The following is a 72,089-nucleotide window of genomic DNA, read 5'->3' on the forward strand; positions in this document are numbered from 1 at the left end:
TTTTTTACTTGATAATGGGTAAAAAAATACCCTAACACAATGGAAGGGTTATATTAACCCTCGTTTTATATTCAAATTTACAAACATCTTTCATCCGACCCCACATTTTTTATATTTCTTGTTTTATACAGCTTCAACAGCCTATATATACACACATACATACATGCATAGAGCCATACACACACACACACACACACACACACACACACACACACACACACACACACACACACACACACACACACACACACACACACACACACACACACACACACACACACACACACAATTACATAGGCAATTGGCACTGGGTGAAAAAGTGGGTTACAAAAATCGTGGGATAAAGAATTAGGGAGAGAAAAATGGTTGCGAACTTTGTTGTAATGAATTGTGGAGTTAGACACTCAAAGCCGTTATTCACTCATTTAAAATATTCAAATCATTCTTTGTTCTTTACTATAACTATTAATCAGTTAAAATATCCAAATCATGCATTGTTCTGCATTAAATAATGCGTGTTGTTATGCACTAATATCAAATACTCAAATCATTCATTGTTCTTTCCTAAATAAAGTTGTTATACACTCATGTCAAATGTGTACAGTGATATTAAACAGGGGTCATCTAGACTCTAGATCCTAGAGGTTATTTTTGAGGAAGTGTTTCTTGCTATGCGGAAATATCTTCACACGCACACACTGTCTTTTTTGAATGGATGATATATCTATTAAATGGAATGATGGTCCAGGAAGTGTTTAAATAATGATTTAAATCATACTGTTTTTTATTTATTGGGATCCATATGAGGCAATGCAATGCTATATGTTGTAGATATGTATGCTATGAATGCTTCTGTCAAAATCCAATAAACAAACATTAATAAAAAACATATCTGTTCAGGCGTGCGTGAGATATGTGACGTTAGAACATTCCTAAAATGCAAGTGGAAGAATCTTGGCACAATCGCTACGTTTTTGTTTCAGAAATGTAGTTTTTGTACAGAAATGTGCAGACTTTTATTTAGATTATGATAATATAATATGTCTGTGTGTGTGTCTCCGTCTGTGGCCAGCTAATCTCCGCCACCGTTGGCTTGATCGCAGCGAAATTGTGCACACACACTCCCTGTGTTCCGAACTTCTGCCCCAAATTTTTCACATGCGCCTTTTATAGCGCTGATTTGTGCAAATCATATTTTTTGACAGTACTCCTACAGATTTTGTCCAAAAATCTCGCAAATCGGTACACAGTATCTCTATAGTCATTAAACGAAACGGGTCTTTCAGATTTTTCATATTCCATCCTGATTGGCTAAAAATGGCTTCCAAAGTTTGCAGGAGTGCTCCGTTTTCAACAAAATGCCTGAAATCATGAACACAGCATGCAATTTCCATGAACTTTTGCACGCATATTTCCACTATGCCGAGAAAGAAATGCCACTTAAAAATGTTCAAATCAGCCACACAAACAAACAAACAAACAAACAATTTTGTTAAGAGATATTAAATGTAGGTCAAAGCTTTTGTTAGATGGTTACATAATAGCAAGTACAGATTTATGGCAACACATTAACTGCATACCGTAATATATCAATTATAGCTGTCGCGCAGAAAGCTTGCGTTGTGAGCTTGTACACAAGACACTCAAAACTAACATTTACCTTAACCCATGAAACCAAACACCCCTCCTCCTCTACAGTACTTGGAACCTTTCAATTAACAGGATTGCCAGCACTGCAGAGGAGTAGGCACAGGTGACCTAAAAATCAATTGACCATTCCACAATTTCAATAATAAGCATGTTTAAAATATTTGCGTTACTTCAACAATTAATGCATATTATGTACAAATGATAATGTCTATATTGGCACAGGCTGCTACGTGACATTTGACATTAATACACGTAAACTTGTTCAACTTCTAAAAGCTACTCACTGCCCATTTACTCACTGCCCCCCCCCCCCCCCCTAACCCTAACCCTAACCCTAACCCTTTATTTCGGTTTTAGGGTTAGGATTCGGGTTAGGTTAGGGTTATGTTATTTAATTCTTATTTTTGCCTGATTTATTATCAAAAAAAATTAAACACAATTAAAACTTTTTTTTTGTGCAAAAAGTGGGGGGTATGAAATATTCTCTGTAATAGGAGTATGATAATAATAACTATAATATAACTACTATGCAAATAAAAACTTGGATCTGATGGATAGGGTTCTGTGCAGACTGCAGTCAATTTAGAAACACTTGGTTGGACCCTACCTGCTTGTATAGTGTCACTGTTGGCAGGTCCATTGCTCCTAACATTATCAGAATGGCTGGGCAGCTGCTAAATCCTCTGATCTCTGATGACCATAACATTCTCCTCTTCAATACCTTCGGTTTACCCCCCAACTTGGAAGCAAGCACCAGGAGGTTGTTTGTTTATAATTATTCACAACGTGGTCACTGGTCGTTAGTTTGAGTCCTGGCGGGGTCTATTACTTTTTTTTTCTTTTTCCTCGGTAGCTTTCACTGTTTTAAAATACTTGCTTAAATATGCACACTTTGCAGCTTTTGCACAGATAGCTCTTGTATCCTCTTATATGTTGTTGTTGAGCTGCTGATTATTTTCTTTCCGACTTGTATTCCACCAGCAACACGTGATTTAATACACTGCTCGTTCACAACAACGCGGCCGCGGCCACCTCGTCCAAAGAAAAACACTCGCCCCAAATCACACTCGCCCCGGGTATATCTGGCGGCCTCGGTCGGCGAAAAACATAGGGGCGAGTGTGTTTTGGGGCGAGTGTTTTAATGGGGCTCGAGTCTCGACAGACACACACACACACACACACACACACACACACACACACACACACACACACACACACACACACACACACACTCGGCTCGCCCCCTGATGACAGGCTCCACTGCTCCGCTGCGCTGCGCACAGCCAGTTAATTGATAAAATCAAGATTTTAAACACATATTTGAAAACTGGAGCCTATCAATCAAAATGCGGGACAGCGTCTCAATTTGCGGGACGCTTGAAAAGTCACTGAAATGCGGGACTGTCCCGCACAAAACGGGACATATGGTCACCCTAACTATGTGACTTTTTTCAATAAACAAAAGGTATTTTTGGTGCTATATGTGTAAAGTCCAACTGATCCACCAGGTGGCAGAAAGTAACAGCAATCACAGTCATGAGTTGGTTCTTCCAACATTAGTTAAATTGTAAGTTTGCCTGACCATTTGGCTTGGTTGAAATACTAGTGAGTGAACTATAAACCGTTAACAACCTACAGAATGTATGTTTATCTCTGCCAGGCTGATAGGCCAGAAGGTGTAGGTTTTCACCCTGGTCCGTAGCCTATGTCCGTCAAGCCCCCAGAACCCAGTGCTTGCATTGAAGCGAAATGGACATGCTGGCCATTCGTAGGTACTGCAGCTTAAAACGGATGGGGCCACTGCAAATGTACGAGCAAAAACGGTTTCAACCAATGGGCTTGACTCACGAGCTTGCGCACAAGCTTGCGCACAGGGACGCGCACCTCTGTGACGTAAAACGCGTCACTTCTGTGACGCAGAACGGATCACAGTGGCCCCAAATAGGCTACGCCCATCACACTTTACAACCCGGAAGAAGGGGTGAATTCGCTTCACGCGCTGTGTGAGCAACTCAATGCAAGTGGACGGGAGGCGATATCCGGTGCCCTCTCTATTATTTTTAACTCTATGATGTCCGTGTGTCCATCTGTGTATAGTCTCTGACGCCTCTGGACAGATTGGCAACAAACCTTGCATCACCCCCAGTAGGCCAAGAAAGAGCCTGCAATTGTTTTCAGATCAGTCTCATAGTGGCACTAACAGACAACTTCACATTTCGGCCTATAATTGTTGAACCAGGTTGTACAGTATTTTTTTTTTTTAATCCACTGCATTAGTTGCATCATGTCGCAACTTTCCATATAGGGCTTGACCATTTCCAAATGATCATAGCAATGAAACTCGTAACATCTGCTCAGTGGAAAGGGACACTGTAACAACTGTTTTAATGTCAGCTGTCCCAGGGCATTTTCAAGGTTCACTGGTTTCTCCTGTGACCAGAATAGATTCACACTCTGAGCAGACAATGGTTCTGACTTCTGATCCACAGTAATAATGGATTGAAACTCTCGTTCTGACTGATATTCCCTTTTAAACAGTGAGTTCCATCAAGGCAGAAAACGGAGCAACACGTTCAACAGTTCATCATAGGCCAGAGGAATCACATGTATACATGCAGTACATTGCTGAATTGAGTGGTATTTCCCTTTAGTCTTTGATTTGCATAGTCATGGTACAGTGGTTTGAGCTGTAGACCAGAATAGAGCACCACTGCTTCCAGATGTTCACCTGTCCCTCAGAGCCTCACACTACATTCACAAAGACAGGAAACAGGTTTGAACGCTTCATGGAACACATCCTGTTCTGATCTGTCTGTGGTTGTTATACAAGGTTTCTCAACCTGTGGATTGGGACCCAAATATGTACTGACAGGGTCACAGACAAAGAATAAATTTAATACATATAGGTTTATTGTGGTATTTAACTGTGGAATTTCAAGGATCAAGAATTATTTATCACTATTCAGTACAAGAAGTGAAATGAGGTCCTCAAGTACTGTGCCACAGCAACATAAAATGGCAATAATACAAAACTAAGACAAAAAAAACACACAATTCTTTAACAAGTATGCACATCAGCATAACATAATAGTGGCAAGTGAAAAAAAATGATGTAAGTGTATAATAGGGAATATAAATGTGCAAAGCCATTTTCTCACAGCGCTATAGCAGAAACAGTTGTATATATTTGTATGTATTTGTCATCTACACAATCCAATGTATATCACGTTTGAAATAATCCACCTGGAATCAGATTACAGAATAGTAATTTAATTTACCAGATACAGTTTGACCTATTCATATATACTATGTTGTATTCAATACAAACAATGACATTATTTAACCCTGGCATCCTTATTTACAGTGTTTGTTTGTTTTTACAAAAGAGTTGATCTACAAGCACACAGTGTATTGCGATGTGATGTATTCTGAGCTTGTATATGAGCTATTTTCACTATTTGTTATACCCAAAGACATTCTATACAGTTAACTTAATCTAGAGACTCATCCCACTGTGAGTGTATTAATGACAAAATTGCTCACATCTTTATAATATTGTTTTTCTTCTGTCAACCCTTACATGTGTTGGATTAAGCAATCAATCCAATCAGAGGAAGTGTCTCCCTGCATCCCACAGTGTTAGAATAAATATGAATGACAAAATGCTGACTTCATCAACATTTATTTTTTATTAACTTTTTCTCTATGAAAGTCATTCATTTCCATAAGCATTGCGCAAAGGCAAAAGTCAAAGCATCTCTCTACAGCCCACATTGTGAGTGCAGGAATCAATTATAAACCTTAACAACAAAATCTTATCTTAAATGTTATCTTGTTACATTGAACAATGGACACGTAATCTCTATTGACTGTCATTAGGTGGATAAGTCAAACCGAACCCTGATGACAGTATTTGCTCTTTCTTGAAGCATGTAAGCATAAAGCAACAGTAATGCAGCTCTCTGCCTCTGACACTAGGAGAGTAATAATGACAAACAAACATTGACATTACTTAACGTCATACATTTTTATTTGCTTTCTTTTCCTTCTATAAAGCCAAACATCTTCAGAAGTCTCTACTTCCCACACTGTGTCCTGGTGATGTCAGTGGACTGTGTGTCTCCCTCATGGTTGACCTTGCAGGTGAACACCTCCCCCTGCTCCCACAGTGCCTTGCTCATGGTCAGGGTGCTGCTGCGGCCATAGCGGCCGTCCTTCTCCACCTCCTCTGAGGTCAGGACCTCTGAGGTCGTCACCTCCTTCCTGTCCACCTCCCAGCTCACCTGGGCTCCTGAGGGGCTGTAGCCACTGAGCAGACAGGCCAGGGTGGCTGAGACCCCGGCAGAGAGCTGCTCAGATGAGGGAGGATGCAGAGAGACGGAGGGCCTGACCGTCACACCAGCTGGACAGAATAGCAGACCATGAATCAACCTCATATCGTATCGCTTTGTATGTACAGCAAAGAATCATATGGTAACACACTACACATAGAGGAGAGACAATGCATTCTATTAACTTCATTTGTTTTCATACAGTATATACAATTAGTATATTAATAGCACACAGACACAGTGAATGATAGTTCATTGTTACACAGAACTGTATGAACAGAAACAGAGACAGTTTAATTCAATACTGTTATTATAGTTTTGCATTTTTCATTTGTTTTTCTTTTCATTTCCTATGGACTTTTTGTTTTCAATTTCAATTCCAGTTTAGTTTTAATTCATTTTTAAAAAGGGTTTGCTAGTAAAGTGTAGTTACCATTAAAAAAAAAGGCTTACAGTAGTTTTAGTTTAGCTTTTAATTTTAGTGTTAGTTTTAGGTGTTTCAAAAATCTCTGTAAAATAGCAAAAAAATTGTAGATCAACAAGCTCAGAACGGGTTGCATAGTGACGTGTTGTGAGCTTGTAGATTGGTTACTTTGGTTAAATGAAATGAAAATAAAAACAAGGCTTCACAAAAACAACTGTATTGTGATTTACAAAACAAACAAAAAACAACGAAAATCATTGAAAATATGTCCTTAGTTGTAGTCTAAATTTGTCAATATTTGTCAATATTTTATACATAAGACTACTTTCAGGTGGATATTAAATCTTCCAATATGTTTTATCTGTGCCAGTTTTAAGCCTTGTTGTTAAACCTTAAAACAAACAAAAAATGAGGAAAGTAAATGTTTTGTCAATTCTAGTTTTCATTTACTGTTATACAAGGACAGTCTAGTAACTAAAGAAAGAACCAGAGAAATATTGTAAATTACAGTAATTAGTTAACTTTGTTGACATGCATTAGCAGTACTTTACTACTTATACTAAGCATGTTACCACTAATTCATTACTTTACTGTACAACATTTTAATTTCAAACTATTTTATAACTGTATAAATGATGAATTTTATATTAAAATAAGTAATTTAGAAAATGTTACGGTACATAATAATTTTATGAAATGTAGAACTACTATATTTGTTATAAAATCAGATAAGGATATTGACTTAATCTTTTATCTAATAAACGAGTCAGCTCTTGTTTATGCGGTGATGTTACACTATTCAGTTCAGTTTAAATTATAACCTATTCCTTTATATGAAAATTAAAAAAACATCTGCCATAAATGCTTTACAGATAACTAAAACAAAGGTCACTAGGTCAGTCATCAACAAAATAAGAAGATAAACGGAACAGAATATAACAAATCAGTACTTACTTTTGACGATGAGTTTGGTGCCTCCACCGAAAGTCCACCACAGTGATCCATTCTGGTTAAACCATCGATCAAAAACCTCTGTTCCACACGAATGACTTCACTCAACCTCCACTCGCTCACAATGTACTGAACCGATTACAATAGCACTTATGAGTAACTTATATTACTTTAATTAGGAAGCATATCTGTTATTTATGTTACTCACTATTTTCCAAATTACCTTAATTATCCATTACTAATGACTGTAATTTCAACAAGTATACTAGTATTTTGTTTTTTCAACTTTATTGAAATTTAACTTTTTTAAGAACACGTGCAACTGGTCAAACAAGAATGATGAAGATGGTTTACTTGTTTTATATTAAAAGAAAGCAGATATACAAGCTCACATCGCGTCACTTCGTGCCGTGCTGCGAGCTTGTACATCTGCTATTTTTGAAAAATATTGAAAGTACTACTTAGAAGGCATTTGTAAAATCGGCCTCAGGTCTTAATGGGTATAGAATAAAATGATCTTCACATAATCTCATCAGATAGAATTTGGATTTAGGACTGTGGAGTGAGGCTCAATTATAGCTAAAAATAACAAGTTATAGAACAAAACTATTATAATGTGTTAAGTATTTTGATTTTGATTTCATATGGATAACATCCTTAAAACTCATATTCAACTGGAATATAAAGTAATAGTAGACACTTATGGCCTTTTCTAGCAATAAACTTTTTCAAGCATAACTATTTATTTTCCCTTCTATTTAATAAGGATAACATCATACAAATGTATGTTTAACTAGAAGATAAGAAGACATTTCCAGATGGTCTAATCATTTGTTTGTTTGTTTGCAGAAACGTGGGGCCAGATCAGTGTGACTCAGACTCCTTCAGTGAAAACCGTGAACGTAGGAGACTCAGTGAGTCTAGCATGCAGAGTGAGTAGGAGCTCAGATTATTTGTCCTGGTACCAACAGAAGTCTGGAGAAGCTCCTAAACTCCTCATTTATAGCACAAATAACCGTCAGTCAGGAATTCCATCCAGGTTTAGTGGTAGTGGATCTGGGACTGACTACACTCTGACCATCAGTGGAGTCCATGCTGAAGATACAGGTGTTTACTACTGTATGAGTCGAGACTATGTCAACAGTGTCTGGTCGTTCACACAGTGATACAGAGTCGTACAAAAACCTCCCTCAACAAAAGAGGAAGTGATGGAACAGCTCACATGGGACCTGTCATGTCATAATCACCAATGACTGATAAAAGTCATATATAAAAAATATATCAAAGGAGTCTTATTCATGAGAACTGAATGTTACATAAAGTAAAGGATTTTATCTATTTATCTGTATAATGTGTTTTGATGATATTGATCTTGAAGTTATATTCAAATACGTATAATGATAATATAACAGAAATATTATCTTTATCTTATCTTTAGATCAGCTATTTTCCAATGGCCGAAATGTAGGGCTGAAGTGGTTTATGTTTTGTAATAATAATCAAAATCTACAAAGTAACTAGTAACTAAAATTTTCAAATAATTGTAGTGGAGTAAAAGTATAATATTTGCCTCTGAGATGTAGTGGAGTATAAGTAAAAGTACTGAAAATTGGAAATACTCCAGTAAAGTAAAAAATACCTCAAAAATGTACTTAAGTACAGTACTTGAGTAAATGCTTAGTTACTTTACACCACTGCCCACAAGGCATTTTTTATAATTCCATTTGCAACCACAGAATCAAAACCATCTGCATAATCACAATATAATATAACTGTCTATAAAAGCAACATTAAAATAAAAATACTTACATTCTAAATATACCTGTAACTCCTGGACAGCATTTCTTCTATTCACTGAATGTCTCACAGTTATATTATTCATGTATCTCAAGGGCAAGTATTTACCATTACCGACTTAAACTCAATAGAGTCCCCTTTTCTATAAAAGTTAATTTGGTACCCTTTAGATGTTGGAATGACTTCAATTGGTTTGCTATGAAGTCCTTTAATCTGAAATCCATGTCATAAATTGGACAGAACAGACAAGGCCTTGAGTCCAGCTGGTATACTCAACAAATTCTCAGAATGTTGGCACACGCGCACGCACGCACGCACACACACACACACACACACACACACACACACACACACACACACACACACACACACACACACACACACACACACACACACACACACAAATCTGTTATTTTCATTGAGGCGCGTGAATGCAATGAAGGCTGAGCATGAGGGCAACAGGTACACAGGTGCACAGTTCCCACAAGTCTATTTCCCAGCATTTGGCATGAACACACACTTTTTCCAGTCACAGAGAGGCTCTTCTAAGAACCACCCATATCCCTGAAGGGCACTGGTTCTCAACGTGGGGTCTGGGCCCTCAGGGGTCCCTGAGGGGGTTCCAGAGGGTCACCAGCAAAATGATTGACGGTTAAGGAGATTACAAATGGAACCAAATGGACCTGTCAATTTGTGCACACACAATCACAACTATTGGCAGCATAATATCACTGTCAACAAAAGCTAAATGTATACGAAAACACTTAAATTCTAAATATAACTCCTGGATAGCATTTATTCTATTCACTGAGTGTCAGTTATATTATGTATCTCAAGGGATAAAGTATACACCAACCTAAACTCAATATGTTCTATGATAGAAATTGTTTTACCAAAGCACATTTTTTACGGCTAGGCTACAAATTATGAATTTAATTTTACCACCACCAGCTGTAATATTTATATTGTATGCAATGACACAGACTAATGAGTGCTACTGCCAGTAAACTGTTATCTAACACCAGTGTGGAAGGCATGTATCGGCCTATAGGAAGCAGTAAGGGACAATACAGACGGCAGGCATATAGGCTCAGTACAAAGAGCAAAGCAACGGTACATTACACCACTATTCAACATAAAATGTATGTATGCACTAATATATACATTTCATGACCACTGGGCACATAAAACATCTAAGCATTGCAGAATAATACAAATATTAATTATCGAGTGATTACTGACTTGGTGTTTTCTTAGATTAGTGGGAGTTCTCCCGCTTGTCACTCTGCCTGTCAGATTGCCTGCACCCCCTCCATCTCTCTCTCTCTCTCTCTCTCTCTCTCTCTCTCTCTCTCTCTCTCTCTCTCTCTCTCTCTCTCTCTCTCTCTCTCTCTCTTAGACGTTGCCAACAAAAAGATAACAGCATTATATATAATGTTTTAAATGAGGTCAGATTCTGTCTCAGGTGAAGTTTTTGTTCATCTTACATCAAGTGTTGAATTGAGTTGAGAGTGGGTTATTTAAACCATTGACCGACCACCAGGCCTTGGATGTGATGTCAAGTTATCTGTGACTGTTAAAACTGGCACAGCTATAGAGGACTGGAAGATAGAGTTCATATCCACCCAAAATATTAGGTTTATGTTTGAAATAATGACAAAAAAAGACTACGGACATTTGCTCAATAGTTTTAGTTTTTTTTTTAAACACACAATATAGTTTGAGTTAGTTATCCTTTTTTTTGTAAAGCATATTTTTATTTGTATTTCAGTTAGCTAAAATGTTTTTCAAAAGTATTTTTTGTAATTTTGTTAGTTTTTTGCTAACTATAATAACCTTGGAACAGAGTCCCTGTTCTATCAAATTTAAAGCTGCACTATGTAACTTTTCGCTTCTACCCAGGATTCAACCTGGTTTCCTGCGCAAGTGCTGACATTTTTACCATTGAGCTTATAGAGCCTGCCTGCTTGCTCAGGGGATAAATTGAATCTTGACCATCAGGTCAAAAATCGTGTCAGATCCTGTGTCTAGGTGAGACAATGACCTTTGACACAATCTCAATAGAAGAGCAGGGTGACAAAATACAACCACCCCAATTGTTATATTGTATTAACATACTCTGCCATACAGATTGGACAACATTACATTTTATTCATTAAAAAAAGTTACATAGTGAGACTTTAAGTTGGTAACCTTTAGATGTTAGTATGACTTAAAATTGGTTTAGTTATTTATGTGCTACGAAGTCCTTTAATCTAAATCCAGAGGTCAGTGATAAGTTAGACAGAACAAACAAGGGAGGCCTTGAGTCCAGTTGGTATCTCAACTAATTCTCAGAACATTGGCGCACAGACCTCACCGACACTGTCCTGTTAATCCAAAATGGATGAAGTAGAGAACGAAAGGTCATTTTAACCACTTAAAGCCTCTATAGTAAACTGGACCTGAGTTTGGCTCTGAACTTGGACCATTATTTTCTGTAAATCCCTTTGCCATGAATAGCAGACCTACAAGCTCACGATCTGCTATTTTTGGCCAATGGCCACCCCAGAATATGGATGATGGGTTTGATGTGGTTAAACTGGATATGCCTGGGCCGCCGCTAGCCTAGCGGTTAAGGTGCATACCACATATAGGCTCTTATGCAGCCTGACAGTGAGTTGCGGGTTCAAGTCCAGACCTCGGCGACCTTTGCTGCATGTCTCTCTCTCCCTGTTTCCTGTCTCTCTCTACGGAGTACTATCAATAAAGGCAGAAAAGCACAACATATATATTTCTAAAAAGAAAACTGGGCCCACCTTACATTAACAGAGAACACCATCCTGTTCAACATACTCGAGCTTGAATCTGTGAACAATGTCCAGTGAGAGCGAGAAAGCGATGACAAGGAAGCTCCATGAGGCAAATGATAAACCAGCAACAATGTAAATCATGGATATAAATGCTGACTGCATAAAGGCCTTTGCACAGCAAAGAGAGCTGCAGCATCAGTCAAGGCAAAATAAAACTTAATGGAGCAAAAGTAAGCAATGGAGAGGAGCATGGGCTAATGACCACGTTGCTCTACAATAATAATAATGATCATAATAATTATATGAATCTTCATCATCATCAAATTATCATCATCATGTTTATTTGTATAGCACTTCTCAAAAATCACAAACGAGATACACAACTAAACAAGAAATACAATGTCTACAGTAATACATATAAAATATAAGTTGTTTTTAAACTGAAATTCTGTTATTTTCATAGAGGCGTGGAGACATGCAATGAAGGCTACTGGCTGAGCATGATGCCAACTCCTGATGCACAGGTGCAAGGTTCCCACTTCCCAGCATTTAGTATGAACACACAATTTTTCCGGTCATCGACGAAAGTTCCACCCAAATATGTTGAACATTTTGGGATGACGTGTACGGTAACCACCACATATAAAGGACCCACACCAAGGAGACAGACTGTCTCTCTGTCCTCTCTGAACCAGGATGGTAAGATGTATTTCACTGACCTATTGAGGGAAGAGGGTTTTGTATGTTTGACCAGAGGAATTATATACATAGAGTATGGATATTAGTTTACGATATAGTTCAATGTGAAGAGCTATTTTCGTCTAGGTTTAGACTAGGCCTAATAGGCCTATCTATGCAACTTTTCCTGTGAGCTTAATTTAATTGTTATATATATAAAAGATTAAAAAAAATTGTCCATTTCTTTTATCGTAGCCACTCTATGAACTGGTGTTTGTCCTGGGTCTCCTGACTCCGGTGGTTGTGAGTTCCCTGCCACTGGACTGTAATGACGTCTACAAGGCGAACAGCGGCCTGGCTGTCAATGGGGTCTACACCATCTATCCTGTTGATGATGATACTGCTGTAGAGGTCTACTGTGACATGGACACTGATGGAGGGAAATGGACGGTAAGAACATTTCAAAGTCCTGCTGGATGCTTGTATCTTTATTTGACTGTTTTGTCATCTTACATTATGCAGAAAATGTTTACTGAAAACATTGAAAGTGTGTGAAAAATCATATCCATGGGTGGGACCAAGTTAACTAGCTTTCTCAGTTCCTGAAATAGTGACAGATATGGGACAATTGGTTGAATACTGATTAGTTTGGTTCTTACTCCCATCTATTGTTTTGGTGTCTGGAAGATCTGGGGCTGTCAAGTTAAATTCTATATATGACCTTTAAGTGTCTTTTAAACGTCTTCAGTTTACGCACTTATTTTTTAAACAAACGCACATCTATAGTTGAGCACAAAAAAAATGAAGTAAAACAAAGTGGCATAACAACAGCAGGCTAATAAGTCAATGTTATTTATATATAGGACAAACACAGATATGTTTTTCTATCTCAGATCATGGATTTCACCCTTTCTGCCTCTCTCTCTCTCTTTTTCACTTTTTCACTTTTCCACTCTGTGTTTTACTAAGGTATTTCAAAGACGGATGGATGGCACATTGTCGTTTTACAGACCCTGGGACCATTACAAGAGAGGTTTTGGCACTGCTGATGGAGAATACTGGCTAGGTGAGAAGCTACAGTATGTTGAGTAAACATGTGCTAACAACAGGAGTAGAGATGTAACTACTTTACATCAAACGGTTGTGTTACGACCTGACTCAAGGTTGCAACAAAAGGGAGACACAGGCACAGTTAAAAGTGTATAAAATGTCTTTATTTAAATATAAACTAACTAAACAACAAACATAACACATCAGTAAATATGAATGAGCATCAGTGTGAAGGCAGTGTATGGGTGCGAGTGTATGTGCAGTGTGACTGTTGTAAGGTGTAAACCAAGGTATGTTAACAAACAAACTGAGGAGAGAGGAGATGAGAGAATCTGACAGAAAGAGGACTGCTTTTAAAGCCCTCAGAGCAATAGGCTCAGGTGCTCCAGATCAGAGCTGATGGCCTCCCAGCTCCACCTACCAGGCATTCACCAGACTAGCACTGGTAGACAGAGTGGGAGGGCGTCACACCCCCCTCCATAAAAACGGTGTCCCAACAGGAACACCGAAACAAGTGACCAACTTCCAAACTTCCAAACTCAATTTAACCCAAACAAACAAAACCTCCAAAAAACAGTAACTTTCATTTATCTATGGCCTGTTATAACCTGCCACTTTCCCTCCACACCTCAGCAACTGGTACCTGGAAGCAAATTAAGAGGAGGAGCTAAAGAACCAGGGCAATACAGGGCACAAGACAAAATAAATTATTGTTAATCAATGGAATAGTGTATTCAACAATGTCTGTCACCACATTGTCCATCTCAAGTGTCAAATGTCCAGGCAGTCTGTGTACAATTTCACCAATGATCCCCACACACAGGCCAACTCCCATGCCAACGAGGGACCATACAAGCCAAGCACTACAGACTGTCTCAGTTGTAGAGACAGTTGTAGGCAAACCCAGATTCAAAGATTTTTTTTCAAATATACAAGCCATTATTTGTGCGGAATTACGACCGGTCTGCAGGAACCCAAATGAATTGTAGAATAAACATGACTTTAACAAACTATGGAACAACCAAATTAACTTATCCCCTCATCCAAGCCATTATGTTAGACTTTTAGTCAGGGGACGCACAAGTCCTCCTTGCCCTCAACAGGACACAACCAAAGGAGGCACCTTACCAACGAGTGAGCTCCTTTTAAACCAAGGCAACACACAACAGACAAGTGACATAACCCACAACGCATGCAAACAGAAAAGCACCGTTTGGACCATTTGTCACGTTCCCAAACCTGAATTCCGCACTTAGGCTCACCGGGCCAGCTTTAACACAGACGAAATTTTATACACTGATCAAACTGCCTTTGAAGTATATACAGACAATTATTGACACTACCATGATTCATTTTACACATAACCAAGAGAACATAGTAGCGCACATAACCCAGTGTGCCACTAGCTCTCCATAAAACAGGGACCCTAGGGTCACTGAAACCATCTTGATCAAACCAAAATGTACCATTAGCTCAATTAAGAAAATGCTGCTGACTCCCTATCCAGCTCAACCACAATCTCAGCAACTGATAGAGCTGAGAAGCGCTTTAAGAGAACAGGATTGACCCAGCTAGCATGGGAAGAACAACAGATTTAACAGGTTAGATCTGAAATGTACTGTGAAAGGACAATCTAAGGACAAGGTGAGGGAGAACTGACAATTTATCTCTGAGAGTGCACAGGCCAAATCCCATGCAAACTTCAGAGAAACCAACACAATGACCACACAATCAGAACAAGGACCTCACCAAAACGTCAACTATGACGCTATACCAGACCTCAGGCATTACCGGTGTCCTCCTTGCTCTCAAGAATAAGGATACAGACACCACACCTAAGCACCAAACCCAAATGACTTCAGACGAAACTGAAATCCAAATGTGAGTCCAAATGTACTGCACCTCGGTACAATGCATCAACTGTTTTTCCAATTGACATCTATGATATACTCCCTCACACAACCCTCAACTCCAGAGAGCCCTACATGTCCTCCACACCAACAATAATTTCAGAACAAAATGATTTACCTGTCCAACGCAACATAACTACTTGAGCTAATGCACCAAAACCAATAAAAACAAGCGAAGTTATGCTTTTTATTTCACCAGAAGCAAACCTTCCCCCCATACTGCTACCGTAGCAACCACGATCAAGGTTACTAGGAAGACCACCCTTGCTCCCTCCCCGGTACATACAAGGATACAGACTCAATGGCTAACTCACCCTAGTCTTCATGTGTCCTACTGGCGGGAGGTATTTATGCACTTGAGCCCGATGGGTAGATTGGACAACCATGAAATGGCGACCCTCTCAAAGCCATGGATGTGCCCCCAGGGCCGCACGGAAGACACACAAAAATAAAAAACATTTTATCAAAATAATAAACAAATGAGTCTCCCTATCAAGGACACATTTCTTAAACCTATCAGGGGAATAGCTCCACACTTCCTTGTACCACCAGGGAGACAAGCACCAATCACAAAGCTCCTCTCTCCTCACCAAACTAGAAAAACTAATTTTCTCAAAAATAGAACAAACTCAACCAATACCCAAACCAGACAATGTTTAACTTTACCAAAGTTACATACTGAAAATGTCTAACCTGTACCTGTATCTCCCATCAATTTAGCACTTACAGGTAGCACTAGTACTCAGCACCGGTACTCACCACTGGAGAACACTGCCCCTGAAGGGCCCAAAGTCCCTTAAATGAAGATGACCAAAGTGCTAACAACCAGTTTTAAAGTGTTCTAGGGATAGAGATACACTTTGTCCTACCAAGTTGGACGAGCCCCCATTTGTTACGACCTGACTCAAGGTTGCAACAAAAGGGAGACACAGGCACAGTTAAAAGTGTATAAAATGTCTTTATTTAAATATAAACTAACTAAACAACAAACATAACACATCAGTAATAAATATGAATGAGCATCAGTGTGAAGGCAGTGTATGGGTGTGAGTGTATGTGCAGTGTGACTGTTGTAAGGTGTAAACCAAGGTATGTTAACAAACAAACTGAGGAGAGAGGAGATGAGAGAATCTGACAGAAAGAGGACTGCTTTTAAAGCCCTCAGAGCAATAGGCTCAAGTGCTCCAGATCAGAGCTGATGGCCTCCCAGCTCCACCTACCAGGCATTCACCAGACTAGCACTGGTAGACAGAGTGGGAGGGCGTCACAGTTGGCAGACACAACATTGTAATTGAAGGAATTTGTGCCTTGGACCATGGTCTTGCACCATTGGTATAATATTGTCCATGGGCAAAAAAATATATATTTTTATTTTTGCTTGACTCTTACGCCTAAACTGTTATATGTACTGTAGGGCTGGAGAATCTCTACCATTTGACTGCATGGAGAAGATACGAGTTGAGAGTGGACATGGAGGACTTTTTGGGAGCAGTGGCATTTGCCCAGTACAGCTGGTTTTACATCGACTCAGAGGACTATGGATACATGCTGCACGTTGATCGTTTCCAAGATGGAGGAGCAGGTAGGAGAAGTGATTCCCACAAAAAACTGCTGTCACACAGCAGAATCCTGATTGTTAATTTGAGGTGAATTAAGAAATTGGTCCATTCTTACACCCTGACAGTGAAATTAACACTGTATTTTATTGTGGAGGATTGTGTTTTGATTGACTGTGGTCTCCTGTGTAAATAAATGCAATCAATAATCTTTCAATGCTCATTCCTTAATCGAGACAATCACCCAACAGTAGCTCAAATCCACACATGCAATTATTTAAATTCTAATTATTTGGGAGATTAACTTGTGGTGTAATAAACATGGTGTATAGATCAATATATTTAAGACTTTGTTAACTTTGTTTGGACTTCAACCACTTGAACAGCATTCCTATTCTGGGGGTGAACGTTCACATAAAATAGCAGATCTACAAACTCACAACACGTCACAACGTGCCTTGTTGTGAACTTGTGGATCAGCTATTTTAGGTGAAGATATTTAGCGTAGCCCATGAGAATATGGTCAACTAAATATAGTGCCCATGGGAATACTGTCAAACCGAAGTACTATAATAAAGGTGTCACTATTGAATTGTTGTATGTGCTGCAAAGAGGTGTGATGATAATGTTGATGTTGGTCGTGATGATGATAATGTTAATGATGATGATGATGATGATGATGATGATGATGATGATGATGGTGATGTGGTCATTGTTCTACTGCAATTACCTTACCTTTTGAACTCTTTCTACACAGGTGACTCACTAACCGGTCACAATGGACAGAGATTCTCCACTCAAGACCAAGACCAGGATGGCGATCCATCTCTACATTGTGCAAGAAAACATCTGGGGGGGTTCTGGTACTACGGTGGTAACAGCCTCAGTTGTCATACTGCAAATGTCAATGGACTTTATCGTTGGGGATTTGATGACACACATCATGACAGTAGTGTCATATGGCATTCATGGACAGATTGCAACTATTCCCTTAAGTCTATCAGTATGAAGATCAGACCAGTAGCCCCAAGGGAAGACGAGGATGAAAATACAGATAACTAGTTTCATTGTAGCAGAACAGTCCTGTCTGAGACGTGAATCACAGGTCAGGACTCAAATCTGTTGAGCCCATTATTTGTCATATAACCATTTGCCAAAAATAACAGATTTTCAACCGAACACTTGAGAATAGTGACACAATACAACCGAACAATCCCTATTTTGGGCATGTCATTATATTGTCAAAAATATTAGAAAGTATACAAAAAAAAAGTGTTACATAAAAAAATAACAAAATAAAAAACATTGTCAAAATATTTTTTTAAAGCACAAATAGCAGACCTGCAAACTCACAATGCATAAGATTGTAGATCGGCTATTTTCGTTATTCGTAATATAAAAAATAGTATATAATTATTACATGACTCCTGTGTCTGAACTCCTGCCTGATTACTTGGTTCTGAATCTCTGTCTTATCCCTGTCGGTTATGTTTGCCTTCACTGTTTGATATCCTGGTTCTGACTCTTGTCTGTCAACTGGATTAAACCATGTGAACATTATTTTCTTTTTTTTCTTTTAATTTTACAACAAATCCAGTTGACTATTTGTAATAGTAAAATATGATTGTATTGTGACTTGTGAGTAATATTAATTTACTTAATATTATTTCGTATTTTACAATGACTTTAATAAAGGAACATTATTCATTAACAGACTAAGACTTGATTGCTCTTTTTCATGTACATTTAACTTATACATTATACATTTTGGTGCTAGATAGCACCAAGTCAATATGTGAACATACTTGGCCAATAAACAGATTCTGTTTAAAGATGTTCCCTATCCTACTCTGGACATCTCACATTATGAAGGTTATTTGGGATGAGGTCTTCTTGATCAACACCACCAAATTAGGATTATTCTGCAAGTCAATTACAGTCTAGTTCATTTTGTATTATCCCTCAAGAGTCCATGTTTCAAAGACAGTGGTCAAAACTCCTCTAGCTCCTCTGATCAGTCACACAGATTAAATTAATCCTTATCTTTAAATATAAAACAGATGTATAAGCAAAAGCAGGGGTCGGCAGGCATCATTTCGGTCCTCAGAAACCATGTGAGAGGAGGGAAGAGAGCAGAAGCAGAAATAAGCACAAGATTGAGAGAATGAGATGGGTTAGCTCATTGCGCTTTGCGTTCTTTTAACTTATTCAAACAGTCTAATTACAGATGCACTTGCAGTTAGATAACTTTTTTTATAAATTCTACCATAATAAAAAATATATTGTTGTTTTTTCATTATATAATTGGTATTACAAAATATTGATTTTCAGGCTTGAAAAATCTACTTTAAAGTGGTCTCCACATACAGTATGGGCATGTTACGTTTGTGACAGCCACCCACAGTCCACCCTCCATCGTCCACCCACAAGGCCATTTTAATATAAGATGTGAGCACATGAATGAAATGCTGACAAAGCAACTTGAAATAGATTCTGACACATGTCATTGTGCAGACATGCAGTATATTTGGGTGTTGCAGCTTGTAGTCTCCAGGAGGTTGGGCTCCAACGATACTACATTAAGTTGAGGGAGGGAGACCACAGACATATAAAGGTAGATGCCTCCTTCGACTCTGAGGCGTGCGTATCTCGGCCAAGCAAGATAAGCTGGAAACTTCCGCATGCGTCACAGAAGGGGGCGTTCGGTAGGCCAATCAGAGGCAGGTGGGCGGGTCTTTTCTTAAGAGGCAGCCGCTCAGCAACTAGTCAGTTAGATGCACTGTGATTGGCCAGTAGTCAACACGCTGTGATTGGCCTGTAGTCCTTAACACAAGATTCTTCTAAGAGCCACCCATATTCCTGAAGGGCACTGGTTCTCAAAGTAGGGTCTGGGCCCTCAGGGGTCCCTGAGGAGGTTCCAGAGGGTCACCAACAGAATTATTGACTGCTATGGACCCTTACAGGTCTGTAACTCCGGGAATGTACACTGGAACCAAATGGACCCTTATGGGTCATTTGTCAATTTGTACACTTACAATCACAGCTATTGGCAGCATAATATCACTGACTACAAAAGCGTAATTAATACGAAAACACTTACATTCTAAATATAACTCCTGGATAGCATTTCTTCTATTCACTGAGTGTCTTTCACAGTTATATTATTCATGTAGCCTATCTCAAGGGATAAAGTATACACCAACCTAAACTATTATGTTCTATGATAGAAATAGGTTGTTTTTTTTACCAAAGCCTGCACCTTTTACAAGCAGACATGCATAATCCATAATAGGCTTTCAATACCAGAACACCCTTTTCCAAAGGAAATGTATTCAGAAAATATCTAATATTTTGTATTATAATTTTATTCTACTATTTTGCATATTCATTTTGCATGCATGTAGCATGCCATATGCATGTCAGCCAAATGCAATAGTCCATTAAATCATTATAAAATATATTACTTGATTAATAGAACTTGTATTTCTTATTGATGTTTGTTGAGATTATTCTATGATCATTATTTAGTTGAATACACTGTTCTGAGAGGTAGGCATGTTTACACAGCAAATGTGACAACAAATACATGAAACGTTTAATCAACCATATAGGCCTATGGCTACATGATGACTTTAACTTTACCTCCACCAGCTGTAATATTTATATTGTATGCAATGACACAGACTAATGAGTGCTACTGCCAGTAAGCTGTTCTCTGACACCAGTGTGGAAGGCATATAGGAAGGGACAAATTCAGTGCGCTGCAGGCACAAGGCTCAGTACATAGAGAAAAGCAACAGTACATTACACCAGCCTATTCAACATAAAATCTATATTATATAACTTCAATTAGTTCAGTTAGTCATTAGGCCTACACTAGGAGCACTAGCTGAGTTGAGTAGCCACACTAGTTCTGTGTTTATGTGTTTAAGACTGTAAAATATAGACTAATATATACATTTTATGACCCCATGGCACATAAAACATCTCTCTCTCTCTCTCTCTCTCTCTCTCTCTCTCTCTCTCTCTCTCTCTCTCTCTCTCTCTCTCTCTCTCTCTCTCTCTCTCTCTCTCTCTCTCTCTCTCTCTCTCTCTCTCTCTCTCTCTCTCTCTCTCTCTCTCTCTCTCTCTCTCTCTCTCTCTCTCTCTCTCTCTCTCTCTCTCTCTCTCTCTCTCTCTCTCTCTCTGTTGCATTTTTTAGAGTGAATGCTGACAGTCATGTTTCAGTGCTAGACAGTGTCAGACACACCGCAGCGCATGCAGCGTTGCTCACAGACCGATACAGGGAGAAGAGAGGGGGAAAAGGAGAAAAAAATGAAAGATGTCAATATTGTCTTGTATGAGTTACAACATTAATTATTGATACACGAGTAGTGGTTTATTATATTTGACATGTTGTTGTTCTTCAATGAACACAAACCGCTCCTCTCCATTCTCTTCTGGGAGTCTCCAACGCCTCTGCGACATTGATCATTGTTTAATTCGCTCGTTGGACTCTCAATCACAATCAGAAATATAGCTGCAAGCAGCAAAGCGGTTTCGAGGGATAAGGCAGAGACAGGAAGAGGCAGGCAGAGAGAGAGAGAAGGACAGTTAGAACAGAAGGACAGTTAGGACAGTTACAACAGAAGGACAGTTAGGACAGTTAGAACAGAAGGACAGTTAGAACAGAAGGACAGTTAGAACAGAGGGACAGTTAGAACAGAAGGACAGTTAGAACAGAAGGACAGTTAGAACAGAAGGACATTTAGGACAGAAAGACAGTTAGGACAGAAGGACAGTTAGGACAGAAGGACAGTTAGGACAGAAGGACAATTAGAATAGAAGGACAGTTAGGACAGAAGGACAGTTAGGACAGAAGGACAGTTAGGACAGTTAGAACAGAAGGACAGTTAGGACAGTTACAACAGAAGGACAGTTAGGACAGTTAGAACAGAAGGACAGTTAGAACAGAAGGACAGTTAGGACAGTTAGAACAGAAGGACAGTTAGGACAGAAGGACAGAAGGACAATTAGAATAGAAGGACAGTTAGGACAGCTGTCATCTGCTGTAATTGTAGTAGAGCAGAGTTGTAAAGTAAAAGTACCTAAAAATGGTACTGTGCATGTGACAGGTGTGATTGGTGATGAGTGAGAGCAGGTGAGAGGGGTGGATCCAATCCATGGGAATAGAGAAGAAGTGAACATGCATTAATTAACAAAGTCATGATTTTTGTTCAGTAAATTATATTTGGACTGGTTAAATTGGGGTTTGAACCAGAGACCTACAGACTTGCGGGTAGACAGTGTAAAGGATAAGGATAATTCCTTTAACAGGTCCGTTCATGAAAGTCCTTGCGGTCTTGTTTCCAATGAGGACCTGTGAGCAATTAGGGGTTAAGAGTCTTGCTCAGGGATAAATTTCATTTCATCGACCAGCTATGGGACCAACAGACCTGAACTGGTGAAAAGGGAGTTCACACAGATGACACACTTTCACACAAATTGCTCAGAAATCCTTGGTTTAAATGTTTTTAAAACTACTCAAAATTGCAGACAACCTAAGAGCGGAGCTTACTGGTCAAAGTGATAGATATGTTCCTCATGAGTCAAGGCACATGTGGGTCTTTGGCTCCCTAGGCGGGTTCACTAACCACTAGGGTTGGGTACCGAAATACGGTTCCAAGTAGGAACCGATAAAGAAATGGTCGGTACCGGGTACCCATACAAAATATGTAATTTTGGTTCTGCATATCGGTTCCTAGACGCGCTAGAAGCCGTTCAAACAAAGGCGTTTAGAAGTCCTACACAAACAGCACAATCTGATCAAAAATCACAAATCCGGTAAAACACCGCTGTATGGAGAAGTATACAGTTGCGTCTCTCTGTATGAAGGAGTAGAGCTGCTGCTCCTCCGGGCACACTCAGCCCAGCCTCATTCCTCCTCGCACCACCCCTCTCCCCTCACTTACCACTGTCTGAACTGAAGTAGTAAGAGAAGGAATAGTCTGCCCTGAAAACTTTGTAACCAAGATTTGCTGTTGTCATTTTAAAAACTAGAATCCACATGTCAGAGGGTGTAACATTAGTTGGAAAACCAGCGCTAGTTAAGAGCTCAGGGCAAAATAATTAACAGCAGCTGTGAACGCTTCTGTTTGATTGTGTGTGTGTGTGTGTGTGTGTGTGTGTGTGTGTGTGTGTGTGTGTGTGTGTGTGTGTGTGTGTGTGTGTGTGTGTGTGTGTGTGTGTCTTTCAAAAATGAAACTGAAAGTAACTTCTTCAAAAGGAAGGGATGGCAGACCTAATATTATTAATGCATTTTGGCTGTGTGCAATAATGCAACTGCAGACATTATAATGCCTTTTGCTAGGCTATTCAATATTTTTTTAATTTCTTGAATATGGCAGGGTGATGTTTTGAGGTATATTGTATTTTATTACTACACAATAGTAAATCAATAATTCTACACAATAAATAAATATGTTTTAAATAACTGATCTCAATATGGACCCATTATAGTTATGATAAGTTTTGCCATAATCATGTAGCTCTACAACAGAGGCACAGCCATGGCAGCAATGGTACAAAAAAACTTTTATGCAGTATTCGGTTTCGGCCAAGAATTTTCCATTCGGTGCATCTCTATTAAATAAACATTTTACCTCTTATTTTTTCCCCATTTTGGAACCGAAATATGGAACCGATAGGAACCAGATCCGATAAGCAGAACCGGAACCGGAACCGGACTCGTAAAAATCCTAACGATACCCATCCCTACTAACCACTCAGCTATGGCCGCAGTACTGACTGAGCCATTGGATAGACAGAATTGGATTTCATATGTGGTCAGTTATCAAACTGCATGGGTTGCTTATTATATAAGAAGGACAGTTAGAACAGAAGGACAGTTAGAACAGAGGGACAGTTAGAACAGAAGGACGGTTAGGACAGAAGGACAGTTAGAACAGAAGGACAGTTAGGACAGAAGGACAGTGAGAACAGAAGGACAGTTAGAAGGGGGAGAAGAAGACAGCCGACCACAGCCCCAGCGCTAGCGCTTCTCCAGCTCAACGTCGAAGGTCTCACCATTGCCAAGATCAACATCCTTGAGCACATAGCCAGCAAAAACAACGTGACAGTGATCACCCTGCAGGAGACCCACCAGGAAAATAAGAACATCCTGAGGGTCCCTGGGTACACCTTGGCCGGCCACATCGCCAATAAACATCATGGCACTGCTACATTTGTCCGCAAAGATATGGCCTGGTCAGCCGCCGGACAATCTCCAGAGGGTGCAGAGATAGAATACATTACAACCAAAGTGCAAGACACCACCATTGTCAACATCTACAAACCACCACCCAGTAGACTGGTCCCATCGTCCCTGCCAGATGTCCCAGCCCCTGCCGTGTACGCTGGTGATTTCAACAGCCACCATACAGACTGGGGTTACAGCAGCTCCAACGCTGATGGTGACTTCCTGATAGACTGGGCCTCAACTGTCGATGCTACACTCCTATACGACCCAAAGGAGCCACGCACCTTCTACTCTGCACGATGGAACAGCACCACCAATCCAGACCTGGCTTTCGCAAAATGGCATAACAACCAGTCACTCCCAGTAAGACGCATCCTGGACATGTTTCCCCGGTCACACCACCGACCGTCGCTCATCACCATCCCATCCTTGGTCCAACCAGTGCAAGGGAGGGATGTCAAGAGGTGGAACTTCCGGAGAGCAAACTGGGCAGGCTTCACTAAGCAAGTGAACAAGGCAGCTGTTGGTCTACCACACCCGTGCCCCAACAACTTGAACAATGCCTACGACTCGTACTGCAAAATGCTGCTGGCTGCCACCAAAGACAACATCCCCCGCGGTGTGCGCAAAGCCTATGTCCCCTGCTGGGATGAAGAATGTGAACAACTTCTTCGCTCCCATTCAGGAGCACAAACCAGCGAAGACAGGGACAAAGCAGCAGACGACCTATTCTGCAGGTTAAATGAGAAACGTAGGCAACGATGGACTGAGACAGTAGAGTCAATTGACTTCACACACTCCAGTCGACAGGGGTGGCAGACCCTGAACAAGCTGACTGGAAGGTCAACAACTCCTCCGCAGTGCCCCATCACTGCAAACTCCATCGCGTCGCTCCTGCTAAGTAATGGCCGCTTCCCTAACGCAGACAAGGACTTCAATAGAACAACATCAGCAAGAGTCCACGAGCTGCTCAGGGCCCCAGGATGCGATTCCAACCTATCCATCAACTTCACGACGAAAGAGATCGATCTGGCCACACAACGCCTGAAGACTGGTAAGGCACCAGGCATAGACGGCATCCACCCAGAGTACATGAAACATCAAGGCAAGAAGGCAACTGACTGGCTCTGTTCCTTCCTTTCTGCATGCCTCCAGTACTCAAAGCTGCCAAAGATCTGGCGTCGTGCTAAAGTGATCGCCCTGCCAAAGCCAAACAAGCCGAGCGATGACCCAAAGGGATACCGGCCCATCTCACTTCTGTGCGTACCCTTCAAGCTCCTTGAACGCCTCATCCTGGCACGCCTCACCCCAGTGATCGACCCCCAGCTGCCCAAAGAACAGGCTGGCTTTCGAAGCGGTATGTCAACAACAGACCAGGTGACCCTTCTGTGCCACGACATAGAAGACAGCTTCCAGGCAGGAGAGAAGGCGGGTGCCGTCTTCCTAGACCTCACGGCTGCCTACGACACTGTCTGGCTGCGTGGGCTACATATGAAGCTTCTGGAGACCATCCCAGACAAGCACATGGTGAGCTTCATAATGGAGTTGCTGAGCAACCGCAGCTTTCGGCTACACACCAGTAACGGCCAAAGCAGCAGGGTGAGAAAGCTCAAGAACGGTGTCCCGCAGGGCTCAGTGCTAGCACCGATGTTATTCAACATCTACATCCACGACTTACCCACAACAACATCAAGGAAGTACGGCTATGCAGACGACCTGGCCATTTTGCTCAGCAAGCCATCCTGGGAAGCGGTAGAAGAGGGCCTCTCTGAGGACATGAACATTCTGTCTTCATACCTGAAGAACTGGCGCCTGAAGCTCAGTGTTGAGAAGACCGTATCAACAATGTTCCACCTTTACAACAAGGAAGCAACCCGTGAAATTAACATCATGGTTGAAGATGCCCGGCTACAGTCTCAGTCCTCCCCGACATACCTTGGGGTGAAGCTGGACAGAACACTGTCATTCAAACAACACCTGGACAGTGTCAAGGGAAAGACCACCGCCCGTGCCGCATTGATACGCCGTCTAGCCGGTACCACGTGGGGAGCCACCACAAAGACACTGCGCATCTCCACCGAGGCTCTGGTGTTCCCCGCCGCTGAGTACTGTGCCCCAGTCTGGAGCCGTAGCCCTCATGTGAAAAAGCTGGATGCTGCCCTCAACACCGCCCTACGGACCGTCTCCGGATGTCTACGAGCCACCCCATCATACCAACTACCTGTCCTCGCTGGAATCGCTCCAGCAGAGGTCAGACGAGAAGCCGCCACGCTGGCCCTCGCTCGGAAGGCACAGATGAGTGAATCCCACCTCCTCCACAAGGTCGTCACGGAGACACCACAGCGCGTGCGCCTCAAGTCCCGGCGCCCCTTTGCCACACAGGCCCAGGAACTGCTCCGCACAACACCAGCGGACACCTCCAAGGCTTCCTGGGTGAAGGCAAGATGGAGGGACCAGTGGAAGGCAGCAGAACCATCCAGGCTCCACAAATACATCGAGGACCCAGCAGATGTTCCTGGCCAGCACCTCCCACGCAAGGAGTGGACAACCCTCAATCGCCTGAGGACAGGTGTTGGACGTTTCAATGCATCAATGCACAAGTGGGGTCTCACAGACAATGCCCATTGCGAATGTGGGGATCCAGAACAGACTGTGGAACACGTTATGACCAGCTGCCCCAAATACCGGCCACCTAATGGTGATCGTGGTTTAATTGACCTAGACAATGACACACTGGACTGGCTTGCTGCAACGGAGCTGAAGGTCTAAGGACATACGACAGAAGAAGAAGACAGTTAGAACAGAAGGACAGTTAGAACAGAAGGACAGTTAGAACAGAAGGACAGTTAGAACAGAAGGACAGTTAGAACAGAAGGACAGTTAGGACAGAAGGACAGTTAGGACAGAAGGACAGTTAGAACAGAAGGACAGTTAGAACAGAAGGACAGTTAGAACAGAAGGACAGTTAGAACAGAAGGACAGTTAGGACAGAAGGACAGTTAGAACAGAAGGACAGTTAGAACAGAAGGACAGTTAGGACAGTTAGAACAGAAGGACAGTTAGAACAGAAGGACAGTTAGGACAGTTAGAACAGAAGGACAGTTAGGACAGAAGGACAGTTAGAACAGAAGGACAGTTAGAACAGAAGGACAGTTAGAACAGAAGGACAGTTAGAACAGAAGGACAGTTAGAACTGAAGGACAGTTAGAACAGAAGGACAGTTAGGACAGAAGGACTGTTAGGACAGAATGACAGTTAGAACAGAAGGACAGTTAGAACAGTACTGATTGAGCTATTGAATCCACAGCCTTAGTTAGTGAAAAAGGAGCATTCAACAAAACAAAACAAAACAAAAGAGGGAATGAAGTACGTCATACATTGAAAATAACTACTCTCAATAAGCTTATTCATTGATACAGTCATGTTGTGTGCAATGCAATTGAGATGAAGTCTGCATGAGGTGGGATTTGAACCAGCAACCCAGTGGTTTCAAGGCAGATGATTAAGCCATGGGACCAACAGACCTGAACTGGTGAAAAGGGAGTTAAAACAGATGACACACTTTCACGCAAATTGCTCAGAAATCCTTGGTTTAAATGTTTTTCAAACTACTCAAAATTGCAGACAATCTAAGGGCGGAGCTTACTGGTCAAAGTGATACATGTGTTCCTCATGAGTCAAGGCACATGTGTAAGCAGGTTTAATGGCTGTCGGCCAAACGAGGCATGACTTTTGCCTGTTTAAAGTTTGCATTTTCAAAAAATTGCTATAGCGCCCCCCTTTGACCAATTGGAGTAAGATTGGTTTTAGTGATACTTGGAATGACCCTCTACAATATTGCAAAGTGTCAAACAAATGTGAGTCTGCATGTATGTGTTAGGGGCAGATTAATAATTTTCATAAAACTGCAATATTCATTGGCTTATAAAAGCTTATCATTTTCACTTATGGAAAATCCGCTTGCTCACGTTTGTCGGCATTGGTCCAAAGTTCATGTGTAGACAGTTTCATGCAGATTGCTCAAAAATCCCAGAAGGAGTTAGATTTTTTACTGCTTTTCATATAATTCAAAATGGTGGTAGAACTAAAGGACAGAGGTCAAAAGTCAAAATGTGAAAGTTGTTAGGCATGAGGAGACGCATGTGTGCATCGAAGTTTCATGGCTGTAGGTTAAACAGGGCATGAGTTGTACCTGTTAAAAGTTGGCATATTTCAATTGAGTGCTACAGCGCCACCCTTTGGCCGATGGTTGAGTTTCGGGTCTTCGCCGTTTGGCATAGCCCTCTACCATACTGTATTGCCGAGTTTCGTAAAAAGCGTATGCACGGTTGGGCCAGAACTGAAAAAACGGCGGAAGAAAGCCTACAATCTCAATAAGGCTTCGAGCCTGATAGGCCTCGAAACCTTAATAATTTCATTCAGAGTAAATAAATACTTTAATATCAAATAAATACTTTAATATTAAATAAACACTTTAATATTAAATAAATACTTTAATATTAAATACATACTTTAATATTAAATAAAGACTTTAATATTAAAGAAATACTGTTGATGTAAACGTTAACTCAGAGAGTCTACAAATGAATGGTCTTTTCTGTTATAAGGATCATGGATAATGTCCGTAATTTTGACTCTGAGAACAAATGTAATAGACTAGGTATCACATCTATACTCACATGGGCACGTATGTGCATACAAACCAACACTTTTTACTTTAACTGTGTAATTGTATTAATTATTAATAAAGACTGGCTAAATGAAATGGTAAATGAATGGACAATACACATTCGAAGCAGCCATACTTCCAAGGTTCTCCTTGCTACACCCAACCAACTCCATCAAAGGGTACCAGCAGCCTCTGCTGGACAATACCTTTAATTGCAACACATCTTTCCCCCCTTCTTTTTGTCAGATTCTTGTATCTATTTCTCCAAAACCAATACATCCATAAGCCTTTGAAAATAACTATAAATAAATGTTTTTTGCATAAATGAGAATGTCAGGTTTTTAGAAAACCACAAAGTTACTTCATGAAATATTTAATGAGCACAATGTTTGACCCATGTTTCATCATAATAATTAGGTCCACACACCTTTACAGTATGTGTCACTGTATACATAGGCGGTGGGTAATGAAGGCTAGGGTAGGCTAAGCCTTCCCAAATGTTATGCTGGGAAATTCTGGGAATTAATAATAAATCAGTAAAATCAGGCAAAAATATGAATTAAAAAACCTAACCCTAATCTAACCCTAACCCTATAACCGAAATAAAGTAACCAAAAACCCAACAGACACTAACAGAATCCAACCAGAAACCGCATTTTTTTTCCGCACGCGATTTAAATGACAAGCTCACCCGCCGCCTATGACTGTATATAATAATACAGTGTAATACAGTGACATCTGGTATTTGCATTGAACTCATCCTAAACATCCGTAAGCATGGGCAGCTACAGGGGCACCGCCGTCAGGGAACAGTTAGGGGTTAAGTGTCTTGCTCAGGGACACTTCGTCACTTAGACCAGGGCCGGGACCAAACCATCTACTAAACCCCCCGGGGGGGCCTCTCTACCCACTCAGCTATGGTCGCCCTTTCATTTCCAATGACTTATGTGATGTACGGTTAAATTGTTTGTTTATTTTCACTTACAACATCATTTTAAATGATATCAAAGAGTCAGTAAAAATGCCTAAAAACCCTCCAGGGACTTGAGAAGTGCATTCTCCGGGAAGTTTTGTTCATTAATTGGATAGGTTAAAATGACATAATGTGGAATACACACATCCATTACAAATACAACATTAATAGACATGTCATACAAATGAAAAAGCAAACAAAAAAACAATATGGACAATATATAAATAAAGAAAAGTAAAAAATGAAAATTGTTAAAGCTGTAAGCAGCGATGATCACTCCTCGCACCTCTGTCCACATTGGGAAAGGAGCTAATTAACTCCAGTGAAGGACAAGGATTTTCTACCGAGTCCAGTGAGGTTTCTCAAAAATGGCTACAACAAGCAGGTCAAAATGTATGGCAAAAGACAGAGCCTTGTATAATTAGAGAGTTCCTTCAATGAGGAGGCAGAAACAGTGGCGGTCACGTGGTTCATGTAAACTGGAAATAGCGACAGACTTTGTCACTATTCGCCAATAGAAGGCTATGTAGTAAAAGACCTGGCCTGATGAAGTGAACGGAGGTGACCTACTCTCCTTGAATGGCTCTGGCAAAAGTGACACCAGTGGAAGACAAGGATTCCAAACAAACACCAATGAAGGACAAGGACTCTGATCTGACCCAAGACACTTTATCCAACATAAAAAAATTAAAACTTTTTCCACTCAGAACCAGGAGATAACATGCATACAAACGGTCTCAATAGCGCCATGTGCCAAATAAGGACAATGTGGTATTGCAGGTGAAAATGCTTTATAAGTCAGAGAGAAGTTGGTTGGAATGAGTATATCTGAGGCTTGATTTAGGCTCAAAGCTTTTGAAAAACGTTTGAAGGACATAAATATGATTTTTTTTGTTTTTAAGTCATGGTGTAGATCCTTTAAACCAAAGACATTACAAAAAGTATAGCAATAATATTACCAAAAGCACATAGAGCTAGCTCTAAATGTATACTAGTGGACTTCAAATGTGCCATAGTGCCAATGTGCTACACATGATAATGTGTAAATAATTAAATGTCCTCCTAGTTATTCTACAGAAAACCTGCATGAGACTGAGTCTATTCTCTAATCACTATACTGGCTGTAAACATACAATGCAGCATGGTCCAAGTCTATTCTGTGTTTGTGATTTCAATAATTCGGTGTTATCAATATTCAGTGCTTTAATATAACATAATAATGATTTATAATTAAACAATTTCTTGTTTCTATTTTTTATCAAAGATTTGCCACGGACACGGTTGTCTATGTACAGTATGGACACATTGATGACCCTTGCAACAAAAGCATAGTGCTTTGCATAATGAAATGAAATGAATATACAACTAAAATTCTTAAAGCACAGAATCAATGATGTACTGTGTAACACATTGTGGTGTACCACACCACACAAATGATACATTGTGACAGTGATGATTTCACTACACAACTCTTTCACACAGCCAAATGAAATGGCCAGAACAATGAACGTCGTACCATCCTCCTCTATCGTTATCAGCCTCTCTATTGTAAAAAAAAGCACAGTCTTCATCATTGTTGTTAGGCTCACCAGCTCTCCAGTACCTGTAGAGGTAGGAACATTTAATTAATTGCAATACATTTACCAAAAACAGAGCACTTTATCAACATGAACCCGAGCAATGCAACAAATTGTGAGCTTGTAGAGCGGCTATCTTTTAAGTCATAAATGTTTTTTAGATTTGGTGTAGAGGGGAAAAATGGAGCAGAGAAAATATAGAGCCCTGTGGAACCTGGTAAGAGCGCTACACAGCCTCCCTCCAAGGACTCACCTAACCCCATCACACATTGCAAGGCTGGGGTGGCTCAGGGTGGCTCAGGCTGGCTCAGGGTGGTACAGCAACATTCAATGGGTCTGGACTTAAAGATACTTAGGGGAACAATGCCCATACCTGTACAACTACTCTAGAGTGGGAGACGCCTATGGGCACAATACCAGAGGGAGCTCCTCTGACCTTGTTCCCCCTAAATTCCGCTCAAACATGGGGGGGGAAATGCATTCTAGATTCCCCAACCAAATTTAAATCTGACCTAAAAGCTTTGCTGTTCTTAAAATGTAATTGGACCTAAATACGTACATTGATCCCTACAATCTTGCCCCCAGAGATGCAAACACACTCCCTCAGTGACATCCAGAGGCAGCCCTGTGTGAGTGGTATCCTCTTCATCCCCAAACCCGCTTTTTGTGTAGGTATTGTTTTAGTGTTGTTGTTAATATTTAATGTATTGTTTTACTGTCCCAAACCGGGGGATTCAAGCAATCAATCACAAAATAGGGTTAAGTGTTTAATCATGACCTTGAATTATATTCTAGATCCAAATGAATAGTGGATAGCAAAATAGACAACAGTAATAATTGTCTTAGTGACACTGTGGTAGGTCTGTATTTTATGACAACATTTAAAACCATTTAAAAAGTAGTAACGATTGTTATGATTGAATCATTGATTGATTGATTGATTGACATTTTCATTCACACAAATTAATATACATAAGCATAATTGAATGAAGGAAGAATGAAGGTAAAGTCTTACGTTGGTGTGGTCAGCACTGTTCCATCCACCCACTTCCAGATTCCTTGTACGTCATTGTGACTCAAACCAATCCACACATGCTTGTCATTGTCAACACGTCTGATAATTAAGTCCTGGACAGAAAAGCAGCGGGTTACTGAAGTACAAGCTCTACAGTAATAATAGGTTTCAACACGCACACGCATGCACGCGCACACACACACACACACACACACACACACACACACACACACACACACACACACACACACACACACACACACACACACACACACACACACACACACACACACACACACACACACACACACACACACACACACACACACACACACACACACAAAATAATGTACCTGTTTTTCTTTACTGTTTATGATGAGCAGGTCTGATTGTTTGCCTCTACAGAATTGTCTGCTCTCATTCCAGGTTCTCTTCTCAGTAGAGATGTAATAACACACACCACCATCCAATGTAAATCCATCTGATCCGTCTAACACAAACAGAATAAAGTTAGCCACTGATTTTTCCAACGCATTCTCAAATCCCCAGGTGTCACTTTCCTATGCCCTCTAGTGTCTTCTACGCCAGCAGTACCCCGATCCACTTCTTCAGAAATCCCACTGTTTCATAATGCCCACACGACGGTTTATAGAAATACCACAGGTCATATTTAGACACAGTAGGCACAATATAATTATGTATATTGTGTCAGTTAATTCATTCAGCATTTTCGCTGCTTTTGTCCAAACATCACGCAAATCGGTGAACATTATCTCTGTAGCTATGTGATCAAGACGAATCTGTCCAATTTCTCATATTTCATCCTGATTGTCCTGTTACAGCGCCACCAGGAGGCCAATTTTTGCTTATTACATTTTTTGCTATTACTCTTACAGATTTTGTCCAAACATCACACAATTTGGATAGTCATATCATCAAGACGGATATGTCTGATTTTTTATACTTCAACCTTCATTTGCAAGAATCTAGCGGCTAGATTGACTTGTATTACCTGGCCTGGCCTGAGGAGCAAATTTGTCTACATTATATTTGTTTAGCCCTGGTGTTCACTGCAGTCACAGTCAGATACAACAGTAAATAAGTCATTGATCTGCATAGGAACAATATTCCCTAAATTGGAGATCCACTATTTAAAAACACATATACCAATGCTCTTATGTTTCTGCTGATAAATGTATTAATACAAAAATCATATATTCTATAGGGAAACACATACATACTAGCTCAGTGGTCTTAGACTGAGAGGTTCATGGGGTTCAGTCATACCAAAGACTATAACAATAGGACTCAATGCCTCCCTGCTTGGCACTCAGCATCAAGGGCATCAAAGTACCTGCGACGAACTAGTGTAATGTCCAGGGGGTGTACTTGTACATCATGTGACATACTTACATCTCACTATGCCTGCATATAACATCCAATCATCAGTGTTGGGCAAGTTACTTTATTTTAGTAATATATTACTATTACTTATTACCTTCATTTTAAAGTAATACATTTCGTTACATATTACTGTCTGAGCAACAGTAATATATTAATATTACATATTACGTTTTAGTTACTTTTTTTTTTAAAAGCTAAAATTGAACAATTAAATAATAGATTTTGTATTATTATTATTAGCCCACAAATTATTTTTGGGACACAGAGATGGCAGATGGGCAGGCATTTAAATTATAAGATAGGATTATGAATTACATTAATGAATCAATTTTACTGAAATTAATCAATTCATTAATAGACATATACCTTCTATAATGTAGCCTATAATGACATGACAAGACACAAGCCTCTTTCTATACCTTTTTTTTAAATTAAAGTCCACAGAACTGCATGAGAAGCATAGAATGTTGAGCCTATGAAATTAAGATAAGGACATAGAAATACGGTTATGGTAATTTAATTGTTCAAAATTTGACCCCTCTGAACAGTGAACAGTTATATCACTGTAGTGTCATTGTGTCAACCAATAACACATCATAACAAAATGCATCTTGACCTACAGTACCACTTTGATTGTTTGACAACCAACAACTAGCCAATTTTAAGTAACACAACCGTCCCTATGGGATCTAAACTCCATCCATGTGTGGTCAAAGTGGCAAATAAAATCTCTTAACACAGCATTTTGACATTCCCAGCCGACACTCATTTAGATAGACATGGCATGAGTTTAAAAAATGTACTTGACAGTTAGAGTTAAGACTCATTTATATGGTCTACAAAGAACTCAGCTCTATACAATTATATTTATACCGTATGCTACTCTTTAAATAAAAATCCTCATTCTATTTGACCTTTAAGAGAAGACTGCGCTAGCCATTTATCCCCAATCCATATATTGCATATTATGCTCTCCTATCTCCCTGTCTGCAGTGTTGCCTGGTCTCATTATTATAAGCCACATTGGGCTTGTTTTTCTGAAGTTGCTTGTAAATAATGGTAGAACGGTTGTGAGGTTGTAGGTCGTCTATTTTCAAATAGCCAACATATATAAATATGCACATTGTTTAATGGACGACATATATATAGGTTTGAAGTGCTCATGTGGCCTATTATAGTCGCTTCTTTTGGCCTTGTTTTCATAGACCTAGTTGCTTATTCCTCTCGCACAATCTAGCAACACTGCTGACGTTCCGACAGAGAGCTCCGTTCCTACAGAGTCTGACATGAACTCTGCAGCCGCACCGTGGGCATTTTACATTGAGCACACACACCCGATGTTTGGCTTCTAACTTAGCTCTGGACTTGAATTGCCTTTCAATAAAAACACATTTGAAACACAATTGGCACAAGGAATTGACACTCTCCCTTCAGCTGATTATAGTAAAATTAGAATCACAGAGATTTGTTGACAATGATAGCTGTAGAGAGAGGTGCGCTCTTTTAACAGGGATTTTGCTGTAGGCTGCAGCTTTGTGGGTGGATAAAAAAACACCTTCACTTTGGTGGGTAACGCACAAAGTAACGTAGTACCGTAGTGTCATTTTAATAATATATTACAGCTTCTCCTTGTAGTAATGCGTTATATTACCCATTACCGCAATTCGTAATATATTACATAACGGCGTTACGTTACTAACGCACGTTACCCAACACTGCCAATCATATACTGGGTTTTGACCCAGTCTCTCTCTTACCTGAACATGCCACACTTCCTCCTGGCTTCACAGTTCCTCCCACCTCCTCACTTCCTCCCACCTCCCTAGTTGCATTCTTGCAATCTGAAAAATACATTAAAAATACAGCAATAGTAATTGTCACATCACACGTTTACAGGTATTTTAAAAAAGTCAGTGAAAAGGGGATGAAAGTGGGTGCACACCCCCTCCCCCTCAGTATCTACATGAGGTTAGACATAAAGTGCTTTAACATAGCAATCTCAATTCTCAGTCATCCTCAGCCTACCTGTGTTTTTGTTTGCCGTTCCTTGGTTCTCATGATTGTCGATGATCAACTCGATGTGAATGTCTGCCTCAGCCACACTGATTGAGACTGAGCAAGGGGAAACAACATATTTACATACATATAGCATATCCATGCGGTACAGTATCTATGAGGTTAGACATAAAGGTGCATCAACATAGCAATCTCAATTTTCAATCATCCTCAGCCTACCTGTGCTTTTGTTTGCCGTTCCTTGGTTCTCATGATGGTCGGTGCTCAACTCGATGTGAATGTCAGTCTCAGCCTCACACAGACAGAAGAGGAAAAACAGCAAAGCAATGCAAGCCCTCATCCTGAAACCCAGTGACTATTGATACAGCACAAACCGTGATGTGGAACTCATTGACTATTGATACAACACAGCTGTCTTATATACATGTACAACTCAAAAGTGAACCACCCCTTTTCAAGGTGTCGTCCCAGATGTAACCCAATCCAAAAATAAAGTCACATTGTTCACATTGTTGGAATATCGTAACCTCAGATAAGTTTATGATTAGATATTTGGATATAGTTTGCGTGCATGCGTAAATGTGTACCTGTGTGAAATGAGTCATGAGTTAAGTTTTGGGGACTGTAAGGTACCCAAAGGTCTATACAGACAGTGCTTCCATTGCAAAAGGTTCACTAGCTGCAAAGGTGAGTGGGTGCGTATTATACATCATATGGCTGTTACAGAGATTGCTGGCTTTTCAAAGAACAGTGTTACTTGAGAACAGAAGGCGATCAAATCAAATTCTACCAGGTGATCAGGTATTCTGCTGTTGATGAGAAAGTCCAAGTAGTCCATGGGCCCAGGCCAGATTTTTCACTAATCAGGGACACTCAAGGTGGCAAATTCTAGTTTGGTATTTTGAAAAGGTCTATATCCCTAAGATAATATTTCAACATGATAGACCTTCCCAAGTAGTAGCGTAGTCCCAGTTATCAGCCTTCAATGACACCAACCATAGATACAAAGAATGAAAAAAATCGTCTAACCTTTTTTGAATAGAACATGGCATACGGATGGAAAGAAAACATTATTCAATCTCTTTCTTTCACTTTATGAACCACACATGACACATGAACCCTAGCATGCCTATTCTGGAGCAAACATTCAGCAAATGGCTTGTCTACAAGCTCACAACACCTCACGTTGTGATACAATGTGAACAGCATTTTCACTATGCGGGGTCACTCAAGTGCAACATTTGCAAATTCTAGTTTTGTATTTTGAATAGGTCTATATCCCTAGATGATATTTGATCATGATAGCCTTTCCCAAGTGGTAGCTTAGTCACAGTTATCAGTGAAGAAAGCGAGCCACTTTTTTTGAACAGAACAGGTTCTTGGGAGCTGGGAAGGGCGGTCTTCCACACCATTATGTTGCGTTGCGTCTCGGTTCCCCTAGGCCGGAGCGTAACACTGGCGGAGACAATAACCTTTTCAATGCAAACCGATCCATGTGAATCCAACAATAGAAAAGCAAATGTTATCCGATCTTTGTGAATAAAATGATAGAGACAGCTTTGGTAACATTGTGGGAATAATATGTTGACCTAATAAGTTTTACAAGCTGACATTTGTAGTCAACGTCCTGGAAACAGGAACCAAACTGCTAAACAAAGGGCTGTTTGGAGTTTCCCACCATCTCTCTCTCATCCATAACGAAGATGACATCAAAGATAAGAGCCAGGAAGGGAGAGAGAGCAGGACTTGGAGAAAGCAGACCTTGAAGATCACTCAGGCAAATGACCAGTCACCTCCGCTGGGAAGTGAAAAAGTCACACTGCCCCCTTTGTGAACCCACACACACACAAGCAAAGCAAAGTTTGTTGTTTACCCAGGGTGTCGGACTAAGTACGAAACTTGTTTCCAGCCGGACCCTGCATGGAAGCCTTGCTCAAGGGCTATTCAGCGGTGATTCATGATTGATGTGATGAATTGGGGAATCGAACTAGGGACCTTCCGGTATCAAGGCCGCCCCTCTAACCACTAGGCCACCGCTGCCACCCAACACCCGCACACACACAGACACCCTCTTTCAGTCTCTCTCTCTCTCTCTTTAGCGCATTTAAAATCATGTTTTCACCACCAAAAGGACATTCTACACGTGGCCTCATGAAGAAGACATATGGACTATGGACAATAATGTACAAATGTATTAACTATGTTGTATTACCAAATGTGTGCCTTGTGTTTAGATTAACCAGAGAATGGTCAGGCGCCATAAAATGTGGGCTTCCCTGTGTCCTGAGTTTGACACAAAGTCAGATAAGAAATTAGCATAGTAATGACTTCTGACCACATGAAAGGACTGTGCCCATCTAACTGTCCCACACAGCCAATACTTTGTGCTCAACAATACGGAACGACCGACGAGGAAGGTCCCGACGGGACCTCCTGTTGACTCGACCATCCAACAACGAGACGATCCGTGGGACGAACCATCCCCATCCACAGAGGCCAGCCACGGCCTCTCTCTCGTCTCCCCTGCAGCTCATGCGAGAGGGTTATGCTACTGGTCCTATTCTTACCGCTCTGGTGATAAATACTTTTAACTGTGATGTCTGAATAAACCCATTTTATTGTAACTTGCACTGATTTTTGGTCTCTTTTGTCTAACCAGTTATAGAGTGTATTTCTTTGATTAATGACATTTATACAAACCAGTCCAAGAACTCACGTTACATTACAGTGACGTAAGTTTCAGTATAATAATACATACCTATGTGTATGTGTTATTATATTTGTAATTAATTCATAAATGATATTTATATGGTTTATGAAGTGATTACGTCTTGTGTATCTATATGCTGTGATATTATCGGCGTATTCGCTACACATTGTTCTTCCTCTTGTTTATGACCAAAGCTTTCTGGGACACAGCCTGTTATTGGTATCTTAAGTATCATGGATATATTGTGAGATTTTCTTTAATTGTTTTATTTAGCAGGGTTTGTTGTTAGTTTAATGGAAGGGAAGAGCTGTCTTATCAGTGTCTGCGAGAGAAATAAGCAACCAGCCCTATGAAAACTGTTCCAAAAGAAGCGACTATTATTATAGGCCAAATGAGCACTTTAAACTTATACACATAGGCTTTTGAAAATAGCAGATCTTCAAGCTACAACAATACGTTGCGATACAATGTGATTGTGAACAGCATTTTCACTATGCGGGGTCACTCAAGTGCAACATTTGCAAATTCTAGTCTTGAATAGGTCCATATCCCTCGATGATATTTGATCATGATAGTCTTTCCCAAGTGGTAGCTTAGTCACAGTTATCAGTGAAGAAAGCGAGCCATTTTTTTTTTAGGCCAAATGAGCACTTTAAACCTATACACATAGGCTTTTGAAAATAGCAGATCTTCAAGCTCACAACTATGCGTTGTGAGCTTGTAGATCTCTTATTTTAAAACATATAAATATATATATATTGAAAAAAGTGACAAATGTTTATTATTTTTTAAACATTTTCTTATACATATTAATTTCCTTAACATGAACATTTTTGAGAACCACTGATTACATTTTTTTTCATAGGAAGCAAGAACAAATAAGCAACTACACTTTAGAAACAAGCCCAAAAATACGCAATCCACAACTATCAATGTTTACTACACGGCAAAGTAGTAACACATGCACACACACACACACACAGTCCTGCAAGGCGCACCGTTTCAACACATGCGCCACTTAGACACACACACACAAGCCAGCACTGCACACGTGCGTGTGCACACACACACACACACACACACACACACTTAACATGCAGGACTGCGAGGCACACCGTTGCAACACATGCACCACTTAAAGACATGCCCACACACATACTTTAAAATACTCAAAAGTTGAAAAAAATTGTAAACTTACTTAAAAGTTTAAAAAAATACTTTACAGGAAATAAAGTGATTAAAAATACTTTAAAGTAAATACATTGAGTAACAATACTTAACAGTACTTAAATTGAGTAAAAATACCCAGTAGTACTTCAAATAAGTAAAAAATACTTAAAGGTTGTTAAAAAGTGCAATATATGTTGAAAGTGCAATATATCTTTCAGTACTACCTTCTGAACTAGTTTTTTGTTTGTCAACTTTAATAGTTGTGGTTTCCATTCAGCTGAACAGGTACTGTAAGTCTGTTGATGAGAAAGTCTAAGGTACAGTATGCCGAATGGAACAAAAGAAAATGACTTAAGTCAAAACAGATAATTATGTACAGTCCACGATGAGTGATTAATGAAGGGCATAACATGATAGATAGAAAGGAATGCACTGTCACAATAGTTTGATGCAAAGGTGCCTAACTTTGATCAGAGGTGAGGAGGAGGTCTGATGGTGAGGCTGTGGATCAAGGGTTTCCATGGATTATGATTGTGGAGTGTTATTATGGTTATTATTGGTATTATTGGACACTTTGAAACACTTTCTCTCAACTGACAAATCAGATTTACTTGTTCAGTTCTGCCCTCCTTTGCCTCTGTGCTCCTTCTCAACAGATGATATGCCTTCTGTTTTTGCTCTTTTCCTGCACCATTTTTCACTGTGGTCACTCACATTACAGTTGACTTTAATTGTTTCATTGTCTGACACACCTCATACACTCCATTAATCCATTGTCTTAAAAAAAAAATCACACCCAGTGTGAAAAGAGTGGTGCCTTTGAAAGTGTAACTGGTTGCATCCTTGTGTTGCAATCAGCAACAATATGTTGTGACGTGACACGTGACAACATATTGTCACTTGAAGCTTGACCAATCAGCCGTGCTCAAACATACGGACGGACATACAGACGGACGGACATGCGGACAAAGTCAAATGTAGGAGTGGTTGGCACCACTCAAAAAGAAATGCTAGTGTAGTAACTGAGTAGTAATACTGTAATATGCCTGACTACGCCACCTCCCGCTTGTGGAGGGGGCAGGAGGAACCCCTAAACCTTACACTGTTCAACTTCCCTTAAACAGGAACAATTACTTTACTAGAGGCAGTTTGTGGAAAAATATAACTTTATTGCCATGAAATTACAAAACACATCACTGTTGTCTATTACAAACTAGCACGACAATTAAGGTCCTTAAGGCAAGGTATTTAGTATTAAAATGGCAATCCAACAGTTACCTCTCGCAGTCTAAGGAAGGGCAGGTCGGCCCGTGCCTACAGTGAATATCAAAATAACTAGGGGAAAAGGGGACAGGCCTGGCCTCAAAGAAATCACGCAATATAAATACAAAATTCAAATACAAAACATGCAGTGCCAGGTTATATCAATACACACCAATAAAAACCAAAGGGGTCCCCAGTGCAGTCCCAAGCTGAGAGGAAAACCGTGTGCAGCAGGGCGGACCCGGCCTTGAACTGGGTTACACAAATTAAACTGTAACAGAACAGAGGAGAGAAACAGTTAAAATATGCCAATATGGATAAATGTTAAAACCTATGCCTACAGTGTACCTTGGCTAGATGGCTCAAATAAACAAAACAAAAAGAGTAAATTAACAGTGGAAAGCAGTGGCCGGTGTGCTCCCTTTAAGGAGACAAACAAAACGCATTAGTTGCCAGCCCTAGTATCACACTAAATAAAACACTATTCAAATCATTAATAGAACAAACAGCTTAAAACCTACTTTGTGTTGCAGTAACTGTGCACACAATGCAAGGCCAAGGCGAGGGGGGCAACCTCAACACCAGAGCTGCTGTATAAAAGACAGTGATGTTACAAACTAAAATACATTAAAATCCACAAAGAGGCAATGCATAAAATGTATACTGCTTTACCCGTGTCTCCAGGTAGGGCAGACAGAACAGACACCACAGGAGGTCACTTCATTTGTAAAACTGAAATAATAAATAAATGCATTAAAATAAGATAATAAAACACAATGATGTTGGCTAAATGAAAATGCTAGAGCATGGGAAGCCTCCATGTGCTCAACAGAAAATAGGCAACCAACAAACAAAAGCCAGCAGTAACATGTGCTCAAACAATAAGCTAACATTAGCATTAGCTGCAACAAACAAAAGGGTCGCACAAAGCAGCAGATCTACAAGGTTCAGTTTTTGGCCTACCGTGTGTTCTCTCCCTGCATGTACCATGCAGCCTACAGCAGAGACAAATGGCTTTCTATAGAGGAGCTAGGGTTTTATACTTCCTGGTCACGTGACTAAGTCAGGTGCAGTGGGTGCACCATTCACCTGGGTTCCCACACTAGTATCCCACAAAGGATTGAACAGACTTTTTGACCTTTCCAGGGAATCTTGTTGTCTCGTTGTCCTCACATGATGCAATCATGTACGGGTATAACATACAATACCACAAATCTCCTGCAACATATTCATGAGAATGTCATCCCGACACTTTATGAGTCACCAAATTATTCAAACACATTTAAGATTTGATTGTGTATTTTAGAATATGTTTTTTACATTGTAATGAAAAAGAGTGCCACGGACATAGACAAGTCTTGCCATGGACATGTTTGTCCATGTACGGACATGTTGATGAACTTCAGAAGGAGCTATTTGCTACTAAGGCAAAGTAGGGTAGAACTGGACAAGTAAAGCTGGTTGACAAATTCCCTATGGGAACTAGAACAAATATCTTTTAATCTAAATCTGAAGACGGAAGAGACACTTCCCTTGTAACGTTATTCTTTATTTTTCCTGTATATTTCATTCAGGGTGTATTCATTGTTATATTTTTTTTGCATATTTAATAGTGTACTTATGTATTATTACAAACAAGAATTATTGTGAAGGCACTGCTAAGCTGTTTAGACACAGTTAAGACATGGAAACCTCTGTGATTGGAGCTCTTTATTTCATTAACTGTTTACATCATGATGACTTCATTCATTGAGTTTGGCAGACATTTGAATTTCATGCTCTCTCACTCTTTTATTGTAATTTGTTCCCTGTATTATTTTGACTTGTTAGAGGTCCAGATATTTGCTCCGTTTCTGTCTATCTCCAGGTCTCCGCCGTCGGTCATTGTGAGACGCATCCGGACAGACTTCAAGGGGTTGTAAGTATTAGAAGCCCAGATTGGCTTCTCGTCATTGTCGTACATGACCAGGTTGTTGTCCTCTTGAAGAATGATCCGGTAGCCACCCTTGGCCCTTGTGTGTGATGCCCAGGTACGAGTCGAGCCCTCGTAGACCACAAAGTTGCTGTCAGTCTGTAAGCGGGAGAATAAAACCTTTAACTGATGAATTACCACTGTTACTAACTCAGATCCTGGAAGAACTCATGCAAAGTCACCTTAGCATTATGTTTACCATGATTATAACATACATGGATAAGTTTACCTGGAAGACAGCCTTGAATTCCCCGTTTGCACTGACAAGTGTGTCTTCCTGATAGAGCTCCTGGTTTGGGGGTGCTCCTTCCATTCCGACATCTCGCCACTCCGACTAGTGGCTTCCGCGTGCGGTTAGGGTTAGGGTTAGGGTTAGGTATAGGGTTCGTTAACGTCGGAAAGGCGACATGTCGGAAAGGCGAAATGCACCCCCTGGTTTGTGCTTATGAAGCTATTCATCCTTCTGAAGTGGGAACGAAAAGAAAACTAGTTAAACTGTTCCTGGAGACTGCTTTGGCTCTCGGGAAGTAGGTGGAAATAATAATGTTTAGTTGTAATGGTATTTGAGAGTAATATACCTTTACAATAGAAAAAGAGAAGAGGAGAGATGAAGAGGAGATATTTAGTGTGTAATCTAAGGTTATTTCCACGTTAAAGCGGGTTAAAGCTCAATGGTGTTATTCATCGCCATGTGGCCCTTTGAGACCATCTGCCGGCAACCTTTCTAGGCAACAAACATCACAAACACACAGTCAGAACAGAGACACTGAAACACGTCCCCGTGTGGAGAGTTTGGAAAGTAAAATGTGACAACAGGATGTTTGTCAACAGACAGACAGACACAGGTACAAAAACACAGTTAGAAACAACACAGAACAGCTGTAAGGGTCAAAGACGGGACACACTGGTGGTGACTGGAGTTGAACAGAACTGAAGTTACAGAACTGAAGGTCCATTTAAACCCCCAACCCCGCCCCCCCCAGTCCTAGAGCAACTAGTCCAACAAGTCACACTTTGCTTTTCTCTGGTGTCACAGTGCAAAACAAGATATGACAAGTCATAATATCCCCGCTTGCGGCAGGCTTTTTTTGCCCCAATCTTCAGCACAAAATGTAAAAGTGGTCTTTAAAATGAAATGTCAGCCATTCCAATGCAACCGAAAGGACTCCACAGAGAGGTTCATCGGTTGGCTACCAATATAAAGTGTGTGTGTGTGTGTGTGTGTGTGTGTGTGTGTGTGTGTGTGTGTGTGTGTGTGTTAACGAAAAGTGCAGTAGAACCTTTACCAGACCATAGTGAAGTCTGTGGGTTTCAGATACCACATAGCCTTTATAAAAGTGAAGCTCACAACGTGTCTTTTAATTTCATGCAAGTTTGCCCTTTCCACTACTGGCTTACATGAACAAAATACCCAAATGGGTCCATTTGGTTTCATTAATGTCTTTTCTAATTCAAGTATTCAATAAAAAATGAAAAAGAGCAGATCTACAAGCACACAAGGCGGCGACGCGTTGTGAGCTTGTAGATCTGCTATTTTAATGAAGCATGAAACACGCTGATTTTAGCGTCAGTTTTGATGCTAAAAGCATCATCAATCTTGGAATGGTTTGCATCATTTTAATCACAAGGCACGTACCTTTAAAATGGTATATAGATTGACAATGTAGGTGACACACACGCAAGTGTAAATGTGTTTGTTTGGGAAAAAAACGCTTGTTTCGGCGCTTGTTTTTCATTCACACACACACACACACACACACACACACACACACACACACACACACACACACACTACACACACAGTGTTGCCATGTGTACTAATTTTAAGCGACCTTGTGTTCTGTAAAGTTGCTTGTAAATATTGGTAGTTGCTTTCTATTTGTTATTATTTTGTTGTGAGCTTGTAGATCGGCTACTTCCAAATAGTCTATTTTCAAATAGCCGATGCATATAGGTTTAAAGTGCTCATGTAGCCTAATAGTCACTTAAATATTTGGCTTGTTTTCATTGACCTGGTTGCTTATTTCTCTCTCATAAATCTGGCAACCGTGTCTTTGTTTAGACCAGCGAAGAAGAAAATGCGGAAGTGATGTTTTTTTCCCGTGTGAAAGACAGTATTATGTTGCGAAAATATAAAGACATTACAGCACCATAACATGGTTAATACATTTTATTGTGGGATGTACAATACATGAAAATTACGGGTGTAATAACGCGACTTGCGTCGAGAACTAATGGAGAGCGGACATAACCGCGTTTGGCTAAAAACTGTTAGTTAGTTGGTTGCTGTTACTATTAGCCAAAATCGGCTAGCGCTGGAAGGAATCCACTTCACATTAACACATTTATATCATATTTACATGCCGAGTTAAGCTCTGACATTTAAGTGATATGTAGCCTGATATTACCAGATTGCTATAGTGGGTTTAGAATATTTTAGACGTTTTTTTTCATTTGCTCATTGCTCATTTCAGCTCTTCTGGAAAATCAGCCAGCCCTAGAAGACTGTCTTCATGGGCAGTCAGAGGCGTGTCTAGTCCCATAGCTTGGGAGGACGAGGCCGGCCGTTCAGAGTATGGGAACGTATCCCATTGGCTTAAACGGCAGCCAATCACGCAAAAAAAGTGTCCAATACATGTCGGAAATATGTCGGGTCAGAGTCAGAGTGAATATAGACCCGCCAGCTTTCAGCAAGCGGGTAAAGAAAAGCCTACCTGTATCGCACTGCACACCTCTGATACATGATCACATCAGATGACCGGAGAAGATAACACAGAAGCAAAGTAAAAATGCATTCAAGTCAAAGGGATGCGTGTCCAACCAAAAGAAAGAAAGCTTAAAGACCAGACCGCTCATTCATGTCCATCGCAGAGGGTACCGAAAGGGCTTCATCACTCACCGAAATAATAACTTATTTTTCAGAGGACAACACAGTCGTACGACAAAGCATGAAATTAGGCTTAACTGACAACTGACTTGTTAGAGGTCCAGATCTTTTTTTCGTTTCTGCCTATCTCCAGCTCTCCGCCGTCGGTCATTGTCAATTCAATTCAATTCAATTCAATTTTATTAAAGTGTCAAATCACAACAAGTTGTCTCAAGACACTTTACATGTAGAGAAGAGACCCGACAATCCCACCCTGAACAAGCATTTTTTGCGACAGTGGCAACGAAAAACTCCCTCTTAACTGGAAGAAACGTCAGGCAGGCCCTAGGCTCTAGGGTGGCGGCCTTCTGCCTCGACCGTGTCGGGGGAAAGAGGAGAGAGAGAGAGAGAGAGAGAGAGAGAGAGAGAGAGAGAGAGAGAGAGACAGACAGAGACAGAGAGAGAGAGAGAGAGAGAGAGAGATACAGTGCAGGTAGTAACAGTAACAACAGTAGCACATATAATAGTGTAATATGTGATATATATGATAGTATAATATAGTACAGCAATAATGTGTATGTAGTATATAATGGTATAATATAAGAATATAAAGATAATATACAGTATATATAGTATAGTGGTATAGTGCAGTGTAGTAGAAATCCACGGTCGCGCTCCATGGAAAGGCCCGGTCCGCAGTCACAGTCTTGAGCCGCAGCTGGGGGTCCGTATTGACAGTCCATGGACCTGCGACGTGGGAAATAAAAGAAACTCCGGGGAGCGGGTCCCCGGTTGTAGAATTAGTGGCAGGCCTTACTAGAGCGTGAATCCGTACAGGGTTAATTACGATTGTACCATTGGGACACAAACCCACACAACCAAAGGGAGAACGAGAAGAGAGAGGACGAGAGGAGAAGGGGGGGGGGGGGGGAGGGGTGGGCAGGGGAGGGGAGAGAGGATAACTATAGGGTGACTGAGTCTATACACTTCGGCTATAGGCTTTATCATAGAGAAAGGTTTTTAGTCTAGTCTTAAATATACAGAGTGTGTCTGCTTTGCGGACTGAGACTGGGAGAAGGTTCCACAGCTGAGGTGCCTGAAACTTAAATGCTCTGCCTCCTGTTCTAACTTTTTGGGGGTTTTCTGGAGCCGTAAGCATTTTTTCATACTGTGGGCGCAGTGGTGTTCTGGTTGGTTTATAGGGCTCGATGAGTTCTTTGAGATATATTGGTGCCTGTCCATTGAGGGCCTTGTATGTGAGGAGGAGAACTTTAAACTCGATTCTGTATTTAACCGGGAGCCAGTGCAAAGAGGCCAATGAAGGAGTGATATGATCTCTTCTTCTGGTTCCTGTCAGTATGCGCGCAGCGGCATTCTGGACAAGCTGCAGGCTATTTAGGGATTTACTTGGGCAGCCTGATAGTAAAGCGTTGCAATAGTCCAGCCTAGAAGTAACAAATGCGTGGACAAGTTTTTCTGCATCCTTTTGGGACAGAATGTGCCTAACTTTTGCAATATTACGCAGGTGAAAAAAGGCATTTCTTGAAATTTGTTTTATGTGGGACTGAAAGGACATGTCTTGGTCAAACGTGACTCCCAGATTCTTTACAGTGGCCCTGGAGGTCAAGGTAATACCATCTAGGGTAAAATTCTCATCGGCTAATTTATCTCTGAGGTGCTTAGGGCCAAGTACAATAACTTCAGTTTTGTCCGAGTTGAGGAGTAGGTAATTACGGGTCATCCAACTCTTGATGTCTATAAGACATGCTTGAAGTTTATCCAGTTGATCTGTTTCATCTGGCTTCATTGATAGATATAATTGTGTATCATCTGCATAGCAATGGAAATTTATAGAGTGTTTCCTAATTATCTCACCTAAAGGAAGCATATATAGAGTAAATAGTATTGGTCCAAGTACAGAGCCTTGTGGGACTCCGTATTTAACCTTTTCGCGTAATGAAGGTGTATCGTTAACGTTTACAAATTGAAATCTGTCAGACAGATAGGACTCAAACCAGTTCAATGCAGCACCCTTAATGCCAACCAGATGCTCAGGTCTCTGCAACAAAATATGGTGATCAATAGTATCAAATGCAGCACTGAGGTCCAACAGAACCAGTACAGAGAGAAGGTTATTATCGGATGCAATCAGGAGGTCATTTGTGACCTTCACCAATGCCGTCTCAGTGCTATGGTGTGCTCTGAATCCTGACTGAAAAGCTTCAAATAGCTTGTTGTTATGTAGAAAGTCACATAACTGCTTGGCGACTGCTTTCTCAAGGATTTTAGAGAGAAATGGGAGGTTCGATATAGGTCTATAGTTAGCCAAAATGCCTGAGTCGAGAGTAGGCTTCTTGAGGAGGGGTTTGATGACAGCTACCTTAAAGGACTGTGGTACGTAGCCCGTCACCAGAGACATATTGATTATATCGAGTAGGGATGCACCAACCGGGGTCAGGACCTCTTTAAGCAATCTAGTTGGGACTGGATTGTGAGACGCATCCGGACAGACTTCAAGGGGTTGTAAGTATTAGAAGCCCAGATTGGCTTCTCGTCATTGTCGTACATGACCAGGTCGTTGTCCTCCTGAAGAATGATCCGGTAGCCACCCTTGGCCCTTGTGTGTGATTCCCAGGTTCGAGTCGAGCCCTCGTAGACCACAAAGTTGTTGTCAGTCTGTAAGCGGGAGAATAAAACCCTTAACTGATGAATTACCACTGTTACTAACTCAGATCATTTGCTGGCCACACAGCCAACATTGCTGGTATTTACTTGTGGTACAACATGACATTCAGATCAGTTCCAACAATACAAATAAGAACCTGGAAGAACTCATGCAATCAGTCACCTTAGCATTATGTTTACCACAATCTGGGAACCCAGAGCCAACTGAAAAGGAAAAACAGTGACCTCTGCTGTTTGTTATTATGTCAGTTGGCTCTGGGAGGAAGAAAACGTAGCACACGTACGCAAGGAAACCAGGGTTTTGGTCTGCCTTCAGCGCATCACTTCCGGTGGTGCGACTATGTTTTCATTCCCACTAACAATATTTCTACACGGAACACTAACACCACTTTTCCCAGAGAACATGGATCGTTTTGGTTATAAGCCCACTTGTTTCTATGATGAAAGAGTAAGTTAAAATGTGAATATCTTTCCGTGGTTTTGTCTGCTCCACGGACGCTATTGTTAAATTAGTTTCTGTTTGTTTCGAGTGGGGAAGGATCGACGGACACGTGAATCCCGCCCACTACATTTGATTGGGTAAAGCGCGGCCTGCTTCCTGATCTGAAGGCACGCCCACTTGTAGGCAGTGCGTACGCGATATGACAAACCTCCCTGACAGATTCCAACGCAGAGCAGAATCTGTTCTTGAGAGATTATGTTTACCATGATTATAACATGGATAAGTTTACCTGGAAGACAGCCTTGAATTCCCCGTTTGCACTGACAAGTGTGTCTCTCTGATAGAGCTCCTGGTTTGTGCTTATGAAGCTATTCATCCTTCTGAAGGGGGAACGAAAAGAAAACTAGTTAAACTGTTCCTGGAGACTGCTTTGGCTCTCGGGAAGTAGGTGGAAATAGTAATGTTTAGTTGTAATGGTATTTGAGAGTAATATACCTTTACAATAGAAAAGGAGAAGAGGAGAGATGAAGAGGAGATATTTAGTGTGTAATCTAAGGTTATTTCCACGTTAAAGCGGGTTAAAGCTCAATGGTGTTATTCATCGCCATGTGGCCCTTTGAGACCATCTGCCGGCACAGAGACACTGAAACACGTCCATTTTGCTTTTCTCTGGTGTCACAGTGCAAAAAAAAGCCTACCTGTATCGCACTGCACACCTCTGATACATGATCACATCAGATGACCGGAGAAGATAACACAGAAGCAAAGTAAAAAATGCATTCAAGTCAAAGGGATGCGTGTCCAACCAAAAGAAAGAAATCTTAAAGACCAGACCGCTCATTCATGTCCATCGCAGAGGGTACCGAACAGGCTTATTTATGCTTCGTTGTGCGACTTCATCACTCACCGAAATAATAACTTTTTAAATATTTTTTTCAGATGACAACACAGTACGACAAAGCATGAAATTAGGCTTAACTGTCCCAGACTGGCTACAGTCCAGCGTCTGCATCTGTTGCTAAGGCCTCTCTCGACCGATGCATTCTCTGTTTACTCTACGTTAGTCCGACAGCGCATTCCTCCGACAGCGCAGTGCTCCGACATTGAACAGTAAACCCGAACCAAACCCGCACCCTAACCCTAACCGCACGCGGATGCCACATAGTCGGAGAAAAGGTCTGTCGGATTAACGCATGCCTCCCGCATTCTCTCCCCATTCGCTCGCACAGACATTAGGCACAGATAGTTGCCTTTTGAGTGGAATGCACGAGAGTAATGTATCTTTACAATACATAGTTGAAATACAATTTGAGTGGAATGCACCTTTAAAATTATCACTCATGCTACAAAATGTGCTGAAAATCACAAAGGTCTAGTTAGGCATCAATAATGGGTAGAATAATCATCATATCAATGTAATGGATTCAAATCATTAATATAATAAATTATAATAAATCTCTCAAATAAATGAAGACGATGTACTCACCAGTGAGTTCAGTGGTGGAGATGAAGAGATGTTGAGGAGAGATGAAGTTATGATGGAGCAGAGGAGACCAGTCGCCTATTTATCATCAGGAGCGTGTGTGTGATGCGTGCGCATGTGTTATGGTGGCATGATTTATAGGGATTTTCCCCCATTGTGTGGTTGGTTATTGGTGGCCGGCCTGTTATTACTTCTTTTTTTTACGGGGCCAGGCTGCCAGCATGGCTCCGTTTTGATATTGGCATTATTCTGTTTCTTCTTCTTCTTCTGCCACTTTTCGCAGTTCTGGGTTAACCGTGCATATGCTTTTTACGAAACTCGGCCATATGATAGATGGTCATGAAAAACTATCAAGAAATAAATCTCACAATCTTTTGTCAAAAGGTGGCGCTATAGCACTCAATTGAAAATGCCAACTTTGAACAGGTACAACTCATGCCCTGTTTGACCTACAGCCATAAAACTTCGATACACACATGCGTCTACTCATGATGAACGACTTTCACACTCTGACTTTTGACCTCTGACCTTTAGATCTCCCACCATTTTGAATTATATGAAAAACAGTTAAAACCTATCTCCTCCTGGGATTTTTGAGTAATCTGCACAAAGCGTTTTACACATGAACTTTGGACCTATGCCGACAAAACGTTGGGGGCGGATTTTTTCTAAGTGAAAAAATGAAGCTTTAATGAGCCACTGAATATTGCAGTTTTATGACAATTATTCATCTGCCCCTAACACATACATACACAGACTCACATTTGTTTGAAATGTTGCAGTAATGTAGAGGGTCATTCCAAATATCACTGAAACCAATCTTACTCCAATTGGTCAAATGGGGGTGCTATAGCAATTTTTTGAAAATGCAAACTTTAAACGGGCAAAAGTCATGCCTCGTTTGGCCGACAGCCATTAAACCTGCTTACACATGGGCCTTGACTCATGAGGAACACATCTATCACATTGACCAGTAAGCTCCGCCCTTAGATTGTCCGCAATTTTGAGCAGTTTGAAAAACACTTAAACCCAGGATTTTTCAGCTATTTGCGTGAAACTGTATCATCTGTGTGATCTCCTTTTTCACAGGTCCTTGTCTGTTGGTCCAATGGCTTCTCGCTGAAGCGTGTGCCTTACAACCTCAACGTCGTCAGTTCAAGCCTCACTTGATGCAGACTTCATTAAAGTTGCATTGCAGACAACATGATTGTGTCAATTAATGCATGCGCAATTGTTAAAGATAACCTGAAATGCTTATTTGAGAGTATGTTTTTTCAATGTATGACATACTTCATACTGAAAATAGCTGATCTGCAATCTCAAAACTTTTCAGATAGCAACGTGTTCCTGAGGAGACGTAGTACAATTTCTCCATTGTAGTAGGGGCTGTTAGTGACACGATAGTTCACTTTTTGATACAAGCGCCAAATTTTCCACAAAGTTTCTTCTGGACCTACTTTTTCACAAAAGCCTGTTAACAATATGGCTGCTATTTTCCAAAATGGCTGCCGGCAAAAGACATGCTATGTGGTTTTTGACCTGGATTGTGATTGGATAATCCAAGTTTGATTATTTTGGCATCAGAATATAGTTTCGACTCCCCCCCACTCCCTCCTCCCGTTAGCCACGGCAAAAAAAACAATATGTCTGCCATTTTCCAGCTGCCAGCTAAAGACATTTTATGTGGTTTTTGACCTGGATTGTGATTGGATAATCCAAATGTTTTCTGAGGGTGTACTGTAAAAAGGTTGCGCAGAATGCGCACCACTGAGCTAAGGGACTAACGGGACACAGGTGGAGAAATAAAACTAATCACAAGGTAATGAGACAAGACAGGTAACGTTACGACAAAATAAAACGAACACAACAGTTAAGTAAAAACTAAGTAACGACTTAAAACAGGACAAACTAACACATTACAAAACAGTACTGTACTGTTATTGTACAGCACTGTACTTTACTCTACTGTACTGTTCTGCTATTGTACAGCACAGTACTGTACTGTTTTGCTATTGTACAGCACAGTACTGTATTGTTATTGAACATCACTGTACTGTACTGTACTGTACTGTATTGTTGTATCACGATTTAGTGAAGAATCTAGGCCCTGAAAAATCCATTGGCATCCTTTTCTTTCACACTTTCACTGGATGTGATGTCGCGTCAGTCTTTCGTGGGAAAAGGCAAAAAGACAGCATGGCAAACCCGGCAAGTGTGGCCTGAAGTCAGTCTCGTAACGAGGCAACATAGTAGGCCCCGACGCGAGGTGGTCACAGCGGGCCCTCATGAACGCGCACGCGTGCATGCGCACGTGCATGAGTGTTGAATCCATCTTCTCCAGTTTTCTGCTGTGTTCCCGTCGAGACACAGTGTCTGTGGTGGTTTTTTGGTCCATGTTTCTGTAAAATTGTCGTGCAATATTAAGAGAGAGACCGGGTCTGTGTGTCATCAGTCATAAAGGTGTTATTTAGAACTACCTGCGTTCCCCCAGGGGGCAGACTTATATCCTATATCACAACAATCTCCATATAGTTTTGCTTCCAAGTTGGAAAGCTAAACATCTCTCCATTAACGAGCTGTTTCGTACACCAGTCGTGGGAACTATTCAGATAGTAGCAAGATTGTAACAAGATTGCACCACTGGATGAGAATAAGACGGAAAGTTGGAGAAGATAAACACCACCGTTCTGTAACCAACTTAAAATGGCAACCGCTACTACGTGATGCTGACACTGATGTCACGTCCCCAAAGAAAGCTGCCTGCGTGATGTCACTTTGACGAGGTCTGACAAGGGGTTTATACACAAATAAAACAGACTTGATTTGCACTTGTTCTCAGTGTGTATAGAAATGGCTTCTGCCTGCGGTCTCCTGTCTGAAGTGCAGTTACATTGTGCTATCTGTCTGGATGTGTTCACTGAACCGATCACCACTCCATGTGGACACAACTACTGCAAGGCCTGTATCACACATTACTGGAATACTAATGTGTTTCAGTGTCCACTATGTAACAGAAGATTTTATAATAGACCAGAGGTCGTTGTCAATACTTTGATCTCTGAGATTGCTGGTCAGTTCAGAAAGTCCCAGCAGCAACCTGCTGAACCAGAGAAAGAAGCAGACAGAGGGATACAGTGGCATGTATTCAATGCTCTGAATACTATGAAGACACTCGGTCAACAGATGGAGAAGCTGTATGACGCTGAGCTGAGGAGGCTCCAGCAACATGCCGTGGATGTGACTCTGGACCCTGACACCGCACATCCCTATCTCATCCTGTCTGAGGATGGAAAACGAGTGAGTGATGGAACAGGACAACAAACCACAGACAACAAAGAGAGGTTCTTTCCATGTGGCTGTGTCTTGGGACAACAAAGCTTCTCCTCAGGAAGATTTTACTACGAGGTTCAGGTTAAAGAGAAGACTGACTGGGATTTAGGAGTGGCCAGAGAGTCCATCAACAGGAAGGGATTCATCACACTGAGCCCCAACAATGGCTACTGGACTATAGGGTTGAGGAATGGAAATGAGTACACGGCTCGTCTTGCTGGCCCTCCTGTCCTCCTCCCTGTAAGAGAGAAGCTCGAGAAAGTGGGAGTGTTTGTGGATTACGAGGAGGGTCTGGTCTCCTTTTTTGATGTGAAGAACAGAGTTCATATTTACTCGTTCACTGGCTGCACCTTCAGTGAGAAGCTCTATGCATTCTTCTGTCCATGTTTCAGGAACAGTGGTAAAAACTCTGCTCCTCTCATCATCTCTCCTGTCATTCCTGCTATTCAGGTGGTCAAACAGTAGAACTCAGCAAGAAGACAGAGACCTCATATGGCCAGAACTGGTACTTTTCCAGATTCAAATTCAAAAATAGAAAATCGACAAGCTGAAAATGCATCTTTTCTCTGATACAGATACTTTTCTGTGACGCTATAGTATGATCAATTAGGGCGTTCCTTTACGAAAAAACACAAAAAGTAAACATATGGAGATAAGTGGTTTCTGCCTGGCAGCAAAGATTTTATAGTGCCTACAATTCGTATAGGAAGATAATGTATATCTGGGTACTGTCAGTGTCTTTTCCTGTGGGAGACCTCACCTTTGTGGCTCTGGGAGAATTGCTGTCCAGAACCGTTACTTTTCTGGAAATGGAAAACGAAATGACCCAATGGCTCCACTGCAGTTTTAGCAACACGCTCTCCTTAATACCTTTTTATTGGTTCAATATGTATAAAACGTGTCGCATCACAACACATTGTGAGCTTGTAGATGGGCTACTTTTGCTACTTTTGTGTGACACTGTAGAACGAAGTGGGGCATTAATTGACAAAAACAAAACTAAACATTAAAAAGTTGAAAGCAACGATATGAAATGTAGAGATTGTAGCTTTACGGTCAGCAAACAAAAGAAAGACAACACACCAACTAGTTTAGTTTCATTTATAGTCCATTGCACAGTGAGGAGAGCTGCCTCGTCACGTCACACTGCTGGACAGACAACAGGTCCAGCAGTGTGTTCAAACTGTTTCAACTGCTTATGATCAATTTTATACACCGTTGTACGACAAAAGTAAGAATCAGGCTTTAACAAGAAGCAACGGTGCATTGAGACAGTGGTTTTCAAACGTTTATGTGCCCAAGGCACACCAGTGGGCAAGTCGAAATCTCAAAGGCAGACCTGGATTTAAAAAAATTGCAGATCTACAAGCTCACAATGCAGACCGCGTTGTGAGCTTACAGATCGTCTATTTTTGCTACTAAAATAATTTGAATTATTTGCCAATGATGACGTGACATAACAACATAATAGGTTAAAGAATCTGCCTCTGTATTGGGAAATGAGTTCACACAAAGTACTGATATAGTAATTAAAAGAGTTCATAACATTTTGTATACTGTAATATTACAATAATAGTGTGTGGTTGTCACTAAATCCAAGGCACACCTAATCTTGTCTCACGCCACACTAGTGTAGCCTCGCGTAGCCAGACTATATCACTGCGTGTGCAATTTTTTTTTGCACTTGCAGATTCGTCTGGTCCCAGGCTAACACTAGTGTACCTTGGCACACCGTTTGAGAATCACTGTATTAAAGTCATACTGTGTAACTTTTTCAATTAAACAAAAGTTGTTTTGATATCTTTCACTGGTATATGTTTTTCACAATAACCATTCCACATCAATGTCAAATGCCAAAATGACAAAGGCAGCCGAAAATGAACCGAAAATGTATTTCATTTAGGTTATTTTAAAGTCAATACATGCCTTGACTGGTACTTCCGTGGCTTTGTTTTGAACTGAATTCTGGGAAACGCAGTTCTAACAGACCACAGGCAGACCAGAGGCGTCGCCAAAAAGACTACCAAAATGAAAGTCACACAGTAGGACTTTAAGATACCAAACACGATGCTTTGTATTCACATACATGGAACAGGTGCAACCATTCACAGAGAGCAGGATTCCAGTATGACCATAGAATCATCAAATTAAAAAATATTCCACAATGTGACCGATTTCTATAAATACATTTCCAGGTTATTCCCCCCCCCCCCCCCCCCCCCATCGCCATGCGGCCCTTTGAGACCATCTGCCGGCACAGAGACACTGAAACACGTCCATTTTGCTTTTCTCTGGTGTCACAGTGCAAAAAAAAGCCTACCTGTATCGCACTGCACACCTCTGATACATGATCACATCAGATGACCGGAGAAGATAACACAGAAGCAAAGTAAAAAATGCATTCAAGTCAAAGGGATGCGTGTCCAACCAAAAGAAAGAAATCTTAAAGACCAGACCGCTCATTCATGTCCATCGCAGAGGGTACCGAACAGGCTTATTTATGCTTCGTTGTGCGACTTCATCACTCACCGAAATAATAACTTTTTAAATATTTTTTTCAGATGACAACACAGTACGACAAAGCATGAAATTAGGCTTAACTGTCCCAGACTGGCTACAGTCCAGCGTCTGCATCTGTTGCTAAGGCCTCTCTCGACCGATGCATTCTCTCCCCATTCGCTCGCACAGACATTAGGCACAGATAGTTGCCTTTTGAGTGGAATGCACGAGAGTAATGTATCTTTACAATACATAGTTGAAATACAATTTGAGTGGAATGCACCTTTAAAATTATCACTCATGCTACAAAATGTGCTGAAAATCACAAAGGTCTAGTTAGGCATCAATAATGGGTAGAATAATCATCATATCAATGTAATGGATTCAAATCATTAATATAATAAATTATAATAAATCTCTCAAATAAATGAAGACGATGTACTCACCAGTGAGTTCAGTGGTGGAGATGAAGAGATGTTGAGGAGAGATGAAGTTATGATGGAGCAGAGGAGACCAGTCGCCTATTTATCATCAGGAGCGTGTGTGTGATGCGTGCGCATGTGTTATGGTGGCATGATTTATAGGGATTTTCCCCCATTGTGTGGTTGGTTATTGGTGGCCGGCCTGTTATTACTTCTTTTTTTTACGGGGCCAGGCTGCCAGCATGGCTCCGTTTTGATATTGGCATTATTCTGTTTCTTCTTCTTCTTCTGCCACTTTTCGCAGTTCTGGGTTAACCGTGCATATGCTTTTTACGAAACTCGGCCATATGATAGATGGTCATGAAAAACTATCAAGAAATAAATCTCACAATCTTTTGTCAAAAGGTGGCGCTATAGCACTCAATTGAAAATGCCAACTTTGAACAGGTACAACTCATGCCCTGTTTGACCTACAGCCATAAAACTTCAATACACACATGCGTCTACTCATGATGAACGACTTTCACACTCTGACTTTTGACCTCTGACCTTTAGATCTCCCACCATTTTGAATTATATGAAAAACAGTTCAAACCTATCTCCTCCTGGGATTTTTGAGTAATCTGCACAAAGCGTTTTACACATGAACTTTGGACCTATGCCGACAAAACGTTGGGGGCGGATTTTTTCTAAGTGAAAATATGAAGCTTTAATGAGCCACTGAATATTGCAGTTTTATGACAATTATTCATCTGCCCCTAACACATACATACACAGACTCACATTTGTTTGAAATGTTGCAGTAATGTAGAGGGTCATTCCAAATATCACTGAAACCAATCTTACTCCAATTGGTCAAATGGGGGTGCTATAGCAATTTTTTGAAAATGCAAACTTTAAACGGGCAAAAGTCATGCCTCGTTTGGCCGACAGCCATTAAACCTGCTTACACATGGGCCTTGACTCATGAGGAACACATCTATCACATTGACCAGTAAGCTCCGCCCTTAGATTGTCCGCAATTTTGAGCAGTTTGAAAAACACTTAAACCCAGGATTTTCAGCTATTTGCGTGAAACTGTATCATCTGCGTGATCTCCTTTTTCACAGGTCCTTGTCTGTTGGTCCAATGGCTTCTCGCTGAAGCGTGTGCCTTACAACCTCAACGTCGTCAGTTCAAGCCTCACTTGATGCAGACTTCATTAAAGTTGCATTGCAGACAACATGATTGTGTCAATTAATGCATGCGCAATTGTTAAAGATAACCTGAAATGCTTATTTGAGAGTATGTTTTTCTTTTCAGATAGCAACGTGTTCCTGAGGAGACGTAGTACAATTTCTCCATTGTAGTAGGGGCTGTTAGTGACACGATAGTTCACTTTTTGATACAAGCGCCAAATTTTCCACAAAGTTTCTTCTGGACCTACTTTTTCACAAAAGCCTGTTAACAATATGGCTGCTATTTTCCAAAATGGCTGCCGGCGAAAGACATGCTATGTGGTTTTTGACCTGGATTGTGATTGGATAATCCAAGTTTGATTATTTTGGCATCAGAATATAGTTTCGGCTCCCCCCCACTCCCTCCTCCCGTTAGCCACGGCAAAAAAAACAATATGTCTGCCATTTTCCAGCTGCCAGCTAAAGACATTTTATGTGTTTTTTGACCTGGATTGTGATTGGATAATCCAAATGTTTTCTGAGGGTGTACTGTAAAAAGGTTGCGCAGAATGCGCACCACTGAGCTAAGGGACTAACGGGACACAGGTGGAGAAATAAAACTAATCACAAGGTAATGAGACAAGACAGGTAACGTTACGACAAAATAAAACAAACACAACAGTTAAGTAAAAACTAAGTAACGACTTAAAACAGGACAAACTAACACATTACAAAACAGTATTGTACTGTTATTGTACAGCACTGTACTTTACTCTACTGTACTGTTCTGCTATTGTACAGCACAGTACTGTACTGTTTTGCTATTGTACAGCACAGTACTGTATTGTTATTGAACAGCACTTATTGTTGTATCACGATTTAGTGAAGAATCTAGGCCCTGAAAAATCCATTGGCATCCTTTTCTTTCACACTTTCACTGGATGTGATGTCGCGTCAGTCTTTCGTGGGAAAAGGCAAAAAGACAGCATGGCAAACCCGGCAAGTGTGGCCTGAAGTCAGTCTCGTAACGAGGCAACATAGTAGGCCCCGACGCGAGGTGGTCACAGCGGGCCCTCATGAACGCGCACGCGTGCATGCGCACGTGCATGAGTGTTGAATCCATCTTCTCCAGTTTTCTGCTGTGTTCCCGTCGAGACACAGTGTCTGTGGTGGTTTTTTGGTCCATGTTTCTGTAAAATTGTCGTGCAATATTAAGAGAGAGACCGGGTCTGTGTGTCATCAGTCATAAAGGTGTTATTTAGAACTACCTGCGTTCCCCCAGGGGGCAGACTTATATCCTATATCACAACAATCTCCATATAGTTTTGCTTCCAAGTTGGAAAGCTAAACATCTCTCCATTAACGAGCTGTTTCGTACACCAGTCGTGGGAACTATTCAGATAGTAGCAAGATTGTAACAAGATTGCACCACTGGATGAGAATAAGACGGAAAGTTGGAGAAGATAAACACCACCGTTCTGTAACCAACTTAAAATGGCAACCGCTACTACGTGATGCTGACACTGATGTCACGTCCCCAAAGAAAGCTGCCTGCGTGATGTCACTTTGACGAGGTCTGACAAGGGGTTTATACACAAATAAAACAGACTTGATTTGCACTTGTTCTCAGTGTGTATAGAAATGGCTTCTGCCTGCGGTCTCCTGTCTGAAGTGCAGTTACATTGTGCTATCTGTCTGGATGTGTTCACTGAACCGATCACCACTCCATGTGGACACAACTACTGCAAGGCCTGTATCACACATTACTGGAATACTAATGTGTTTCAGTGTCCACTATGTAACAGAAGATTTTATAATAGACCAGAGGTCGTTGTCAATACTTTGATCTCTGAGATTGCTGGTCAGTTCAGAAAGTCCCAGCAGCAACCTGCTGAACCAGAGAAAGAAGTGAAGTATATTTTCGATCACAAGAGCGGGCATTTAATACCGGTTTCCTGAAGAAAGCTTAAAGTTAGAAAGAAGTCCAGAGTCCAAGGATTCAGGTCAAGCATCATTTATTTCAGCCTGACTGGGACGTCTGCCATTGTGGTCAGATCAGCAGCGCGCCCAGTCACTTACAAACACAAAGCATTTATACACTGTTCACCTCTTGTCAACAAGGGGAGGGGTCAGGTAGTTTTAGCCCAGCCCCCTGATCCCTGTTCACCAATCACACACCAATTACAGGAATATTGTAAGGGTCGTGGCCGAGCCCCCCGCAACACCCTGATGAAACACATTTGCATTGTACTTACAGAGTAACAACTTGTCTTATTTCTAATTATCAAACTTTACCTTTACACAAAAGCTGGTATAGTAATTCTTGTGTAACATTTCTCAAGCTTTAAAATGAATCCACATACTGTTATACTTCATAGTTGCAAACAATAGTTTAGAAAGAATACATCAATAAAGACAGCATTTACTCCAGAATGAATCCCTTAAATGGCATTTCCCTTGGTTTACAGCACAAATCATAGTTATTCAACTTTATTCTTCTCAACCATGCACTTTAAAGGACTTATTCTTGTATGAATGTACCTGGTCTTACTCAGTTTGACAAAGTTAGAATTAAACCTTAAAATCTTCTGTAGACCTCCTGTCTTTCTGCCCTCGCAAGGGGAACAATAGAATGCTGATTAACTCACATAAAAACAAAAGAGGCCAATCTCAGCCTAGGGTGTCGCCCCTTGGACCCCACCAATTTACATCTCTGCCCTGTGGGAGGACAAGCTTCAAAAGGTCTGCACACAATAGAACAAAGCCCATCTCCTGTAGGCTTCTTTTGTCAATCAATTTTGAGGTGTTATCTCTGTACCTTCTCAAATTCTACATATCCTGTATAGGAACAAATGTTAGCGGGTGCTGTAATGTAGAGTTGATCTCCGCCTGCCAAGTTGTCATCCTGTCATGTTTTCACCTAAAACAGCTGTCTGATTATACTGCGACCCAATATTAAATCAATTGTCTTATTTATGAAATAGCATGTTCATGTTTGAAAGTTTACTTCATAACCCCTCTTGGGAGACTTCACAACGTCTCCCACAAAGGAACTTTCAAACCTGTAAAATAATACAGTACTGGTTAAACACTCAAGGTTAAAGTCTCCTCCAGCCCCCTGTCAAACCTGCAAAAATCAACACTTAACAGCCTACTTATGTATATTACTGAACCTGTAAAACAACGTCATTTGGTTACTGATCAAAACACATCATATAACATCCTGTAACAAAAAGTGTCCTTTAGTGTCCACGCGCTCAGAAATGATTTTCTGTTTTTCTTTTTTCGCCTGAGCTAACAACGCGCAGTTGCTGGATTCTTCTTCTTTGAATGTCCATGTTTTGCACACCGATTCCTCAGTTCATTGAATCAGAAACTGTTCACAGCTTGGAATAGGGGGAGGCAAGGGGTTTGGTGGAAATGATGAAGGGTGAGGTGTAGTGTCATTTTCCAATGACACCTGATGGGGCATGAGTCAGAGGAAAGTGTGGTACGGAATTGATAGGGGGTGGGGGCGTAGCATCACTATTCAAATGTTGGCAACTAGTGCTGCTTCTCTATTATGGCGTCGATAAAAAAGCATATCAAAACATGCACGGGCTTCCAGGGGTCCACTCTCCATGAGAGAGCACACGACTTTCACCTGGACACAGCAACTTGGTTGAATCTCCAAGGCCTGCAGATCTGGATTCTGGACCATCTAGCCGTCCGCTTGACGTCTGTGGCTCTATCCTTCTGCCGTCCTGTAGTGTTGTAGTTCGAAGAGTAGTTAGCAGCCATCTGGTTGAAGATTCACACCGGCTCCTGGTTGGTTGAGCTGCTCCTAGTTTCCTTGAAATCTGCTGTCATCCGGGACCTGTCTGTTCTCCTGCTGTCCTGTAGCGATGCGTTAGATGAGCCAATGCTGATGAGTAGACCGACGGCCTGGCGATCGATGCTCCTTTCTCCGCTGATGCCGTGACACTAGGGTTGAGATGACTTCAGGTTGAAGGGCCTCGGACCAGCACAGCTTTCCTGGTGTATCGATTTCTTTGACTTTGGCTCCATTTGACATCCCACCGACTCCATCTTGCAGCCCTGGACACCATCCACTCAGCCATGATCCCCTCTGGATTATCAGCCATCTGTGTCTCCAAGTTCCTCCAGCTTCTCCAACTCCATTCCTGACAGGAAAATACTCGGCAAAAACTTTCCCTAGACTTTTCCTAATAAATCAAACATGTTTCCAAACAGATAATACATTTTAACTAGGTCTTAGCCTATTGATTCCTACCTAAATTACTCTATCTCAATTTTTCATTACAATCAAACTTTTTCAATTTTTCCCTCCTTTGTATGTTTTTCAGAACACTAATTCAAAATTTATACTACAGTACTCTCTGTACAAACATCCCCTCTTGGTCCTAAATTTAGTAATAACAGAACTTTTACTCTCAATATTTTCAAAATGTGTACTCTCCTTAAAGCCTAATAAATCTATTTTACTTAAATACAGATCAGTGTTGGTGATGTTTTGCCACCAGGGTGCAAAGCCGTTTAAACAAATGGAACGAAGACCCCCCTAACTATCTGTCAATTTCTATCTAATCTGTCTACCTTATTCCTATCATGGCGTCTCGAGCATGAGGATAAACTCCCCTCCAGCCACCTATTTGTGACCCTCAAGGTTCTGCCAAAACTATACTAATTACTTAGGTCTGTACCAGAAAAAGACTGTCCACCCCTGGTAACTCACATCAACCAACACTTACCTTAAAACTGCGTCAGATTCCCTTTCTTTCCCTGGTTCCTAACAAAAACAAACAAACAAACAAAATGTGGTAATTTCAAAGCAGACACAGACATCTCCTATTAAATGCTTGGATTTTGTATATTGTTTCTGTCACCTTTAGATAAACGAATTTCAGCCTATTTTTAGCACCAGTACTGAACCACTGAATTAAGTATTTAAGTCCACTATCGAAACTCTATTATATTAGTCGATTCGTGATATGAAAAAGAATAGTGATCCAGACCGGGAACTGTTTATAAGCTGTCACTCAATTTAAGGCAAATTTACAGTTTACATTTTAGCACCAAAGAGAAAGGTCTATGTCCTTTTAAAAACCTGAATGAAAAAGTGTAGTCCCTTCCTAACCATCAGAAGGCCAACAATGACTCTGTCCTAAGATCTCCTATTTAATAAACTAAAATCTAATTCACTTTAGCAAAATAAGAATCACAAATATCTCCCTGTTGCAGTATAGTTCAGGTGTTTTTTGGAATGAACCCCCAAACCCCTGCAATCAGAAAGCCAGTGAAACCTATACTTACTAGTTCCTCCATTTTAACCTTCAATTATATCCAAATCATAATTTTAAATCAACACTGTCTAATTACTTATTCACGGCTGAGTCAATTAAATAAAGTGTATCTTTTTAGTCGAAGCACACATGCTAGCTATCACATGTCCCTCAATATTCAAAGTAACACCAACAGATCCTAATGTGGCCATGTTATGCTTCTCCACTCCGTGTTCAAACCTTGGTGTTTTCGGAAAGAACACAAGCAACCCTGTTTCTGGCCAGATAACAGGATCTTCCAAAGGCATGCATTCCCCTGGCTGCAGTCTCTCCGAAAACAGCCCTGATTCGACACAAAAGGACAACACACTCATAACAACATATTAGACCAGTTAAATAATTAAGCCGTCATAAATAAAGCACAAATCAAACCGAATCAATCCTAAATAATAAAACCTTAACTCTCAATATTTAAATATCTTCACACGGACATCTACAAATCTATAGTTGATCAAATTTAACCTTTACTCATATTATTTCTTTACTGTAACATTCCAATTTTCCTTTTTTCTAAATACACTTTTTACTGTCCTCTCTTGTAGATTACTTTAACAGTTCAAAAATTATTTTCACTATCATTTAGACTAAATCGTTATGTCTCTGTTCATCAGTTAAATATTTAAACAATCATTTCATCTCACCCCTCTACAACACTCTTCGTAGAAGATGTGTTGTACAAAAATGAAATCTACCAATCTACCTCAAGCACACAGAAGCACCGAAAACCTCCAATCCAGTCCAAATAATAAAATAAAACTACCTCCCCAAGACACAAAATGCGCCACAAACACACGACCGCTCGCCGACACACATTCACATACACACAAGACCAGCCATACAACGTCAAAACACAAAATCACACTCACATCTTACTCACAGACCACTCATCAAAAATTCACGCACGAGACAAACACATACACAGAATCACACTCCCATCTCCATCTTCCAGTCCAAGAAAAAATAGCATCACCACGAAAGTGGTACGCAGCTGAAAAGCCACAAAGTCACCTCACCTCCAACACACACACTCACAGACATAGGCCTACCACTCGTCCCCACAACAAAGACTCAACACATACTTTAACAAGACCAACATTAAACGAACAGTAACTTTACCACGAATGTGATAATTAAGATATCATTACACAGCCGAAAAGCCATGACCCCACAAAGACGTTTTTCATCTCCAAGCAGACCGAAAAGCCTACATAATTAAGTCCATCCATAATCCCGGAAGTAGCCGCTTGCAAAACGGTCACAAAGAAAGTCGCATTACGAACGTAACACATAAAAAATTCAACCCCAAAAAAAAAACTCCCATGCGATCACAAAATAAACAATGCCTTGTACCTAAATGTATCTCTTTTCTCCCTACACGGTAGAACACTACAAAATACATACTCATAGGAAGAAACCATATTCTGCTATACTACTCAACGATTTGATTCGACTAATTGTTAGACTTATGCCGATAGTAATTTTCATAATTACAAGTATTTTGCAATGTTCCCAAGATATCTACAAGGCTTACTCATCATCTTCTTATACACATATCATCACGTTACAAAAAATAGAACACCTCCACGCAAGAGCGTCTGAGCCTGCCCTGGACCCCTTACCAAAGTAACTGAGTCCCAAAAACAATGCCTTTACAAAAATAGAACACCTCCACGCATGAGCGTCTGAGCCTGTCCTGGACCCCTTACCAAAGTAACTGAGTCCCAAAAACTTCTTACGTGCGTGCGTGCGTGCGTGCGTTCACGTTCCTATGTACATTATTCAAAGTCCTGTACTTCAAACGTATTTACAGTGCATTCAACTCTCAAAAACGACCATTGCAAGCTCTCCTTCCCCTCACAGCTCGTCGATTTTGGAAGGCGAATTGATATTGTTCTAAATGCCATTGTATTATAATGCAACCTATTATCGTTGAGTACTGAACCGAGTTGAAATAAACTTCTTTTTGACTTCACTGCCTTTTAGCTCACTGATCAAACGGTTCTGTAATATGAATGGATTCCTATATAAAATATGTAAGCATTTAACACTCCTGTGAAAGGTCCCAAAGACGAGTAAAATGAGCTTTCTGACCAGGCTAATCATCTCCCCCTCTGCAAATATTCAGTCAATTTCTTGTACTTAACATCTTGCAAATATATCAGAATATAATTACTATTAACTGACTTGCAATTGACTGAAGACCTCAAGAAAATCAAGATAAATAAGCCATTGTCTTTCATTCCCAGGTTATTCGAATCTGAAACACTTCAAGGGGCGCCAAAACCTCCACACACACTAATATTGTTTTTTCCAAAATCAATTCGAAAGAAGCTCTCCTACTCTTGCTCACCAGTCAAACGATTCTGGGAAAATGAAGGCCTATATATCACTATAAGGTATAATTTAGAACAATTTTAGCTCCAAGGCCTTTACCGGCTCAAGAAGCATTTTTGTGCCACAAAGCACACTTACCTTGGGCCCTGGAGCTATCCCCCCCAAAAAACCCTTCTCCAGAAAACCAGCCCATCGCCCTTAAAATCAAAAATAAAACCACAAAAAATCAGGTTCTTCTCGCATACCCCGTCCTCCATAAAAGAAGGAAAGAATATTAAGACGACTGCCGACAAACGCCATTATGAAGTATATTTTCGATCACAAGAGCGGGCATTTAATACCGGTTTCCTGAAGAAAGCTTAAAGTTAGAAAGAAGTCCAGAGTCCAAGGATTCAGGTCAAGCATCATTTATTTCAGCCTGACTGGGACGTCTGCCATTGTGGTCAGATCAGCAGCGCGCCCAGTCACTTACAAACACAAAGCATTTATACACTGTTCACCTCTTGTCAACAAGGGGAGGGGTCAGGTAGTTTTAGCCCAGCCCCCTGATCCCTGTTCACCAATCACACACCAATTACAGGAATATTGTAAGGGTCGTGGCCGAGCCCCCCGCAACACCCTGATGAAACACATTTGCATTGTACTTACAGAGTAACAACTTGTCTTATTTCTAATTATCAAACTTTACCTTTACACAAAAGCTGGTATAGTAATTCTTGTGTAACATTTCTCAAGCTTTAAAATGAATCCACATACTGTTATACTTCATAGTTGCAAACAATAGTTTAGAAAGAATACATCAATAAAGACAGCATTTACTCCAGAATGAATCCCTTAAATGGCATTTCCCTTGGTTTACAGCACAAATCATAGTTATTCAACTTTATTCTTCTCAACCATGCACTTTAAAGGACTTATTCTTGTATGAATGTACCTGGTCTTACTCAGTTTGACAAAGTTAGAATTAAACCTTAAAATCTTCTGTAGACCTCCTGTCTTTCTGCCCTCGCAAGGGGAACAATAGAATGCTGATTAACTCACATAAAAACAAAAGAGGCCAATCTCAGCCTAGGGTGTCGCCCCTTGGACCCCACCAATTTACATCTCTGCCCTGTGGGAGGACAAGCTTCAAAAGGTCTGCACACAATAGAACAAAGCCCATCTCCTGTAGGCTTCTTTTGTCAATCAATTTTGAGGTGTTATCTCTGTACCTTCTTGAATTCTACATATCCTGTATAGGAACAAATGTTAGCGGGTGCTGTAATGTAGAGTTGATCTCCGCCTGCCAAGTTGTCATCCTGTCATGTTTTCACCTAAAACAGCTGTCTGATTATACTGCGACCCAATATTAAATCAATTGTCTTATTTATGAAATAGCATGTTCATGTTTGAAAGTTTACTTCAGAAGCAGACAGAGGGATACAGTGGCATGTATTCAATGCTCTGAATACTATGAAGACACTCGGTCAACAGATGGAGAAGCTGTATGACGCTGAGCTGAGGAGGCTCCAGCAACATGCCGTGGATGTGACTCTGGACCCTGACACCGCACATCCCTATCTCATCCTGTCTGAGGATGGAAAACGAGTGAGTGATGGAACAGGACAACAAACCACAGACAACAAAGAGAGGTTCTTTCCATGTGGCTGTGTCTTGGGACAACAAAGCTTCTCCTCAGGAAGATTTTACTACGAGGTTCAGGTTAAAGAGAAGACTGACTGGGATTTAGGAGTGGCCAGAGAGTCCATCAACAGGAAGGGATTCATCACACTGAGCCCCAACAATGGCTACTGGACTATAGGGTTGAGGAATGGAAATGAGTACACGGCTCGTCTTGCTGGCCCTCCTGTCCTCCTCCCTGTAAGAGAGAAGCTCGAGAAAGTGGGAGTGTTTGTGGATTACGAGGAGGGTCTGGTCTCCTTTTTTGATGTGAAGAACAGAGTTCATATTTACTCGTTCACTGGCTGCACCTTCAGTGAGAAGCTCTATGCATTCTTCTGTCCATGTTTCAGGAACAGTGGTAAAAACTCTGCTCCTCTCATCATCTCTCCTGTCATTCCTGCTATTCAGGTGGTCAAACAGTAGAACTCAGCAAGAAGACAGAGACCTCATATGGCCAGAACTGGTACTTTTCCAGATTCAAATTCAAAAATAGAAAATCGACAAGCTGAAAATGCATCTTTTCTCTGATACAGATACTTTTCTGTGACGCTATAGTATGATCAATTAGGGCGTTCATTTACGAAAAAACACAAAAAGTAAACATATGGAGATAAGTATAGTGCCTAAAATTCGTATAGGAAGATAATGTTTATCTGGGTACTGTCAGTGTCTTTTCCTGTGGGAGACCTCACCTTTGTGGCTCTGGGAGAATTGCTGTCCAGAACCGTTCCACTTCCACTTTTCTGGAAATGGAAAACGAAATGACCCAATGGCTCCACTGCAGTTTTAGCAACACGCTCTCCTTAATACCTTTTTATTGGTTCAATATGTATAAAACGTGTCGCATCACGACACATTGTGAGCTTGTAGATGGGCTACTTTTGCTACTTTTGTGTGACACTGTATAACGAAGTGGGGCATTAATTGACAAAAACAAAACTAAACATTAAAAAGTTGAAAGCAACGATATGAAATGTAGAGATTGTAGCTTTACGGTCAGCAAACAAAAGAAAGACAACACACCAACTAGTTTAGTTTCATTTATAGTCCATTGCACAGTGAGGAGAGCTGCCTCGTCACGTCACACTGCTGGACAGACAACAGGTCCAGCAGTGTGTTCAAACTGTTTCAACTGCTTATGATCAATTTTATACACCGTTGTACGACAAAAGTAAGAATCAGGCTTTAACAAGAAGCAACGGTGCATTGAGACAGTGGTTTTCAAACGTTTATGTGCCCAAGGCACACCAGTGGGCAAGTCGAAATCTCAAAGGCAGACCTGGATTTTAAAAAATTGCAGATCTACAAGCTCACAATGCAGACCGCGTTGTGAGCTTACAGATCGTCTATTTTTGCTACTAAAATAATTTGAATTATTTGCCAATGATGACGTGACATAACAACATAATAGGTTAAAGAATCTGCCTCTGTATTGGGAAATGAGTTCACACAAAGTACTGATATAGTAATTAAAAGAGTTCATAACATTTTGTATACTGTAATATTACAATAATAGTGTGTGGTTGTCACTAAATCCAAGGCACACCTAATCTTGTCTCACGCCACACTAGTGTAGCCTCGCGTAGCCAGACTATATCACTGCGTGTGCAATTTTTTTTTGCACTTGCAGATTCGTCTGGTCCCAGGCTAACACTAGTGTACCTTGGCACACCGTTTGAGAATCACTGTATTAAAGTCATACTGTGTAACTTTTTCAATTAAACAAAAGTTGTTTTTGATATCTTTCACTGGTATATGTTTTTCACAATAACCATTCCACATCAATGTCAAATGCCAAAATGACAAAGGCAGCCGAAAATGAACCGAAAATGAATTTCATTTAGGTTATTTTAAAGTCAATACATGCCTTGACTGGTACTTCCGTGGCTTTGTTTTGAACTGAATTCTGGGAAACGCAGTTCTAACAGACCACAGGCAGACCAGAGGCGTCGCCAAAAAGACTACCAAAATGAAAGTCACACAGTAGGACTTTAAGATACCAAACACGATGCTTTGTATTCACATACATGGAACAGGTGCAACCATTCACAGAGAGCAGGATTCCAGTATGACCATAGAATCATCAAATTAAAAAATATTCCACAATGTGACCGATTTCTATAAATACATTTCCAGGTTATTCCCCCCCACATATAGATATCTTATGAAGCTCACAGGTGATTGAAGCTACAATCCGTTACTTATTTGTTTAAAGGGTTTGTAAGTGTTGTGTTTTTGTCACAAAATTCCAAATGTAAACCTCTATTCTGATAGTAATCATTGCAATGGAGTCTCTCCAGCTCTTCAGTAAACAGAAAATACATTTTCTGGTCAGGGATACCAATTTTATCCAATCAGGAGAGAGAACCCCACAAGGATAATTTATCAGCTTAACTTTTTTACTGTTCAGGTTTTCACTAGTTTCTCCTGCATGATTAATCTCTCCTGATTGGTATCCTGAGCTGCAGAGATGGGGAAACCCCTGTTACAAGCACTCAATAGCAATGATTTCTATCGGAACATAGAGCTATTTGATATTTATTTGAGCACTTGAACCACAGCGTCCCTATTCTGGGGCAAAACATCTGTCGAAAAAAGATACCAGCTCACAACGCGACGCGTTGTGAGCTTGTAGATCGGCTATTTTCAGCAAAGAGATGTTGAAGGAAAACATCTGCTGTGTTTAATAAGAAATATCAGAAATATCCACCCCCTCGAACCAATCTGTATAGTAGAGTATGTTAATACTAATGGATATAAATCTTACAGATTGTGGCTTCAATTCAGCGCTATTATACTTAAATGCCTGCGTCTGTGTGTGTGTGTGTGTGTGTGTGTGTGTGTGCGTGCGTGTGTGGGCGTGCGTGCGTTTACGGAGACGAGAGAAAGCGAGAAGGACAGCGGTAGGTGAACGTGGATATATTATACAGATGTGACTGAAATGAACTTATTGTTTTCTTTTTATTGCATGTGGCGTCGCGGCCGCCTTACGGTTTGTCTCTTTTTTTTTTAAACACAGCAGCAACAGGACCAAAGCACATTTACACTGTAGTTTTGATTTACCTATTATGACACATTTTGTTTTGCAAGGGTTTTCTTTCTTTTTTTTGTCTTCAGGTTGCCATTCGTGTGTTTGTTTGTTTTTTTGTTTTTTTGTGCGTCATTTGCGCCATCAGTCCACATACATGGGGGAGCTGGGAGAGGTGGGCATCTGGTCCAGGTGTCTGCACACGTAACTCGCCACGTCCACCGAGCGCTCCTCGTACATCTGGATGAACGGGTGTCTCTGGAGGGGAGGAGGAGACATGAGTCTGTGCGTTAACACTGGTAGGAATCAATCACATGGACGTATGCTTAATTATATCGTTAACAAGAGTTAAATAGCTCTATATTCAGGGTTACACATAACTTTTTAGGTCTAGTACTCAGAAGAGCACCTGGAGATGTGACTTGGTGCGCAACAAATAAATGGTCCCGTCCCGTTTTGTCAACGGGGGGGGGGGGGGGAGTCAGCACGGTGCCTACCGGACAGTTTTGTCAACGGAGGGGGGCGCGAGGAAAAAAAAAAAGAAAAGGACGCTCTGCTTGCAAATTCTGCCGATTTTCGCCGTTTTTTTTCCTCTCACCGTTTGGTGAAGCCCCCAAGGTTGGTGCCCTGTGCTGCGCTGCTTTTATCCGCCAGATTGGGACGTTCACGGCATATTAAGCACCATCACGGTGCGTTCATCATCGGTGACGAGTGCCTCTAACAGCCGCTGCTGGCTGCGTGCACGCAGCGAGGCAATGCGAGGCGATGCGAGACACGCACACAATGTCCTCTCCCCCTCCGCCTAATGGCTGTACATGGGGCCGACGCATGCTTTAGCGTGATTGTGTGAGTGTGGCTTCAGGAAGTAAATTCCTAGTCTCGATCTCCAGGCTTTTATTTTTTAGTTTTGCTAAAAAAGAAAAGCTTGGAAATTCCTGTCCCAGCTGTTGGTACGCGAAGGCGCCTCGTGTCGTCTGATGTGGTGCGCATTTTTTATTTTGGGTGCGCATGCGCACCTGCGCAACAGTTATGTGCACCCCTGTCTATATTCCCATAGTTTTGATTGCTATACAAAGTGTTTGTTCAGTAAAAGGGGTCTCCCTGTCTCTCCTGCTCTTTCATCAATAGAATATTTTCAGGTGGGTTACAAATTCCATCCAATCTGGAGAGAGAACCCCAGAAAGATAATGTGCGTGTTACAGTTCCAATTTTGTCTGTTCATGTGTTTATCCTGTATCTTGTATGTGTTCTCCCTCCCTCCATTAAGACATTGGTATCCTGACCTGATTAATATTATTATCATTATTTTCAGATTGGGATACCTATTTGCTATAGCAATGATTGCAATCAGAATATAGAGCTTTAACTTTTTAATAATAAACTTTTTGTTTTAACCAAGAAATATCACCGTTATCTAATCTGTATGTATGTTACTAATAGCTAGTAGGCCTACATCTGCAGTGGTCTGATTGCTGCTTTAAAGACCTCTAATATGCATACAGTGTCCTATCCTGTGTCTTTTTCTTTTATCGGGGTAACCCTGGTTCATATCACAATAAATAGTCTTGGAAAACAATGGAAAATGTATTATTTGATCTAGTGATTTTGCATGCCATGATAATGGAAATGGTTGAACTCACCAGCAGCTCTTTGTACTTTGGCCTTTTTGAATCATCCTTTGTAAGGCTTGAAAA

The 72,089-nt window shown here is 40.8% G+C and overlaps 1 protein-coding gene and 3 long non-coding RNA genes across 5 annotated transcripts in view; all 4 read right to left on the bottom strand.

Moving 5' to 3' along the window:
• Window positions 1-31,540: 31,540 nt before the first annotated feature.
• On the bottom strand, window positions 31,541-35,844 carry LOC311055406. Its single transcript, XR_014601789.1, has 4 exons — window positions 35,772-35,844; window positions 32,964-33,100; window positions 32,611-32,723; window positions 31,541-31,621 (listed from the first exon to the last, which is right to left on the bottom strand). It is a non-coding gene; the product is annotated as an uncharacterized lncRNA (long non-coding RNA).
• Window positions 35,845-42,866: 7,022 nt separating this feature from the next.
• LOC311055611 lies at window positions 42,867-43,609 on the bottom strand. The gene is made up of 3 exons (XR_014601806.1): window positions 43,575-43,609; window positions 43,375-43,431; window positions 42,867-43,244 (listed from the first exon to the last, which is right to left on the bottom strand). It is a non-coding gene; the product is annotated as an uncharacterized lncRNA (long non-coding RNA).
• A 4,897-nt stretch (window positions 43,610-48,506) lies between these two features.
• LOC311055610 lies at window positions 48,507-56,958 on the bottom strand. Its single transcript, XR_014601805.1, has 4 exons — window positions 56,897-56,958; window positions 50,625-50,699; window positions 49,428-49,518; window positions 48,507-48,687 (listed from the first exon to the last, which is right to left on the bottom strand). It is a non-coding gene; the product is annotated as an uncharacterized lncRNA (long non-coding RNA).
• An 11,436-nt stretch (window positions 56,959-68,394) lies between these two features.
• Window positions 68,395-72,089, bottom strand: part of map2k4a (mitogen-activated protein kinase kinase 4a) — a 24,894-nt gene continuing 21,199 nt past the window's right edge. For both annotated transcript variants that reach the window (XM_084070994.1, XM_084070995.1), the window contains 2 exons: window positions 72,036-72,081; window positions 68,395-70,653 (listed from right to left, as the gene is read on the bottom strand). In XM_084070994.1, the coding sequence (XP_083927120.1) occupies window positions 70,540-70,653; window positions 72,036-72,081 (160 nt within the window). In that variant the 3' untranslated portion in view covers window positions 68,395-70,539. The remainder of the gene's footprint in view (window positions 70,654-72,035; window positions 72,082-72,089) is intronic.

The sequence above is a fragment of the Gymnoscopelus microlampas genome (genome assembly GCF_963454915.1).
Source record: "Gymnoscopelus microlampas genome assembly, chromosome: 11".
In the NCBI taxonomy this organism is placed as follows: Eukaryota; Metazoa; Chordata; class Actinopteri; order Myctophiformes; family Myctophidae; genus Gymnoscopelus; species Gymnoscopelus microlampas.